At 40.5% G+C, this 72,089-nt stretch overlaps 3 protein-coding genes across 4 annotated transcripts in view; 2 read left to right on the top strand and 1 right to left on the bottom strand.

Annotated features, from left to right (window-relative positions):
• The window catches only part of LOC111874413, a 13,096-nt gene extending 6,574 nt beyond the window's left edge, over positions 1 to 6,522 (top strand). The window contains exon 3 of the mRNA XM_023869907.2: positions 813 to 6,522. Within this exon, the coding sequence (XP_023725675.1) occupies positions 813 to 2,362 (1,550 nt within the window). The 3' untranslated portion in view covers positions 2,363 to 6,522. The remainder of the gene's footprint in view (positions 1 to 812) is intronic.
• Positions 6,523 to 25,102: 18,580 nt separating this feature from the next.
• On the top strand, positions 25,103 to 33,979 carry LOC111874410. Of its 2 annotated transcripts, none has more exons than XM_023869902.2 (3): positions 25,103 to 25,181; positions 28,901 to 29,201; positions 31,624 to 33,979. In XM_023869902.2, the coding sequence occupies exons 1-3, from the start codon at positions 25,158 to 25,160 to the stop codon at positions 33,720 to 33,722; spliced, it is 2,424 nt and encodes an 807-aa protein (XP_023725670.1). In that variant the 5' UTR covers positions 25,103 to 25,157; the 3' UTR covers positions 33,723 to 33,979. The 2 variants fall into 2 exon arrangements, with proteins under 2 accessions (XP_023725670.1, XP_023725671.1); XM_023869903.2 differs by lacking the exon at positions 25,103 to 25,181 and adding an exon at positions 25,281 to 25,357.
• Positions 33,980 to 51,407: 17,428 nt separating this feature from the next.
• On the bottom strand, positions 51,408 to 56,580 carry LOC111874408. The gene is made up of 2 exons (XM_023869900.2): positions 56,408 to 56,580; positions 51,408 to 52,213 (listed from the first exon to the last, which is right to left on the bottom strand). The coding sequence occupies exons 1-2, from the start codon at positions 56,414 to 56,416 to the stop codon at positions 51,617 to 51,619; spliced, it is 606 nt and encodes a 201-aa protein (XP_023725668.1). The 5' UTR covers positions 56,417 to 56,580; the 3' UTR covers positions 51,408 to 51,616.
• Between the last annotated feature and the right edge of the window lie 15,509 nt (positions 56,581 to 72,089).

Genomic DNA, 72,089 nt, shown 5'->3' with positions numbered 1-72,089 from the left:
TATCATATCAGTAAGTTACTTTCTTGGGTTTTGAAAATGTACATTTGTTAAGAGCCTTTATAAACAATTTACGATTCCTTGTAGGTTTACATGTGTGTCACAATGAAGGCTGGTATGTGTAACTCTCTAGACTTGTATTCGCGTTATTAACTACCTTCCTCGATTAAAGATTGAAATTTTGGCACTTTCCTCAGTCTCTCCATTACATTTCTGGACTATGGGACGGACCTTCAGAACAGGCCCCATTCTTTCCAAGCCGGTTTCCATGTATGCCTAAAGATGCTGTATTTAGTATAGAACCCGTGTAAGTACTCAATTACTTGTAAGGGCACGCGGTAGCGTAGTTAGTTGAGGTACTATGCTGCAAGCCGAAAAGTCGAGGGTTCGAGTCTCAATGAGGTTACTGGATTTTTCAACTGACTCAGCCTCTAATATAAATGAATACCAGGAATCTTCTTGGGGGTAATGGGCGGCCGGCGCGTAAGGCTGACAACCTCACCGCCATCTGTGAGCCGAATGTCTAGAAAACGTGGGAACCTCAGCATCTCACAACCCTATGGGTCTCCACGGCCTGTTACAGGGATACCTTAACTTTACTCACCCGACTACTTGTATCTGAATTCAACTTTTTCGTGTTGAAAAGATGACCGGACAGCCAACCTTTACCGATCTTGTCAGATAAATCGGTATTAGGAAGGTGTTTTACGTGAGATAACTCGTACACATCGCCCAAGAAGTCGAGCGAATCCCTTACTCCCCGGATATAAAATATGAAGTAAACAGAACTGAAGCTGTTTCCGATTTTCCTGTAGGGGACGCAGGACAGCACTACCACAGAGCAATCGCCACGCCTGACAACACAGTGAGGGGCCAGTACGGCTACCGCGATCCGAAGACAGGTGGCGACTTACAGACCACGTACACAGCGGGCAAGCGTGGGTTCCGGGTGCGGGGACCTCATATCGCCAGGCGCATGGACCTCTCGCAGACAAAGATTCCGTATAACCCCCCTGTCACCCCGGACTCCCCGCAGTACAATCCTTCTTACAGCACGTACTTCGACCCAAACGAGGACCCCAGCTACAGCTTCAACTTCCAGACTCGAGACTATTCCCGAAGCGAGAGCTCAGACTCCAAGGGTGATGTCAATGGGAGATATACGTTTGTAGACGACGTCGGTGTACGCCATAATGTCGAATACGAGGCAGGGTCTAAGGTCGGGTTTCATGTGAAGACTCCATTTCCTGATTCAACGCCTCTAAGTCCGTCGGTGTTCTTCGCGGGCCCGCCGGCCAATAGAAAGAGCAGTAAACCACTACGGGGTCACACATCCATCCTGAGGGGAAAGGACGGCTCATATCGGTTCACATCAGCTGGACCTGACCAGAGACGAACAGAAGTCAGCGACGCTACTGGCCACGTCAAGGGATCCTACACTTACATTGACGACAAAGGCGTACAACGGACTACTCAGTACATAGCAGGTCCTAACATTGGCTACAAAGTCATCAGCAGCAAGACCGACGAAAGGTACCCTGTGTACCCTTATCCCCCGCCTTACCCATTCATACCCAGTAGCAGCCCTTTCAAAGACGATGACCTTTTTGAGATCAATACAGCAGCAAGTGGGTCTGGCGGTAAACCACAGAGTGGGGCAACAGGCACTGCGGGTTCCGTTGGAAAAGGCGAAAAGGAAAGTCATCCTGATTACAGCGGTGAAGACAGTGGACAGTACGACGGTTCGTCTGAGGGTAGCAAAGGAAGGAAGCCTGGTGGAAGTGACGTTAGTGGGACAGGTGCGGGTCAGACAAATGACCCCTGGCCGGATATATATGAGTATGATCAGAATACTATGGGCCCAACGACGTCAAAGAAACCTGATGACTTTACAGATATTTTTGGACAGCCTCCTGGCACTGGGCTAAATAAACACGAAGATGAAGATGAAGACAATTATGATCATGAAGTCGGGCCCTCGAAAGGAGATGACTCTGGGTCCTTCTTGCAGACACGGCCACCACCATCCAACATCCCTTATGGAAACTGCTGTAAATTCGTCCAAAGTCACGGTGCTGCAAAGTTCAACGTTCAGGGAGAAAGGAGACACAGCAGGCAGCCTGATGGAACCACTTCGATAAAATCTTACAGTCACGTTCGAGATTACTCCTCGCAGGGTCAAGACTCAGATGACTTCGTGGGGTTCCCCCCTGGGTTACCAGTGAGAGGTCACGTGCTGTCGCTCGATCTCAAGCCGTACGGATCCAAGATTCCGTCCCCGGGCGTAGCCATAGAACATTTTGAGGCAAACAAGTCACGAAGGGAAGCTTCCAGCACATCCAAAACAGAGGAACAGTCCACCTAACAGCATGAGAGCATTTGTGTTACAAGCTACGAACAGGCAAGAGATGGTTATGTGCAGTAGCCAGGTGGTACTCTAACTGTTTGTCTTCCATCATCATCATCATCATCATCATCATCATCATATGTCATTCCAGATTTTGAGGGCGGTATATATTTATCATTCGCCATGCGCATGAACTGATGAGCATAGAATATTTAACTAAAAATTGTGCGTTAATGATCGATAGTTCCAAACTGTGAAAGACAGAAGCCTGAATCTCTTAGATGTTCGTTATACGAACAAATATTATTGCATAAAATAAATCCATAATCACTAAGGATTTAGTATATTAGCCCATCCTCCGTTGCAATGAGTTACAAGCCTACAGGACTTGAAAGATACGTGTCTGGAATCACGTATTATACGTAGGCATGTGTGTTAAGGTCATATCAATATGTCAGTCGTATTGCTTAAAGGTGAGTGCATCAATTATGCTATTTTGTGAATGACTGGAAAGGTTTTCAAAATTTAAACCAACGCCCAAGAATAGAACGGAACTGATTTAACTTAAATACCCTTGATGAATAAAATGTGTGTGTGTGTGTGTGTGTGTGTGTGTGCGCGCGCTTAGAGGGCTAGGAAAGCTACTGCTAGCTTCTAAACGCCCAACAGAAAATTCATCCATCATTCCGATGATTTTAAAATTATTGTTATAATGATATAAGTAATATAATTATAATAATATTTTTATAGTCTATTTGTTTACCAGTCTTTAACAAATTAACTCTTATGGGTTTAAAAACGCATGTCTACTCAGACGTTGGTACGTCTGTGAAGTTGGGTCTCTACATCTAAACATCAGTAACACAAGGGAGTGAAAATTAAATAGCTTCGGTGTTCTTAAAGTCCCATGATAGGTCAGTTTACCTCTATGTAGCAAGCCAAGTCATCTCAACTTAGATACATCTAGACACTCTGCGACTGACGACATGAACTATAGTCTGATTGCCCTGCAAATGTATTCACATCAGCTACGGAATGTGAAACCCTGAAAGTATATTACAATGAATAATTGTGAATTCTGATAGCCCGGCAACCATTCTCAGGTGAACTGGTGATCATAATTTCCAAGATCTCATCCACACTTAATATTAGGCGTCTCAAAAATAACTTTCACTTCTAATTGTAGACGTAAATTTTCTTATATCGTGAGGAGATTTGAAAAATGTCTTTATTTAATCATGAATTTTTCAAAATTTCAGTTAAAATAAATGTTCTCTAGTAACTGATCGCTCAGATTCATACTTCTGAAGACGAGATGGAATGTATTATTATTATTATTATTATTATTATTATTATTATTATAGACTAATAAGATTCTGGTTCAGTTGGAATTGAATTAAAATTATACATTATTTGTTATAGCAAGTCACATCCTCTTGAAATGGGAAAAATGTTTTGTCTCTCGGTACCGATAGAGCCGAGGTCTGCCTGTCATTCAACCTGAAACTTACTCACCTAATAATTATATAATCGGTCTATCCATTTAGAATTCATATGACTTTCATTTGCGCCTAAGAGGTCCACAGATATTACAGCGTGTAGAGCCGTTACTACGCAATGACCGCGAGCTAAGCAAATATACCAGAGCTCTTACTGAGTAACGCGCTTCGCGTTTCCGACGGAAAAGATTTTTTATTTATTTATTTTATGATATTTACAATCTACTCAGAACGTACTAATACAGAGTAATAAGCAAATGTTAGGGCGTTGCGTGGCTTGTAGGGAGTACCATCCACTGATGGATTATCCTCCGGTACCTAGAAGAGGTCTTCTGGCCATTGACGTTTGAGTCTTCTGTTCACTAAGGGTTGGGCGGCGAGTTCTTTTGTTAGTTGGTTTTCATGGTCCACAGTGCGGTTTCTGTATTTGTTGGCTTGTTTGTTTATGGCCTCATTTATATAAGAAACTCCAAGATCTCTGTGGAGAGTTTGATTTGATACGAACCATGGAGCGTTAGTTATGTAACGTAGTGTTCTTGACTGGAATGTTTGTAGGATTTTGGTGTTGGATGGCTTACTGCAGCCCCACAGTTCTATACCGTACGTCCATATGGGTGTGAGTATAGAGAAACGATTTGAACGATAATAGATGAACTGTAATTTCTCTCTGTCCGCGCCGAGATATTATGACTGAGACACATTTGGAAGTTAATCAGTTTGAAGGGAGCAGCCATTTATGCAAGACTTGAACATAGAGGCAGAGAAATAGATATGTTGGAGCCGTTACTAGGCAACAACTAGACAATACATTCTAGTGTTTTGTAAAGTGTGGACATTAGCGATGGAGCTACTATAATTAAGTGTTGTCACGAGTTGGGTGTTAAAGTGATCAATAAATCCAACATCCCATCCAAAACCCCGTCGAGCATCACTCATACACGTGACAATATTAAATACAGATTTGTTCCTGTAGCCAGATGAATTGCATTGAAGATACCTGCAGTGTATTAAAGCGGCTGTTACAGGAAACCCCGAAATTGTCAATCATTATTCTACTTTTTCATGCTCACACTATTTAGACGCGGGGAAACTGTTGCAAACGATCCATCGGAATGACTAAAAATACATTTTCCTGGTGTTTAAATGTTGTGACACAGAAAAAAAGTGTTTGTGAAGGGATGAATATTCCACGAATCAACACAGAGGCAAATTTAAAGTTTGTCAACATGTTACAATTAAACGAAGAAGAGTCGCTAAAGTTACGTTATCAATTCAAGCTCTAATCGCTTTCTCTTACAAAGGTTTCCTCACAGAAACATATCTCTAAGACACAGACAAACAAACACTCCTGGAGGCCGTAATTTGGATCTCCGCCTTTAAGAAGGAAACTTTTTTTTTATGCCATAGTTCCTCATGAAAATGGTTATACAATACCTTAAAATTATCCATGGCCATATGCTGTGTACTGTGACGTGATGGAAAATTTTGTCGTCAAAATTCTGAACTAGCAAAGCAGAATTAGTTAAACAAGTTTTCTTATAAATTACCACAGCCTTCTTAATTGATTTAACTGTAAATACTTAGTTTCGCACTCTAGGCTATTAGTAACTCATATTTTGTGGGGTATGTGTACATTTCATTTAAAAGAAATAAGCACTTGAATACTTTACAGTGCATATTGAGATAAGTAAGGTAGCAAAGTCTGAGCGAACCATAGAATGATCTCTCTAAAGCCTCATTAATCTAGTTCTTATTATTGTTTGCAGTTTAGGTCTATAATTCTACGCTAACCTGAGCAACCTGTCTTCAATCGTTGAATCTGCGATTTTGCAAACTATATTACAGACCTTAAGACTTAAGTGCCTCATGTATTTCTGGTTTTCATTATTTGAATAACCTCCATATTTCTGCAGACTGACTTTACATTATCTTACTGCTGTAGTGTGCCATTGCCTAAATTATTTTGCATAGTTCCACATACGTATCTATATATATTCAAGAGCAAGTTATTTCACTTGAAATTATAAATATTTGCCTCTCATTTTCAAGACTTCTCTCGATCTCTGTGTTTGTTATTTAAAATGACTTGCACGATTTATCGGTAGCTTAGGTCCAATATAATAGATTTTAAGCAGCAAATTCCAGCTTCAAATGCTCTCAAGGATATAAAAAAATCATGTCTCTAAGTAGCCGTTAAGTTGAACACGTCTACGTATAAATATTCCCAAATTTGTTTTTAAATTACCATAATCTTTTAAAGTCTGACTTCTTTCATATACATGAACTGATTCAAATTTCCAGACGGTATCAAATCAAAATTATGTCCCTGACAATTTCTTCACAATTATTAATGATTCTTACAATTATTGCACTCCTTATACTTAGTCGTTCCGCGAGACCTCCTTGTGGTTTATGGAGAAAAAACAGACCTCTTGAACTAACAGGTTACTTGCACTTCGTTCTCCGTCCTTCTTCATCAGAACCCTTCTATTATTAAGCGATTTCATTCTTTTGTGTTGACATCAGCAATTCATTCTGAAAGAAAATGGTCAGAACTCGCAAGCTGTTATCAAAGAGTGCTCATGTACACCTCATAAGTTCAATATACATTTTGATTTAAAAAAAATTGAAACGGAAATATATTTTATTTTAAATAAAGTACATGTACGTGATCTGAAATATATTTACTTTGTCAACCTTTGCAAACACGTTTCATGCAAAAGGAAATGCCTCCTTCTTCCAGCGACCTTCAGATCCCGAGATCTTGTTACTACTTTCTCTGGAACTTTGTACGACCTCGACAAAATGATGATCTTGACGAGAATCCGCAAGCGAAAGAGGCATCAAGCGTCGATTCAAGGGGAAAAACAAGTGTTCATGATCATCATCATTATCAAGGTTTCAACATTTCGATTTTTTCACTCCTCAATAAGACAAACTGGTTCCACAAGCTTAACACCCTGCGTCCAATGGATCTTGTGCATCTACCAGTACAGTCCATTGGCTTCTTTTTGGAGGGTTTTTCTTTCGACATGATAAGTACAATTAAGTTTACTATTCTGAATTATATTGAGTAACCCTTTAAATCCCATTGGTTTCTATATGTAACATTTGCTTCAACATACAACTGTACATTCTGCCCATAAAGTGTATTTATGTGTTCCGTATGGTTCTCACAATGAACAGCGACTCTGTCTCTCAACAACATTAACCGGTTTGTCTTTATAAAGGAGATGTAATGTTTCCTGTGAAATACGAACTGGATCTTTATATTTGATGTAGAATTAATTCAGTTATTAAAGTTTAAAGATAATAATTTCGTTAATATCTGGGTAAAGGTGTTCATATCCTCAAAGAAGGTTGCATCCATGCGTCATGTGAGAAATTCCACTCTACACGGTTCAACAGCCCTGAGCGAATGGGAAACGGAAACAGGTTGGACACATGACTGAATCCAGTTTCCGCCATGACACTTATATGAAAAACGCATTGTCATGCTGAAGTATCCAGGGACACTCACTAAACGAACAGTTGTAACCCACAGATATCCCAAGATGGACTATATAACAGCGGTTCCGGTCGCTTGTAACACTCACACAACTTCATATGAGGATCAGCTCACACGAAAATCTCTGATGCCGTGCAGAGTGGCATCTCACAGGGATTAGGGTAAAAGAGACCTTTTACAAACACGCGTCTCGAAGTCCCCCCCCCCCACTGAACGCAATTTATCAACAATTACCACAGACTTGTACGAATGCCGTAACCCTTGTTACCAAACAAGGAAGGATATCGGCGAGGGAAGGGGGTGATGGCATACCCACTTTCGATTAATTGTCTGGCGGTAAGTGGAGCAAGGCATAGGACGAACCGGTGTCATTTCGTCGTTTGGCAGATTTAGCTGCTCTCGCCAATCATTCACGTCCCGGAATGTTTATATGGTTTGTATTCGCCCCTTACCTTACTAACTACGTATATGGAGTCACATGTCATTCTCCTAAGATAGGATTGGATTGTGGGATGAACTGACGGCCACGTATGACCACCATACTCTATGCTTTTCTCACGCAGGTCGTGAGGGAAGGAACTTTGCATTTGTTTTGTTCCCCTGTGAGGGAGTTTTGGGTCCTGAATCCCAGCAAGAAGACCCCTTATAAGGTTTTCGCTGTTTTGTTGTTTTGTTCTTTCCCTCCAAGCAAACGTCGAAATAATATCTTAAGATTAGGCGAAAACCGCTTACTTATACAGTTTTCCAGTTGAACATTCAGCGCTATAATATGAAGTATAGAAAGCATGTTTACATAACCTAGGGGTCAATAATTTCGTGAAAAGCATGAAAACGGCGTTGCATGACAGCGTACGTTAATGTGTATGTCTTTGTGTGTTGAACTACCTGATGAGTTCTCCTGATACTCGATGTACAATCCGTGACATTAGCCATCATTCAGAGGACACGCTGCTGCTTTCGGTTATATAGTTAACTTTAACATCACGGGATAAACGGAAGAAGGAAGGTATTCAAGCATGAAACTAAAAAAAAAAAATAAATTCTGCTGTTTTAGTCCGCAAACGAACTATACCGACCGAGCGACCGCCGCTTGTCGGCGAAGTTAGTACCGATTTTGCGGATAGAGGGTGTCGCGTCAACGACATCTCCAGAATCGACACCCTCCCAAATCATCCGCTACTAGCCCGTATATCACAACTAGCAGACACTAGGATGCATCCCACCAGGATTCACACTGGACAAGAGCCCTTAATTCTCACGTGCTACAAGGAAATTGAACCTCTGCATCACCTTATTTCCCACTCCGATAAACCCCTGATATACAGTTACCCCTACAAGACTTCCTTTCATCAGGCCCGGGTGTCATTTGCCGAGGGCCTAGCTGCCAGCTCATCACCACAAGGGAAGGCCATGATCGACTCGCTGGTTAAGGAACTCGAGGGTTCCAACCGTTGTTTTTTCACAGATGGATCCAAAACGGAAGGTTGCCGTTTTGTATGTTTTGCCTCCATGACTTCTACAAACTCTACGGCGAACCTATATAGAACATCCAAGTACGCCTCAGTCTTCACAGCGGAAGCTATGGCTATTATATCGACGCTAGAAATGATAAAACAGAGTCCCAACACACACTTCAGTCTTTTCTCAGACTCCAAAAGTGTTTTGGAAGCCCTACGCTCTGGCTCCCCACTGAAACAATGTAGTCATCTAATACTTACCATTAAAGAGCAACTCCTCATGCTTGAAGAAAAGGGTAAAATCGTTCACTTCTACTGGATACCTGCCCACATTGGAATCACCCACAACGAACGGGCCGACATGGCGGCAAAAGAGAGTGTTTACAAAGGCATAGACTCCCAACTATTATTACCCTGGACCGACCTTAGAGCCTGTTGGAAACAGAAAATGTTAAAGGATTTTTACGCATGGGGCTACTCATCGGGAGCACACAAAGGAAAATATTACTTCGATAATTACTTCGCTGATGTACCTTACCCCTGGTTCAACAAGATTAAGCTCCACCGGAAGCCCATCGTCACGCTCAACAGACTTCGAGCCGGGCACTACTGCCTGAAAACCCACCTCCATAGACTCAATATTGTTCCCGACGCGATTTGCGACTGCGGAGAAAATATCGAATTTCCCAATCACATCTTATGGCAATGCAAACGATTGATGCGGCACGAGAAGACATGTTCAGGAACCTGACTAAGCGCAATGAATACCCCCCGTACAAGATCGAACCCCTCCTCAGGGACATGGACCCTGGGATTATTGCATCGATTGCTCGCTACCTAACCCGCATCGACATCACCATTTAATGAACATACCTTAGTCCTTGCTACATAAATTAGATACAAACTGTATCTACTCCACCAACAACTGCCTTCACTTAGCCACGTATTTCAGTTTAGACCTACTCATCAGCATGCTATAAACCTGTTTCATATTAAGCCTACTTGTAAACTCAATGTAAATATGCTTTAACTCTGAACCTGTTTGTAAGCATGTTACAAATTCTAACTTGAGCTTGTAATTGGCAGAATGGGCCCTCCAGCCCGACGCCAAATTCTTATATCTCACAATAAAAAAAAATCCCCACGGCCGTTAATTTCGGTTTTCTAGTCTGAAGCCGCTACTTCCTTGAAATAGCTCCTCAGTTATCCTCACGAGGCTGAGTGGACCCCGTTCCAGGCCCACTACTTCTCAGGAAATCTGGTAGCGTCGGGAATGGAAACTGGACCTCTGGATCTGTAGCCAGGAACTGTGACTGCTAGACCACAGAGGCGGCACGAAACTAATACGCAAAGAAAGTGACATAAATCCATGATCACCTTTATTTCTTATAAACGAGGGAATTTCAGCCGATGTTTAACGGCACAGAAGGCCGAACTCAACGGTCATGCCCATACACCTCGAACCGAATTTATATGTTATTTATATATATATATATATATATATATATATATATATATATACGTTACGTTATGCAGAAAAATGTTCCAGAATGTGTAGTCATTAATGGTATCTACAATATGTATTACGTATCGACATTTCATACGATGTGGCGTTTTTGAGGGACTATATAAATTCGATTCGAACTGCATGTAGAACATAGGGGATTTATGCTATAGTACACAAAAACCGAAATAAAAAATTTCCAGAAGTTTGTGTAGTTCAGTAGTACAAGTAGGTTTCACGCAAATTCATCATGTATTTTCGGAGATGAAACACGAAGACAGACATAACTCCAATTATGCTTTTATTTTTTACCGTTTTGAGCAAAGAACGTATAATTATTTATTCCTTTTTACGTTCTGAACAAATGCTAGTTAATACAAGGCCTGTGGAGCCAAGGCCGACCTGAAAGACAGATAGGACTTATGTAGCCGTCAGATCAGATTCCAGAGACTGTGAAATGATGGCTTATTTTGTTCCAACGATCAAGGCGCCTTTATCCTGCTAATGCATTCATTTGCATTTAATTAGCATTAAAGTACTATTACACTCTCTGATATTGCTGTTTATTTATTACAAGCTTCACTTATAGAATTCAGCAATTACTTCAGCGGAATATTGGCATTTCATTTGTGTGATGGCTAACATCAATTGATGAATAGTGTGTATCAAAATCTGTTAAGTAAAAAGTAAAGCTATTCCTGTTAGAGGCCGTGCAGACCTATAGGGCTGTGAGACGTCGAGGCTTCCACATTTTCTAGACAGTCGTCTCACAGATGGCAGTAAAGTTATCAGCCTTACGCGACGGCTGCCCTTTACCCCCGGGAAGATTCCTGGTATTCATTTCTGTTAGGGGTTGAGTTGACCTCAGGGTCATAATGCGGCTGGAAGGATTAGGTAAATTTTAAAAAATCCAAAGACTTCATCGGGAATCGAACCCGCGGCCTTCCGGCTCTGTTAAATATTGATGGAATAGACAGCATAAAATCGCGAACCCTATGAAGAAAAAATAACACTTCAAAAGTAAATAATCAAATTGCGGGAACTAAATTTGAAGAAGCTTATTCACCATAAACTGAGGCGACTCCTCGACACTGTAAGACTCACGTTACGTGAGCCAAAACGAAATCGGCGCCCTTATCAGCCGGTGCACAGAGCGCAAGACATTAGCGTCTACTAAACTGCAGATGCATTGTGCTTGGACTTTTACCCAAAAATAAAGCAAGAGAACAGTGGCAAATATATTTTAAGAAAAATAAATAGGAAACACTGACCACAGTAAAAGAAACCCCACCATTACTTACTATAACCTTCCAGCTTGAGAGTCTGGTTAACCGAAAATCAGCTTAATGCCCTTCTTCCGTGTCTTACTCTCTTTCTTATTAACAAGTGATAAGACAAGGAGTTGAGGTCTGTAAATTGTCCGAAAATCTGAGACCAATAAAATTATTTTGTTCTTCTTTTAAGGCATTGCTTATTTTGCCTTTACTGATTCCATTCTGACAGTTGTTTAATATCGCAATACGAGTATTATTCTGGACAAAGTGACTAAGCTGCAATAAGATGAAACGGCGATTACATCAACTTTGGGTAAAAGGCAAGGGTGAGATGCACGATTGTGCATTTATTGGCATATTTAACGAAGCATTTTCAATAGCATACATAGAGCCAACAGAGCCCTGTTCACTGAAGAGCGGCGATCGGTACTGGAAACAAAGCGTCTTCACCTATTTCAGTGTACGTAGACCTACTTATCTCAGTAACGTTACTCGTTCTTTACTCTGAAATTACAAATTGAAATTTAAGAACAGAGAAGGAAAAGCTAGAGAGGTAGGGACAGTGAGAGAGTTAGTGAGAGTAAGAGAGTTAATGAGTGAGTTAGTGACAGTGAGAGAGTTAGTGGCAGTGAGAGATTTAGTGACAGTGAGAGAGGTAGGGACAGTGAGAAATTTAGTGACAGTGAGAGATTTAGTGACAGTGAGAGAGTTAGTGAGAGTAAGAGAGTTAGTGACAGTGAGAGGTTTAGTCACAGTGAGAGAGGTAGGGACAGTGAGAAATTTAGTGACAGTGAGAGAGTTAGTGAGAGTAAGAGAGTTAGTGACAGTGAGAGGTTTAGTGACAGTGAGAGAGTTAGTGACAGTGAGCGAGGTAGGGACAGTGAGAGAGTTAGTGACAGTGAGAGAGTTAGTGACAGTAAGTGAGTTAGTGACAGTGAGAGAGTTAGTGACAGTGAGAGAGTTAGCAACAGTGAGAGAGTTAGTGACAGTAAGTGAGTTAGTGACAGTGAGAGAGTTAGTGACAGTAAGAGAGTTTAAAAGTGAAAGGAAGAAGAAGGAACGAATTTTGCGAGAAGAGAAATGCAATGCTAGACAATAATGGAGAGCAAGAATGAGAAGTGTGTGTATGTATGTATATATGTACGTACGTATGTATGTATGTATGTATGTATGTATGTATATGTATGTACGTACGAGTATGTATGTATAAGTGCTGGGACAGAATCCGGCCCTCGCACTGTGACCATCAGTGATCTATTGTGCCTTCTCTTGGATTAGCTCTTTATTAATCCTACACCTCAAATGAAATGTAAGGAATTTGTTTATGGGGGCGTCGTAATAGTAACTTGATTCTATTAAGAACTGGCCCAGGTGGCAAACTTAAACTATGGCTCCACAATCACACAGGATATGTGTGTCTGATTCATCTTTTTCTAGGCACCTTTCACAAGTTGGGTTGTCTGTCAATCCCAATTTGAAAAGGTGTTCTTTAGGTGGCAGTGTCCAGAAAGTAGTCCTACCACCCATCTTAATTGGTCTCTGTATGAGAAGCGTAGGAAAATGCGAATATGCCAAAATTGAGTAGGATTCAGGATATTCAACTATGCTCCTCTAACCACATGGGACACAGAGAAGAATAAGGGTGAAAATGAAAAGATGAGCCAGGGAGATCATGGCTAGAGACACCCGCAGTTTTCTTCAATGAACTACCCACGCATATGCCTGGAGAGACCTAGTCAGTAAGAACAAGAGATTATTTACAAAGAACTGCTTATTAATGTGAAATATTTAGGTTACAAATAAATATGATTGTCAATTGGGCGACGCGGTAGCGTACTGATTGACAGGCTATGCTACAAGCCAGAAGGTCGCGGGTTCAAGTCCCGATGAGGTCATTAGCTTTTTTTCAATTGACCTAATACTTCCAGCTGCCCTGGGGTTTACTCAGCCTTTAACAGAAATGAGTACCAGGAATTAATTAAATAATTTTCCTGGGGAGTAAAGCGCGGCCGGCGCTAAGGCTGACAGCCTTACCGCCATCTTTGAGCCGATTGTCTAGATCGTGTGGGACCCTCAACGTCTCACAAACCCTATGGGCCTTCACGGCCTGGTGCAGGGATAGCTTTACTTTTTACTTACTTTATGATTGTCAATTAAAAGGTCGCAGACAAGGATTCAGGTTCTTAGAAGAGAAAATTTGCTTATTCTGTCTAAGCATCGAAAGGCAGGGCGTTTGTATCATAAACGATGAACAAGGAACAGCAACACTACTGTATAGAAAATAGGACGCACATCACATGTAGAATAAAGCAGGAATTGCAAAGTGTTTAATAAAGTACCTCCACCCTCCCCACCCTCCCGCGGTTTGCGTATCAGTCCACTTTTAATAAGCAAAAATAAAACAGAACCAAAGCAAGGTAAACAACGTTCTCAAATTATATTACTGCATTCAGATATTTAAATAAGTAATATCGAGTCGCTATTCAAGGCCCGAAGGAGATATTTTACTCCATTACGGAATGTGATATATATTCATAACGCGAAATATACGATTATTGAGATGCTGCTCTAAATATACGTAACATTGCGTTACTTAGGTAATGATATTGTTCCGTGCATTTTTCTATTCTTTAGGTGGACGTAAAAGGTACACATTTCCGGGAGAGTGCAATCGTTTCCTAGACTTACTATGCTGAGGCGATTAGAATTAAATAACTAGACCTATCACAGTAAGGGCTGAGCGCATTAGGCCTCTCGTAGCAGGAGTATGAATTTCGAAAAAAAAAAAACTCCGTGGCTTTAACAAGCAAGCGAACTATACCGACTGAGCGACCGCCGCTTGTCGGCGAAGACCGCCTCTGTGATCTAATGTTGGAGTTCCTGGCTACAGATCCAGAGGTCCCGGGTTTGATTCCCGGCGCTGCTATATTTTCCGAGAAGTAGTGGGTCTGGAACGGGGACTACTCAGCCTCGTGAGGATAACTGTTGAGCTACTTGAATGGAGAAGTGGCGGTTTCGGTCTTGAAAACCGAAATTAACGGCCGTGGGGATTTGTTGCGCTGACCACGCGACATCCTCTATCTGCTAAAGTTGAATCTCGGAAGCAACTGAATTTTAGGTTTCCCAGTAACTTGTTCTTCCGTTACATGTATCTGCAGTTTTTATAACCTTACACTACATAGGAGCGGGAGTTCAGGAAGACAAAATAGGGTCATGAACCTTCTCACTGCTGTGGGAGTTTCCAATTCTAAAATTCATTGACAGATTTCTGTAATGATCAAGTAGAATATTCGTGTCAATATCTAGGATATTTTAACAGTCTGCGCATTTACAATTGTTATATTGTATGTCAGAACTCGTGCGCCTTCCACTGCTGTCATCGATAAAGAATTTTACACTGTAAGCTCTAGAGGATGAGGTGGGCAGGTCATGTAGCATGAATGGGGAGACGAGGAATGCGTATAGGATATTGGGAGGGAAAGCCGGAAGGAAGAGACGACAGGGACGACCAAGGCATAGGTGGGTGGACAATATTAGAATGGATCTTAGAGAGATAGGATGGGATGGTATGGATTGGATAGATCCGGCCCAGGATAGGGACCAGTGGAGGGCTCTTGTGAACATGGTAATGAACTTTCGGGTTCCATAAAATGCTGGGAAATTCTTGAGTAGCTGCAGAATTAGGGGCTCCTCCAGAAGGGCTCAGCTCCATGAGTAAGTAAGTAAGCCCTGTATCCTGTAGAAAATAAAGTTCTTCGAGAAAAGGGGCTGCGAAGGGCTTTAACATTGTGTTTAAATCCACACTTCATGCCCAGTGGTTTTTATACATTTTGACTCTTGTAGGAATCGAAGGCAGTCCTGAAGTTTATGCACGACGGACAAGTCTAGCAACACTTCCGTGTTTATAACGGAGACTGTGAAGAATTCCTGTGCACACAAAACTCTTCGTAACCACCCTGTAAGAACCTCAGATCGCATATTTTTAGTTTACTTTGCTTACTGTTAAAATAAAAGGAGGCTTGTGAGATCACCGTTCTGTCTGTTTCTCCCCCTCCATGAGTTTTGGATGCCTGAACCAGTCTTTATGGAACTTGGTATATCATGGCACCTGAGCCCCTCTCAAGGGCTGGATGTTCCTATTTAAAAAGGAATATTTTCCGATATTTGTCCTTGCCTTTCTGCTCCTAATTTTCCTATCATGGTCGACCCTGCTCAGATAGCTTTTGTAAGCTGTCACCTATCGCCTTCCAAGGCCGTTCTACCGTGTGCGCTTAGAAGAGAGCACATATGCGTGCTATCTTCCTGCGCTGTGCCAAGGTTGGCCTTCTCCAGTCGTTCCTGATGTGATTTGATAAATAATTTCACATGCCATCTCGTGTAATTTTGAGTTATGAATGCTCCATATGGGTGATAATGGTGTCGCTTCTGTTTTAAAACCTCAAACAGGCATCAGAACTATTAAAAAAAGTAAAGCTATCCTTGTAACAGGCCGTGAAGGTCCATAGGGTTGTCAAACGTTGAGGGTCCCCCATTATCTAGACAATCGGCTCAAAGATGGCCGTAAGGTTGTCACCCTTACGCGCCGGCCGCGCTTTACTCCCCAGGAAAATTATTTAATTCATTCCTGGTACTCATTTCTGTTAGAGGCTGAGTCGACCCCAGGGCCATAGTGCGGCCGTAAGGATTAGGTCAATTGAAAAATCCAATGACCTCATCGAGACTTGAACCCGCGACCTTCCGGCTCGTAGCATAGTGCCTCAACCAACTACGTTACCGCGAGGCATCAGAACTATAAATATAATTATTATGCTTGTTAGCGATCCCGCTAGTAAAATTTATAGATCTGTACTGTAACGTGTTATGAGGTACATTGTGTGCAGGTTATGGTAATGTTGTGTTAATGATCCATTAATTAAGAAGGAGTGACAAACTCTTGACTATTTCAACGCTGTAAGCAGAAAACGCGGTCATGGTAGCCGAGCGGTCTAAAGCTCGCTTGGAAACAGGGATCGTGGGTTCGAATCCCACTCAGGGAATGGATGTTTAGTTTGTGTGTGTGCGTTTTTCTGTGTTTGTATACAGGTAGAGGCCTTGCGACGAGCTGATCACCCGCCCAAGCAGTCCTACAGAATGTGTAAGATCTAGAAAAACCGAAGTGAACGGAGAAGTTCATGGAAGTAGGCCTAGGCCCACTGGGGCTGTAGTGCCAGGGGGAAACAAAGTAAAAAACACAAGTAAATTATACACACAAACACAGCGCCTTCTAAGTGAGACTGTTCTGCATGGCAATTGTGGCAGAACACAGTAAACAACTAGACCTGTACTGGACAAAATTTCACTAATTCTGCATGTACCCCATGCATCAAGGCCTAGCGTGACGGATATAAAGTTCCAGTGAATGTCTTTTTAATGGAGGCTAACTGCCTAGTTGGGCAATTATGAAACTGGTGAATTATTAATGACTTCAAACAATAGCAGTTGTCTTGGGCAATGCCTGCTGCAAGAAGGTTTGTTTAGGAGTGGCGGAATAAGCGTTGAGACGTAAAGCACTACAGGTTCTTTGAAGAGCACTTCTATCTTCACCTCTGGCCACAAAATATAAATTCGAAACTATGTACAGNTCCTCCGAAACGTCGGTTAACACCACATATACACGGTGCCAAATCCCAGAAGACTGCTTTCTTCATAGTCACCGCCGTGAAAGCCTCAAATCTTACATATGTACAGATTGTCATAAAATGTGGTACTGGGGTCTACCTTTAAATTATTATCTTAAAGGTAAAAAAGGTAAAGTTGTCCCTGTGCTTAGCTATTTAAGCACTACACATTGAGGGCATATGGGCAAATGAATGTATAGATCCATATTTTCTTGACCTTGGAACTAGTTGAAGGTGAGTGGTCAGCTTCAAGCCCCTGCCGCTTTGCCTCCCGGGGAAAGAGCTCCCAGTACCAATTAGATTGGATGTTGGGTGGACCCCAGAGCCGGTATGGACGTGGTGGAGAAGAGAAAATTCTTGACTTGGACTCGCACTCCGACCTTTCGGTCGTCCAGCCTGTAAGCAGTTGCTATATCGACTGCGCTATCCCGTCACCCTTAAATATTGTCTAAAGAATTTTATTTTGGCACGTATGAGTCAAACGAAACTTCAATAAATCTGAGCTAAAAATTTACCGACATATCAAAAACATTTAATTATGCACTTGGTCGTCGACTTACGACCGATTTCCGTTCTGACTGACAGGTCATAAGTAAGTCTGGTCGTATGTCGGCCATATATTTATTAACAGTATTTTTTTAATCTTTCTAATCTTTTTATCATCTTTATAATTTATTTTTAAAAACTTTTACATTTTAATCATCTTTTATTTTTCATTTTTTATGGTCGTAAGTCGCATAGGTCGTAAGTCGACGACCAAGTGTATTGTCCACCTGTAGAACTTTCTCCTGTATCGGTCTGAGCTACCGGTTTATTTAACGAACATTTTCAACTGCATTCTGTATCATCTACTGGTAGGAAGATCTGTCAGCCGAAATGACTGTAAAGAATCGTTTAATCTATATTATGATAGCATCCTAGTGCCTTCCTGGAGAAACTGTGGAAAGCGGAAAACGAACGCCTCTGTGGTCTAGTGGTCAGAATTCCTCATTACAGATCCAGAGGTCCAGCGTTCTATTCCCGACGCTGACAGAATTTCTGAGGAGCAGTGGATCTGGAGCGGGGTCCACTAAACCTCATGAGGATACTTGAAGAGCTATTTCAAGGAAATAGCTGCCCCGGTCTAGAAAACCCGAGATTAACGGCCGTGGGGATCCGTTGCGCTGACAATGCAACGCTCTCTATCCGCAGAAGTTGGCACTATCTTCGCCGACAAGCGGCGGTCACTCGGCAGGTATAGTTCGTTTGCGGACTACAGGCCACGGAGTTTGGCCGGCCCCGAATTGACATCTATAACTCCTCAGATAATAAGCATGTAGCATATTAACGACTGAATGACGACCTTCCATATCAGTTCTTGCGGAAGGAGGTTGTTACCACCGCGCCTGCTGCTGCTACAACTATTTTTATCGTCTAATTTACCTGTACTTATTACACCAGCTCAAGTACCATGCGTTTCCACAACAAGGAAATCAGATCTTATTACAGCGGATCATTGTGGACGGGACGCATATAGCGGTAGGCCTTGGTTCTGACCTGTTCCAGACACATCAGTGCAAGTATTTGTATCACCCGCGACACCGCCCTGCGCTAAACACAGACCGCGTCACATCCTGCTCTCCGACTGGAGAATCGTATTGCATAACTACTTGGAGCCAGAACCAGACAAACACAGCGAGCAGGGTCACGCACTTCCATTTAAACATAAGACAATTTGTCTTCAGCTTTACAGCTTAGGCCTTCTGGTGGCCTCCATTTCAGAATTAATTCTGAAACTACTGCCATTATTCCTTGGAACAAGGCCCAGGCTCTTGTCCACACAGAACAACGCCAAACAGAAAATCATGTACACACATGAAGAAAGCAGTCTTCTGGGATTTGGCGCCGTGTATATGTGGTGTTAACCGACGTTTCGGAGGAACGTATCGCCCCCATCTTCAGGGTTGAAGAAAAAGTATAGGTAAATCTGCAAGCGACAACACCGTGAGACACGGTAAAGCGGTCTGCTTTACCGTGTCTCACGGTGTTGTCGCTTGCACATTTACCTATACTTTTTCTTCAACCCTGAAGATGGGGGCGATACGTTCCTCCGAAACGTCGGTTAACACCACATATACACGGCGCCAAATCCCAGAAGACTGCTTTCTTCATAGTCACCGCCGTGAAAGCCTCAAATCTTACATGTACACACATAGCTATACTCCTAGAGGAATTTAAACCGCGACCACATTGTTCGACCGGTCCAAGAACTGCAACTGCCTTGTTGACCTCTGTAAGTTGAACCACACATTAATTTTCCTTGTAGAAAGAACACGTATTAAGTCCATTATGGAAGATCGGCTTTGGAAGACGTGCATTGAGACAGCAGCTTACGGTGGAAACCGAAGACAACAAATTCTTGAAGGGATGACGCCAAGAAGAAGCCGATGCTTTGATTTCGAACATTATCTATAGTAGACAAGGGCAATCATGAAAACTTAGGAATTTCGTCCAAATATTTGAGCATACTAAAAAACTCCGCGGTTTTTAGTCCGCAAGCGAACTATATCAACCGAGCGACCGCCACTTGTCGACCAAGTTAATAACAACTTTAGCTGATAGAGGGTGTCGCGTGGTCAGCACAACGATTCCCCACGGCCGTTAATTTCGGTTTTCTAGACCGGAGCAGCTACTTTTCCATTCAAGTAGCTCTTCAGTTATCCCCACGATGCCGAGTGGACCCCGTTCCAGACCCACTACTTCTCAGAAAATCTGGTAGCGCCGGGAATAGAACCCGGGACCTCTGGATTTGTAGCCAGGAACCCTGACCACTAGACCACAGAGAGAGCCTTAGTCTGTTACCTCCGGAAGTAAATTAATACGGAATAAATTCCTAGTCAATTGTTTTCGATAAATGGCGTTCTAGCAGATTATGTTCCCATTCGCGAATACTATATAACAGAATCAGAGTTATATGTTTATTTCACACTTTATGCTGCAAGGCTTCTGTTACGTTGATTTCCCTGTGTAAGCACCTTACAATTCAACACCTTTTTCTATCGCTCTACGAATTCCGTAAATCCAGACGGATACAAGTCTTCCGATCACAGTGAACGGGAGATCCTAAGACACGAAATATCTTCACCCTCTTAAACACTGAGTTTGTGGATTCGAATCCTACTTGAGGCAAGTCTGTCTGCCTTTATTCTGTGTGTTGTGTTGTCCTCTGTAGGTATCGGACTTGCGACTGGCTGATCTGCCGTCAAAGGAGTCCCATCATCTGCCTATAAGATTCGTAATTTCAAAATCCATTCTGAATGGGAACAGGCCAGAGAAACTAATTCGATAAGATAGAAAAATAAGTCTTCTGAAGCCTCCACAGCTGCAGGGCTTGCTCATTGTTTTTGTACTTCCAGCTACTTACCCACTCCCTTAGCAGAAATTACGTCCATACTGTACAAAGGGTCCATACTGTGCCCCGTAGGTGGTTACCTACACGAGAGAGAGAATAAAATGTGGAGGAAGGGCGCCAGTGACACACACTATATTTTAAAGTAGGGGCGTTAGGCATCTTTCCGGCTTCGAAAGTTCCCAGGCGTTGCCCGCTCATCCTTCTGGTAAAGTTGTATTCGAGGTAGGGTAAAGCTTTGGGAAGTGGCAAAAGTAAATGATATATATATATATATATATATATATACAGTGTCCGTCTTGCAGTGCATCCACTTTTACCTGTCACTCCACAACATGTTTCGGCACCATAGTGCCATCATCAGGTGATCCATTTACACTAATCTATTGCATTGCATGCTATTATGTCAATGTAAAATTATTTAAAAAGTGTTTTAAAATATTCGTCAGTTATAATAACAACATTACAACACCCGCAGCCAAAAAGGGAACACGCATCACGAGACACGATACACACGCCATATAAGAGGAACGACTCCCATAGTGGAGGAACCATGCGCGGGTTTTGAATTGGAACAGTTGAGATGAATATCTTAACAAGATTTTAGTATACAAAAAATTTATTATAACTGGCGAATATTTTAAAATATTTTTTAAATAATTTTACATTGACATAATGGCATGCAGTGCAATAGATTAGTGTAAATGGAGCACCTGATGATGGCACTATGGTGCCGAAACATGTCGTGAAGTGACAGGTAAAAGTGGACAAGACGGACACTGTATGTCATGGACGAAAATCAGTGCAACAGGACGCTAAAATACAACACTAAGGCAAAAGTAAAGGTTAGGATATGGGCTTTGTCACAAGCAAAGGGGGTAAAGCTGAGCAATGGTTTTACTGCGTATCATCCGAATTTATGTCATGAAGGCGGAAGACCACGGTACAACGTTCACTGCCATGAAAACCTAAGACCTAATTTAAGGTATGCTTTAAGCAATTCCCGACTAGTTTTTTCTTTTTTTTTTTCTTCATTGCCACTACAGTCCCAGTGGGCCTAGGCCTACATCCATGAACTTCTCCGTTCACTTCGGTTTTTCTAGATCTTACACATTCGGTAGGACTCCTTGGGCTGGTGATCAGCTCGTCGCAAGGCCTCTACCTGTAGACAAACACAGAAAAACGCACACACACAAACTAAACTTCAATGCCCTGAGTGGGATTCGAACCCATGATCCCGGTTTCCAAGCGAGCGAAGACAGTACATGCCTTAGAGCACTCGGCTACCGTGACAAGACCGACTAGTTTATTCAAGAATTTTTTCCATGATGATGGTCTCGTTACGACAAATGTATGCGTCAGTGACAGCAGCGCGCGATACACCAGGTTTTGCATCGTGAAGAGCGCGAATTCTGACCTTGCGCCAGCCATTCTAACATCCAGGATGAGCCACAGCACTCGATGAACACCAGACTGGAAACTCCCTCAACAAGAAAAACGTCCAGGAGATGGGGGTGGTCATACCGCACATCTGCCTACTCCACTGTCATCTTGAAGAAGAATAAGAAAATAATGTGATGCTAACAATATTTTGGTCACAAAACATCAGGTGCATTCAACATGACGTGCGAGTGTGACTGATATCGACATTTCATTCCAAGCACAACGGTTTAAAAATCAATTCTGATATTTATTCTGCTTCCTCTATATTGTACACACTTGACTGATCATAATCGCATTCCAAGCACGTCCATCTAAAATCCATTCGCACAATCAGCAGACAGCATATCAGCAATTTGACCTTGCGGTGTTATGAGGTTGAAAAATTAAAATTGTCCCTGTATGGCAGCATCATGTCACGAAAGAGTATTGGTGGAATGTACGTGAAGCTCCAGGCATTCAATATGGGGGTTCAGCTTCATACCACTGCCGATTTTGTAACGGCAAGAGATACCAATAGTCTAACATTTAAATGGAGGCTGGTTGAGCTCCTCTGGACGTCGTGGCGAAGAAGAAAATCATCATCATACCCCGGAATTTAACCCCACGCCTTCAACTCGCAGTGTATTAATTTACTGGTTCGGAAAAACAAAAATGGTGAAATGGGAGAACATATATTTCGTATGCGTAAAAGGTAAAAAGGTAAAGCTGCCCCTGTAACAGGCCGTGAAGTCTCATAGGTCTGTGAGACGTCGAAGCTCCCATATTTTCTCTAGACAATCGGCTCACAGATGACGGTGAGGTTGTCAGCCCTAGGCGCCGTCCGCCCTTTTCCCCCCAGGATGATTCCTAATACTCATTTCTGTTAGAGGTTGAGTCGAACTCACGACCATAGTATGGCTGGAAGGATTAGGTTAAGTTGAAAAAATCCACCTCATCGGGACTCGAACCCGCTAACTTCCGGCTTGTAGCATAGTTCGTATGGAGATAATAAATATGAACACATTTATAGTTGGAAACCGTGAAAGGAAATACCACTTGAGAGGCATAATTTTACGTGGGAGCAGATATTAAAATGGAATTTACGTAACTACAATGTGTCAGTGTGGACAGGATTCATTTGGCACAGATAGAGCCGAGTGGAGGATGTTTGGAGAGATCAATAAAATTTCTCGATTCATGTAAGCCGTGTAATTTCACTACGACTCGCTCAGAGACTATCAGCTTTCCAAGGAAGAATCTGCATTTATGTTAGAAAAAAAGTATCTGTAACAGGCCGTGAAGGCCCATAGGATTGTGAGACGTCGAGGCTCCCACATTTTCTCTAGACAATCGGCTCGAAGATGGCGGTAAGGTTGTCAGCCCTACACACCAGTTGCCCTTTACCCTCCTTCCAGGAAGATTCCTGGTACTCATTTCTGTTAGAGGCTGAGTCGACCACAGGGCCATAGTGCGGTTGGAAAGATTAGTTACTTATTTTACACAAACTGAACGTATCTTCAGCTGTGGGCAATTCCATGGGCATCCCTGCCTCATTATAACGGTTCGTGATCCTCAGCGATAAATGATGCTATGGATAATCTATCCGAAATAAAGTTATTGTGACACAGCAAAGGGAAGGGAGAGTAGGAATTACACTTCAGGGCGAAACCGCAGTCAGGGACTGAACTAATGACATTCCGCATGGAGTCACCTGAAACCTTATAGAAGCAGGCAATATAACTATCAGTGCTAATAACGAGATTGCGCCTGCAGATCCGTGATGTACATCCTTGTCAAGAACAAGTGAAATAACAGGCTGACACTACAATTAACAAGAGCACTGCCGTGTACGCCAGTTCGAGTGGATACATTCGAAATTCATTCTTTCGATAAATTTGAGTTGGTTCATCCTGATCCGTCACACTGACGATATTATGAAAGGTTATCAACTCCGTCCAGTGTGACTGATAAAATGTTTTTTTTCTCCTCTTTAATCTTCCATCCTTCACATGTTTCTGTCTGAGAGACCATCTTCGGAAGGATATATCAATACAGGCGGAAACTACAATTACAATATGATTGGTCAATATATATACCTACACACAATATCATTACAATGCCATAAATACAAAATCTGAGCCTTTAACAACTACAGCGATATGCATGAATACATTAAAATATTTATAAATTATTATAATTAGTTTGTTTACGAGGACCGCCTTTGTGGTCTAGTGGTCAGATTTCCTGGCTACAGATCCAGTTCGATTCCCGGCGCTGCCAGATTTTATGAGTAGTAGTGGGTCTGGAACGGGGTCCACTCAGCCTCGTGAGGATAACTGAGGAGCAATTTCAAGGAAATAGCGGCTCCGGTCTAGAAAACCGACATTAACGGCCTTGGGGATTCTTTGCGCTGACCACGTGACACCCTCTATCCGTTAAAGTTGGTGCTACCGTAACTTCGCCGACAAGCGGCGGTCACTCGGTCGGTGTAGTTCGCTTGCGGACTACAGGCCACGGAGTTTTTTATTTTACCCCAGGATATTTTTCCGTAAGGTTGCTGCATAAGGTGTGACGTACCCTGGTTCTTAGAGTAGCCGGACTTAGTAAGCCAGCTAGTAGGGTATTGATTAGCTAGTAAGTTAGTGCCGAAATACACTGGGATGTTTAAAGAACTTTAAATATTTACCGTTGCGCGACGTTCTACATGCTCGGTTTTGAAATGATAGAGAGAAAATATCCTGCCTATAGTTATATTTGTAATTGCAACAAATTTCTGCGATAAAATTAGAAACTCCAGGAAGATTCCCTCTTCTTCCTCGCCTGCAAACGAAGAACCCTAATTCTGCCACACCTTCCTCCGGTCCAGTGGCGTCTTTTACTGTCTCTTTAATAAAATGAAAGATGCGATATGCTAAACATATTCCATCTCTGTCTTCCCCTTCCTTATTCAGTCATATCCCATCACTGTATCTTCAGCGACACAAGGGCATCCTCTGCTATGCTTCACTATATAAAGCAGGGCGTGAAGAGATGACAGCCGAGAGCGCGACTGGCGGCAGGTGAGAGAGACGAGCTGACATCTTCCTTGAGCAGGGATCACCGTCATGGTCGTCTGTGCCGTAACACCCGTGAGTAACAACTGGTCATGGATACTATGATGCAGTTTGAAACGTAAGACCCAAGCAGATTCATCTTAACCTAAATAAAATACAGGGAACTACAACTGGATAGGCCTTCGGTTGGGGGAGAGAATGAAAGCTGGATAGATCGGAAAGCGGCCACTTGGAAGACCGTGAAAATGGTGGTGAGAATAATACGGAAACCTAGTTAATTTCAAAGAATATTTATGTTTACGTCTTTAAAAAATTCCATAACAGCAATACAAAGATAATTTATGTGTTTCGCAACATTATTTCCTCAAGATACATAAATCTATAGATCACTAGAACCTATGTCTAATTAATTAAGCAGCTTTAAATTTCAAATTAGTAAGTGTACTTAGGATTTTTAAATTTGCTTCGGCATTACAGTCCACAGTGACCTGAATTATTTCACGAAAAAAATCTAGGCCCTGAATCGGGCCTTTTTTGTTGTTGTTGTTGTTGTTGTTGTTGTTCTGTATTCCACAGATCAGGCTAAAGTCTGTTCTTACTTCATAATTAATTCTGTTCTTCCATTTAAAGAATATATATATATCACTTCAAATTCCTTGTTCATTACATCATCTATTTTCTGCGTTGGAATAAAAAAAAAAGCGCCGCGTAATTTGCCTTCATAAAACTACTGTTTCATAAAACCAGAGCATNAAGGTTCATTACCGTGTTCACAAGAGCCCTCCACTGGTCCTTATCCTGAGCCAGGTCGATCCAATCCATACCGTCCCATTATATCTCTCTAAGATCCATTTTAATATTGTCCACCTACATTCCAAATACCAAATCTCATATCCATTTTCTTTCGCTTAGGTCGTTTATTCAAGGAATCCGTCCAAGTCCGAGGGTTCTTGTGATATTTCATAACAAGTTTATTTTTTACGGTGAGTTGTTAGTTCCACGCCCAACCACAAACCTGGGGGACCATCCCTTGTCGGTTGTCCGCGATTGTTTATTCAATGTATTTCCAGTTACCCTCCATATCTGGAGGCCGTCTCCTCTATCCGCAACCTGAGGACGTGCCATGCCGCGGTGACAAGGGACCCATATAACATAGGGTTGTACATTAAGTTTGGCGGGGACATATGTTTATACAATCATTAATATTTAAAGCATATGGCCCCCTGATCTGCTCGGAATTAATTTCGAAAAATTAGGCAGAGGCTTCCTTACAAATGTGTTCTGTCCACTGGAAGGCCTTTGCAAGCAGAGAACGCAACGCAGAGGAAGTCGAGATACATGAATACCTCAATTGGGATCTGAAGGTGTGATCGCAATACTGGATCTGTTAAAGATCATACATATACCTGATCAGTTACCAGTAGCTTTTTACAAATAAAAAGTGTTCCTAAACAGATGAGACCTGGTGCAGTAGCCACTGCTTCTTTAAGAACAAGAATTCTTGTCAGAATTTTCTAAAAAGGAAACATACCACGCAAAAGGCTGAAAAGAACTGTACCCAGCTAAGTAAACTTGCTGATGATGAGGCTGTAGGGAGGGTTGGTGTAAAGAAGAAAGACAGCAGGGCTGACTCGTTACTGACTTCTTATTTAGATCATGCACTTCCCCGTCAACCTTATAGAACTTTCGCTCAGTGTGAATGTAAAGATATTTCTTCAAATGTCTGCACACAAAATAGGCTGCTCTAGGTAGGTTCCTGAAGATATTTAATGACGCTCTTTCAACTGCAAAAAGAGAAAGAAGCATAATGAATGGTGAGTGGATAAGAATTTGGAGATTAACAGTCGTGACCTATTTTACGATGGTAACCCAGTACCCTCCAGTAAATCTCAAGAGACTAGACGATAATGGAAATGAGGTTAGAAAGTCGTTTCATCAGACTCATGGAAAGACTCGTGGTGCGCTGACGGTACATAGAGTGTAAGGTAAAGTTGTCCCTGTGCTCAACTAATTAAGCACTACGCCATGAAGGCGTATGGGGGAGTGTATGTATAGATCCGCATTATATTGACCTCGGCACTAGCTGGAGGTGAGTGGTCAGCATCACGCCCCTGCCGCTTTACCCCAGGGGAAAGAGCCGTAGGTGCCCATTGGATATGAGGCTGGCTGTGTCCCAGAGCCGGTCTGGACGATGTGGAGAAGAGAAAATTCTTGACTCTATCGGGACTCGAACTCTGACCCCTCAGTCGTCTAGCCCGTAGCCAGTCGCTATACCGACTACGCTACCCCGGGGTATATAGTGCGTTCGTGAGGGAAATCTAGAAAAAATTCGATTCATTCCTGAACACCGTAAGGTTAGGTTTAAACGATTTAAGTGTGACGACCAAAAAACCTACAGACAGGCTTCGCGAAGATGATACAGGCCTATTGGCGCAGCTTTAGGTTTACATTGCGAAGCATAAGCAGTGTGGCACTCCGGGTTGTAACGCCGTAAGTCATTCCTCACGGTTGAAAATGAAGTAAATTCCTTTCAGTACCACACAGCATTACAATCCTGAGGTTCTTCTAACACCACAAGACGTCACAACCCCTGTACAGTATACTGGCAGTACACTTCTGGGAAACTTCTAAGTTATTTTTCTTCATGGGGTTATAATTTTACAAGGACTACTGAAGACAGAGGCAACATACTCCCCCGAAATGCCCGAAGCTTTCCAACATTACATGGCGTTGCAAGTTCTATGCTGAAGATGGAGCTACTGTATACTTCATAAACGTTAGAAGCAAAAATTATATGGTATAAAAGCCTAAGGGACTAGAACGAAATATCAGTGTCAAAGACTATGACATTCCAGTCAACCAGCATAGCAATAAAACAGTTACCCAGCGACGCTGTTGGAACTATAGAAGTTACTCGGAATAAAAAGGGACGTAAAGATAATAATGAACGTTGATATGGTAACAGTTTTATCGGAGGCAATTGTGGCATACTTTAGCCTATTGCACCAATATTTATCTGCAAACAGAGGAACCAAAAATATCCTGTAAGGATCCGGTTCAGATTAGAACCTGATACTTCTCGAATACAAGTCTGGAGCGTTATCCCTGCAACAACCTGCTCGGTATAAAGGAAGCAACACAAAGACACGGATAGGTTATAGTGTCTGCACTGCAATAGAGCTGTTAAAACAGTGAGTAGCAATAGCTCTAATCCGCAAAATAAAATATTAGTCGTTCACATTAATTACGTTTAAACACAGAAGCAAGGAAATATGAACGAAAGATGAAGGAAGTTTTAAAGGCTTGATGAACATACAAGCAAGCCGCTCACTTAAAAGCGCAGCGATATATTAGGCAGAAAGCTATTAACGGAAACGGGAGTGCAGTAAGTCATACGAAGGTGAGGGAAAGTCGCTAGAAATATTCCTTCACATCCATTCGTTAATTGGGTGCATTTATGTAATTTTATGAAACCGAACTCTGTAGACTTCAGGCTATTAATAACACACTATGAAGATAACAACAAGGGTTATTTCAAGTCTGATGAGGAGTTATTGCGTTCGGCTCTCTTGAAGGGATTTGAGAGAAGGCGGTCGTGGTCTATTTCAATAACTTAATCTGATAACTTCCCGAAAAAACGGAAAAATCATCAGCAGTTCAGAGCAGTCTGTCTCCCTACCGAGAGACGAACAAGGCACAAGGCGAACACAAATCGGAAGCATTACCTTTCGAGCCAACTTTCCCCGAATTGAACATGAAAAGCATACGCAATGTTTGTGTGATGTTCACCCCAGGCTTTGGTCCTGGTTCTGGCCGTGTGCGCGCTGTGTTGGGAGAACCTGCCTGCCATCCCAGCGGGGCGCCGTGCGGAGTACTACTTGCTGCAAGGCGACGGCGCCTACAGGTACGGGTATGACACGGGGGAAGGCCAGAGCGCGGTAGCCAGTGCCGACCAGAGCAACCAGGTGCAGGGCCAGTACTCCTATGTAGACAGCACGGGGAAGAGGGTCAGCCTTGCCTACACAGCCGGGAACTCTGGGTTCTTACCTCAGCTGGAGGGTGGAGCGACAGCTGCCGGTCGAGTGGGGGTATCAGGTAAGTATTTGTCGCTATAATTACCTATTCTACTTTAATTTTTCACAGCTATATTGTGTTATAAGAAGTTTACGTAGTGAATGAAAACAATATACTATCTGAGGTAATCAAGGAGACTATGTTAGGCCACACAATGATTGCGACACAGAATTTCTTATTATATCTTACCGCTGCCATCAGATTATTGTGGGGCCACCCTTGCGACAACTTTATTACTATGAATGCGGGGGTGAGGCATCCACATTTCTTATCCTTATCCCACCGCTGCCACCAAGTTATCGTGGCGCACAACTGCGACACCCAAATTCTTATTACATTCCACCCGGACACCATCAAAATTTAGAATATATCACCGAATTGCCACCAATTAAACATCTGTGGACAGCTTCCACTCCACCCAATGAATTAATTATTACTAATACCCCAAATAACCCAAACAAACACTCAACATGTTAAAACGAAGATAAATGTAATTAAATCAACAATTACATACGTACAGCATATTAACACACACAATCTGTAATTACACACCTTGCAATAACCTCTTAAACCTTACTACCGCTAGTCTACTAAACCTGCAAGGCGTAAACCAAATTTCTGCACTCTGCAGTCAGTAAACCAAAATTATCATGCAATAACAGCGAACTAAATTCACACTCTAACCTTCATTCGCTAACCACAATTTATATCTTAACAATAAACCAAATCTCGTATGCTAACCGCTAATTAGTGGGCCAAATTTCATATATAAACATCAATAATCCATATTTCCGCTCAACTAGTCAAAACTGGTATTTTCAACAAGCTACCAGTGAATCAAATGTTACGTTACTGTTACTGAACCAAATTCTTGCGTCTTACTTATCACTTGATAAATAAAAATTTGTACCTCGTCATAATCTCCCAATAAATAAAAAAAAAATCTTTAACAATTCATGAACCAAAGTTTATATGCTAAATTCTTTTGATCAATTTTATCCTGAAAATCCTTTACCAAACCAAAATCATTGAACCAGAATTATATTCTGACAACCATTAGTGATCCGAAACCAGGCAAGTACTCACGCTTACAAAAGAGGAAGACATCAGACTCCAATGCGTCTCCTTCCTACCACGCGATTGTTCTGAGTGACTCCTAAAATCAGGGTATTCGTGACTTCTCCCGTCCGAGCCCCTCAAAATTCAACATCATAAACATTCCGTGCACTCAAAATCCTAAAATCGGCAGATTCCTCCTGGCCGATATCCTGCCAAGCGAGACTTGCTACTGTGAAGTTCTTCCGATTGCTCAGCAATTTCTGTAAACTGTACGACTGAACCCTGATGGCTAAGGGAGTATGCTACTTCACTCTAGTTTCAGGCTGGCCAAACCTGTGGTTCACCTAACATAATTCGATTTATCAAATTTATAATTAATTTCTAATAAATTAAACATAAGATAAGTCCATTAATAACCTGGGGTACAACCACTATGCAATGTAGCCAACGATAGTTTCTTATTACCCATGTTGCTGCGTTTAGATTTTGGTGTTCTGGATTTCAACAACGTGAAATATGGAAGGTGATTACTAACATTTCGAAGGAATCTGCTGCTCCACTTTCAGGGTTGGCGTGATTCTGAAAAGGGAAGTGGTAGATTCATAGGAGAGGTTACTTATGAGACTAGACGGCTACATCAGTATCTAAGCCTTCACTTCAGTGATATCTTAAGAGTGGGTAGCACCTCCGTTATGTATTACGTTAGCCCTGGAATTAAATCTTGGCCCGCGGTATCACGTCTCTCCAGGCAAATGCCTCTATGGGATCTGAGATTATCCCAAACAGATTCCTTTTGCGTCATTTTTAATTAATTATTCGCTATCATATATGTGATCAGAATTATTAAAACCGTCATTAAATAAACCATAATTATGCAAAAATATAATCAACGTTCAAATATTATGTTTTTGGGCATTATCCATCGTCTTGTCTTTATCTAAAAAACCGTCCTGTTTATTTTTGAAAGCACGACATTTCGGAGACTGGATTCTGTCTCCGAAACGCTGTGTTTTGAAAAATAAGAGGACGGTTTTTAGGTAAAGACAAGACGATGGATAATATAAAAATATAGTATTTGTACTAATGTAAAATCGTCACAAACTTTTAGAGTAATCAACGTTGCTTCAACCGTAGAAGTTATGCTTTTTCGAACGTTATGAGAAGTTCATCTAAATTTGGAAACAAATGTTCATGGCATTAACGAGGAGAGAGAGGGATTTTGTGATAATTGCCCCTGCAAGGATAGCGACAACGTGGTGGCACAGTGAAACCTGGTACTTCTCCAATATAAGGTTATAGCTGTATTGTCTCAACGCGCTGCTTTCTCCTGTGCAATTGCGAAAATGAGTAATGAAACTGACGAACTAACATTTTTCTACTGCAGGTCCAAGGTCCCGGAACAGCCTCGCAAGTTCCCAGAGCGCCTTCGCGAGCGGTGGCTTTGCCGCCGATGGAAGACTGGCTGACGAAAACTACGACGACAATGCAGATGCCTCCTACTCATTTTCCATCGACACTGACAGCTACAAACGTGCTGAGTCCTCCGACGCTAGAGGCAACATCCGCGGTCAGTACTCATACAGCAGCCGGGAAGGTGGGAGCCACGGTGTGAGCTACATCGCAGGAGAGGGCACCGGCTTTGTCGTCACCAGCAGTGACAGTGCTGCAGATATCGGTTCCGTTTCGCACAACGCGTACGTCCCTCCCGCTTCGTCAGCCTATTCTAGAGGGCCAGCAGCTGATACCAGCAGCAAACTAAACAACGACGGGTCCTATTCATTCTCCTTCAGCACAAATGATCAGTCTCGGGAAGAATCAGCCGATTCTCAGAATAACGTGAGAGGCAGCTACTCGTTCAAAGCAAAGGACGACGGACGCATTCGACATGTAGACTATGCAGCCGGTTCTGCCACAGGCTTTGTTGCCACAGGAAGTCATCTTCCAGCTCCTTCAAGAAGTACAGCGTCGTTCCGATATCCATCTCAAGGTCAGTCGAGACCCGCGTCTTTCGGCCAATCAAGTTCTTCGTCTTTTAGCCAGCCAGGACTTTCGTCTTATTCAACAGGGGATGGCATATACTCTGCAGGAGATGGGAAGGTATCCACAACTAAAGACGCCTCTTCAGTGGGATTAACTTCAGGCAAGTCTACATCGTCCGGTTCTTTCTCCCAGACGCCAGTAGGTGAAAGTTCAACGTCAACTGGACTCCAGAAAGATGGTTCTTATTCGTTCTCATATAATGCCGGTGACCACAGCCGCCAAGAGTCGGGCGATGCTCAGAACAATGTCAGAGGATCTTACTCCTTCGTAGCTAAGGATGACGGCCAGGCTAGGCATATAGAATACGAGGCGGGTGCTGCAACTGGTTTCATTGCCAAGGGGAATCATCTGCCTGTGGCTGTATCTCCTTCTGACACTGGAGGTAGTTACTATTCTTTTTCTTCACATCCTTCGGTCAGTTCTTATTCTGCTGGTGTTCATGCTCCAGGTTCATTTGCAGAAGCACGGCACAACATCCAAGATCAAAGACGCCAAGAATCAGGTGACACTAAAAACAATGTAAACGGAATCTTCACCTTTAGATCGAAGGATAATGAACAGACACGCCGTGTGGGCTACGAAGCTGAAGCAGGTACTGGGTTTATTGCTAAAGGGCCACATATTCCAGTAGGTCCATCAGTAACTTCCACAAGCCAGGACGCTACAGGAATAAGATACAGCCATCCATTTGCCTCAAACCCATATGCCGGTTCTAGTAATGTTCAGGCTCAAAAGGCTTCTGGTGGCTCCTACTCTTTCTCATATAATGCCGGGGATCATTCTCGTGCAGAAACATCTGATGACCGGGGCAATGTACGAGGAAGATACTCTTTTATTGCTAAAGACGACGGTAGGACGCGGGAAATAGTTTACGAAGCCGGTGCTGAGAAAGGTTTCATCGCTAAAGGGTCTCACATACCAGTATCAGGCTACGCTAGTACAGTCAGTGGCGCTTCTGATCATCAGTTATCGTCAGCAGTAGGTTCATTTGGATCAACCAGTAGTGCTTTTATTCATCGGGCATCGTCAGCTTCCTATGAAGTTGCCGAAGATGGCTCTCAGAACGATCAGAGCAGTGGAGATGCTTCTTATTCCTACAGCTACCAGACTGATAGCAGTAGTAAAGAGGAGAGCTCAGATGCGCAGGGAAATGTTGTGGGGAGCTTCTCGTTCCTAGGAGGTGATGGTGTTATCAGGAACGTCCATTACACTTCCAGGGGTAATGAAGGTTTCATAGTTTCAGGTGAGAACATTCCCAAAGGTGGGAGTGGTAACGCAGCTGAAACAAGTGCGGCATTCGGTGCATCCAGCGTTCTCTCTGCAGATGCCAGATCCTCACGAACGAGACCGCAAGATGTGGGCCCTGCTACTTTCCATCTTAAAAAATTCTTGCCTCCGGAGAGTCCAAGAAAGTTTGGTTACATCTTCGACACAAAAGTCTGAAGTGACGACTCTACCACTGTGTCCTTACAGCGTTGTGTGTCAGATATTCTGATCTTTCCCATACTTTGTTACAATTTAAAATGAAAGTTCTATTAGCGTCAGTTATGTGATATAGGTTGTCAAATTACTTCATGTAGAGCTGAAATGATCTTATGTATTGAAAGTAAAGTCGTAGGAAATATGATATGGTAACATGAACGAAACATTTAGGGTGAGGGCACACCAAGGAAACTGGCAAATGCAACGCAACCGCAATTTCCGAGAAATGGTACCAGCTTAAGTTGAACACATGTTACTGAATGGAGCAGCGCAAATTGAGGAAACGGCAACTTAGTTTCCTCAATTTGCGCTGCTCCATTCAGTAGCATGTGTTCAACTCAGGCTAGTAACATTTCTCGGAAATTGCGGTTGCGTTGCGATTGCCAGTTTCTTTGGTGTGCTCTCGCCCTTACAGAAGATGTTTAAATTGCTTGTCACAGAAAAGTATCACTTTAAAGGGAGCAAAATGAACTTTTATGGAGTTCATCAGTCAATGGAAATGTCTCTGCCTAATAACACTGTCGTAAAAGTAAACTCAGTTGAAATGCGATGCCCCAACAAACTTAAAAAATATGATTTCTGCAATTAATATGCATTTGTCACCACTCGAATGTTTCATATTTCCAAAAATATTACTAATTAAAAAACATATATTTGAACGTGTTCCTTATATTTCACTACAGCTTTCGAAAGAAACACCGCAAGAGAAATTATGCTAAACAAAATTAATTAATAAAATTACTCTGATTAGAATGCACCAACGAAATGCGATTTATATTTAAAATAATACAGGCTAAAATCAGATTAACAAAGTACGCTGAAAACTTTTAAAATCAAATTTCATTTTCACAAGGAAGGAGGACCGTAGCAGTATGACAGCAGACTTCGTTTCTTAACAATATATAGAAGTCCATGTATTGCATATTTGTACACGAACACCAATATATGATGAATCTCAAATCTCTTGCAACATCAGTAAAAGATATGGCTTACTTTATTCCTAAAAAAATGTGAGAATGGAAAATTATTCATCCTGCAGTTAAAACTTCTGATTACACTGACTGAGAAACAACAATTCACATTGCCTTACTGTTCAATATGGTTCATCTTTAGACCGAAGCACATTACATACAGAGTTTAGAAACATTGACATTAGGAAAGTTGACTTCTTGAGAAAACTGAGATCCTGAAGGGGATGAGTATTTAGACTACAGCCAGCTGGGATGTGACGCTGTGTTACGCGGTAGAAAGGTATCAACCGTAAAGATGGTGGCACCCGATGAATCCAAACGTTGATATCTATCTACCAAACTGCACTGTGTCACTTCCAAAAATACCGTAATCTTAAGATGATATGTCATGACTGCAAGCTTTTTATTCAACAGATGTCTCGTAAACCTAACAAAGTTATAGCTTTGTACAGCTTAATTTCTTTTCAGTTTGAAACAGGATTAACTTATCTGGCCGACAATGCGGAAAACTTCGAATTTTTTACAATCCCATTGCAGGATTATCCTTCTAATGTGGTTATTACAACCGAAATTAAATTTCACTTTAATGTTATAGTGTAAATATTCTTGGAAACAATAATATTTTAACGAATTCCAATTTATTCACTTCCTGATTTCTGATGTACGCCTATGTTTGATTTCGGCTTATTGTTTAAATTTACTTCAATTGGTTTAGTCATTCTTTAAATTGCAGTGTTTCGAAGTTTGTCAATCCAAAAACTGTTGTAGCTTATCCAGCGTTAAACAATTTTTAATACAGTAAGTTTACTGTCTTCATATAATAGCTTACATATATAATTGTGCTGTACGAGTACCACATAGCATATGTATGGTCTAACATAACAAGTTGAAGGAGCTTATTTTCATTACGCAAACTCTCTAAGAACTCTGTTCTCTGTTATACACATTTATTCACTTCTACACAACACAATTCACTAAATGTTACAGTCGACCTAGCTAGTATGAAGGTCTGACTAATTGTATAAAAATATGCAGCGAAAATGATGGATTTTTATTTATCTGTCAGAAAAAAAGACGAAACTGAAATAATAACACATGTTACTAACAATGTTTATGATATACATATATGTAACCTTTGAAACAATGTAATGTATGAAATTGTATAAAAATTAGCATTCTGCATAAGAGTGTAAATAAAAACTGACTATTATGAAATTTGTCTGTGGTCATATACTAAACGTGGGTAGTATGTTATTATTGAAATATTACCATTGTGAAAACGTAAGATCTTGGCTTAATTGCACAGACTCTTACTGTTTCGAATATTGATGGGATGTGTTCCTTATTGTAAAGACAGAAGCATCATTTTTCAATAATTCACTGCTCTATCGGGGTTCATTCCTATACCATCTCGCAGCTTACAATTACACCTCCCAGAAACATAGTTCTATTCTGCTTTGAACCTTGCCTGTGTTTGATAATACCAGAGAAACTCCCTTATCTTCTCTTGGCATTTCAAGCTAATAGTGACATTTAGAAGTTAATGTATGACACGGAAATACACGACAATTTTCTTTCTAAAATTATGCCGGTGCTTTCATATTTGCTTTTAGTCTCAAGGTTGAAACATGCAAGGCACCAGCATACGTGCTGCTTTTGGTTAAGTCCGCCGATAAGCATCAATTATTTGCCAGTATGCATAAAAATAAAGTTGTCCATGTGCTTAGCTAATTAAGCACTACGCCATGAAGTCTTATGGGAGAGTGAATGTATAGATCCTCATTTTCTTGACTTCGACACTAGTTGGATATTAGTGCTCAGCTTCACGCCCTGGCCGCTTTACTCCCCGAGGAAAGAGCCCACGGTACCCATTGGATAGGAGGCTGGGTTGGGGACGTGGAGAAGAGAAAATTCTTGACCGGCTGACCCCTCCTCCGTCCAGCCGGTAGGCAGTCGCTATACCGACTGCGCTATCCCGGCTCCGCCATTATACATACCGGCTGAAAAGAAGGAACTGGAAATACCGTATTTACGCATGTATAGACCGCTCATTTTTTGCCAAAAATTCAAGAGGAAAACTGGGGTGCGGCTTATATTCGAAATATTCGAAATCACACTTCATTTAAAAAGAATTATATTCATAATTAGTAATACAGGGTGTTCTACTCCTGAAATAATATTCCAAGAAAATTATTTTTTCTATAATTTCTGTCTGAAAATTGTGCTGCGGCCTATACACGCACGCGGCCTATACATGCGTGAATACGGTATATGTATTTTCACTTCCTATTTCGGTTTATATATATATATATATAACAAACAAAATTCGATATAGCAGCTAGCTACGGCCTGGACGACCGAGGGGTCGGAATTCGATTCCTTGTATGGGTAATATTGTTCTCATCTCCGCGCCGTCCAGACCGACTCTTGGGCCCAGAGAGTTTCCTAGGACGTGAAGCTGACTACTCAACTCCAGCTATTGCCGAGGTCCAGAATATGTGGATCTACACATCCACTCCCATACGCCTTCATGGCATAGTGCTTAATTAGTTAAGCAGAGCGATTACTTCACTTTTATGAAATAAAATTACCGGAAGAAATGTGTTTTTGGGTAGCTAACGACAAGCAAGTCGTACAGTTCATCTGATATCCGATATTACGTAACAGTAAAATGGGGTAATGCACATATATAGGAGCACGGTTTCCATGTTAAGCATAGGGATGACTTTACCGTTTTCTCTCACACTGAATTTGGATACACAAAATAACGCTACTGACAATGTTTCATACGGTAGGAGAGGTTCGAAATTCCAGTCCATAGCCACACGACGCACAGCTTTGCTTCACGGTGGCTGTTCAGAGAGTATCAGCCGCATCAGCTGTTCTGTCCGCTACGCCACGAGTCGTATCCTGCGCAGTGCAATATCACGCATGTAGTAGGACCGGCCGGATGATTTGTGGGAGTCCTTTAAGGGGCCCATACACGTATGAGTCTGGTTCGCGAGTCCGACTCGGCTCGGGTTCCAATGACCCAAACTCCTTCGTGTGTGGGTCGCAAAGTTGGGAGTCAGCTCATGCGTTTGTGTTGAAATTAATCCGAGCCCGGCTCCCGAGTCAAGTTCGCCGAGCCGGACTTGTACGTGTAAGTTCCCCTTTAGACAACCTCGCTGTGTGACATACGATATCAAAAGTAAGAAACCGGGCAGAGAAGAAAATAATTGTAGTATCGTTCTATTAAGTAAAAAAGTAAAGCTATCCCTGTACCAGACCGTTAAGGCCTATAGGGTTGTGAGACGTTGAGGGTCAATTGACAATTGGCTCAAAGATGGCGGTAAGGTTGTCAGCCTTACGCGCCGACCGCGCTTTACTCCCCAGGAGAATTATTTAATTAATTCCTGGTATTCCTTTCTGTTAGAGGCTGAGTGAACCCCAGGGCCATAGTGCGGCTGGAAGGGTTAGGTCAATTTAAAAAAAAATCCAATGACCTCATCGGGACTTGAAGTGCGACCTTCCGGCTTGTAGCATAACCCCTCAACCAACTACGTTACCGCGTACTCTTTCCGTACCACATATGCTAAACTAACAAAACTTAGGAAAGATTTATATTTCTTTTCGTGGGCATGATGACTTATGTTCAATCTCAATTACATGGTTCCATCGGGGTCCTTTACATAATCAAAAGCTGCAGAAGAAAATAGAAAAAAAGAAGACAAAACAATGAACGCTGGTGCACTCACCCACTGCGCCGAGAGCGTTCCTCGGAGGTTGCTGCGGTCTCCGTCAAATGCCACACAATCTTCTCACACGTAGCTCACAGCACAGCAGTCGCACAATTCACTATCTGATTCACAATATCTTGTTTATTTTATAGTTTTAACCAACTTTAATGGAAGTCTCAAAATTGTTTTACTCTTTTAGCATTACTTGACAGCAGAACTACATACACATACATAAAAACCGTATCACCGAGATCCATTCAGAATCCCCTTGCCAGTGACATAAGTTAGCACGAGACGTATTTTCACAGTATTTTCAGTTAATATGACAACACGTTCTGTTTATTATTTTACAGACGAAAATATTTCTTTGAACTTATCCACAGTCTGAAATTTGCAGAGTGTAACGCTATGTAACATGCGAAAGCACAATAGATCATTGAAGGTCGCAGTGCGGGGGCCGGTTTTTATGGCCCATAGGTTATATACATGTAACGTGCACAATTGAATTGTAAATGCTTATATGCAAAGTCCCAGTGGAGGTAAAATGGGGCAAGATTGGAAACGGTGTTAAATTTTGGTTTGGCTACTTCATTTTTTTCCTTGGCACTACAGCCCCAGTGGGCCTAGGCCTACCTCCATGAACTTCTCCGTTCACTTCGGTTTTTCCAGATCTTACACATTCGGTAGGACTCCTTGGGCGAGTGATCAGCTCGTCGCAAGGCCTCTACCTGTAGACAAACACAGAAAAACGCACACAAACATCCATGCCCTCAGTAGGATTCGAACCCACGATCCCGGTTTCCAAGCGAGCGAAGACAGTGCATGCCTTAGACCACTCGGCTACCGTGACCGGCTGGCTACTTCATACATCTGTCAGATATGATGCCCATAGGAAATCCGAGGCTCTTTGTTTAAAGAAGTATGGATCATGGGCCAGGTCACAAATGAAATAAGATATGAAGCAATGGCATTTATATTCGTGTGGGAATACAATTTTCAGAGCAATAAATCCGGTAAATTGCCTAATCTAAATAGATTAACGATTCAAATCAATTTTGCTGAATTTGACAAAGTTCTGAAAAAAAAAAGTCAAAACTTTTCCACCATTTGAAATAAACAGATGCAGAACAGATATACGTGCTTTAATAATATACAATAGCATTGTTGTTTCTTCTAATCGTACATTGCATTGTTAATTAATAATGTCATCAAAACCTAACTATCACAATATTTCAGCACGTGTTTCAACATAATATTAACATCAGAAATTCTAGTGTATTAAATAACAGACTATTGAACAAACATTCTCTCTGATAAGGCATATTCGAAGGGAGGTTATAATATTGATAACACCAAACACCGAGTAATTTAAATTCTTCACCACCCATAACTCCATTTTAATATCATCCTTCTCTCTTCATCTCGGCATTCCAATAAATTTACTCGTAAACCTCCGTACCTATTTCTCCCTTCTTCTATCCCTTATAACTGATCAGTAAATACTAATTTACGTCCTTCAACTATCCTACCAGCATATGAACAAGAGTCTAATTCACGGTGTTTCGTGTGGTACTCTGAATTCTCTCTGAAGTCCGAACATTTATCTGCAAATATTTGTAACATGTGAAGACAAAATTTGTTTCGAAGAAACCGTAAACGAACGTCACTAAATGATTGTCCTAGCAAAATTACATTCTGTCACTTGCATGGTAAATTTTCTGGGGATCCAAGGGCAGCTTGAAAGTTTCAAAACCTTTACCATTGCACCCTTTTTTCCCTTATCAAATCCAGCGCCAAACCTATACTGGACATACCAAAATCTCTCACATGTTATCAGTAATTTAAATTGTAAGTACTCCCGTTGTTTTATTTTAATTTACAAAATGCACAGGTTCATCATGTTGCACATAAAATATTAGCTCAAGATCTAAAGCACAATATACAGTTCTCATTAATTTAAATGATGTAATCCAGAGACACATTGCTTGTAATCAACCACCCTTCACAATCATCAGATAACACCGGATAGCACTGATCGGCACTGATGTCTCCCGTGTCTCCTTTACACCAACAAAACGAAGCGTCTCAGAGGGATGTATACAATTTCAACTACTCCTATTAAAGAAAAAAGAAGATCGCTCTCACCGCCATCTATGTCTGCCTTCCCAAAATAAAGAGCTTAAGTGTAACAGTTCAATATTTACGAGTTTGAATAGAGCTACTACAGCATAAACTTGAACAGAAGGCAGTATTACATGTAACATAAATAACTCAACTACTGGTTTGTCTTTATTTAATTCGATGGGGCAAATTTTGGTTTGGGGAGCGAAGAGTTGTTCATACAGACAATAAAAAAAAATCCCGCATTTCATGGGGTTCATAGGTTTATTACCGTGTTCAGAAACGATTGTCCCATGCCTAAGCTTACTAATACTAATTTGAATCTTATTTTTTCATATATGTCTAAGGTCTTACAAGAGGTCAGACTTTCTGGCCAAAAGTTTGTATGAACTTCTCATCTCTCGCAACGCTCGCAACCATGCTGAATGGCCGATCAATCTTATCATTATCGATTTTCTAGTTCCTAATAGAATTGGTGAAAAGGAAGAATTATGAAGCTCCTTATTATTTGCAGGTTTTAAAATTTATGTTTCTTGTGCAAAGACCTCACTGTTCATGCGACTCGCACGAAAAATCACCGTGTATAGGATTCGTTCTAGAATTCAGCGCGAAAATATAGGCGCAATCAAGTAAGCGCTACAGTTTCAAAGGTAAAGAAGTCGGGTGAACATATAAGGAGTGGAACTTCCAGCATGAGTTGAAGCTGAGGGCATGCTGCCGCACAAACTTCTGCATCTGCAACTGAAACTAACGCAAGAGAACAGATGTGCATAATATAGGCCAAAAGCAAAATCTGTGTTTTAGGTACCTGCTATAAAGAGGCCACGTGGTAGCGTTGCTAGTCGCGACCGTTGCGACACTATTCTGCAAGCAGGAATTAATGTTATGCCAATTCAACACTGAAGATGATTCCATTCACCCAACTAGGTTGGGATGAATCAGGTGTTGTGGTGGTCTGCTTGATGAAGGACTCTTTTCTCATTCAGGTCTTACTTATAGTAAGAACAGTTATTGTTATATGAATATGTACCTCAAGGGCCTTACCAAGCCACTCTGAATAATAGCTACAAAATACACATTCTACAGAGCAAGCTGCGGTTTGATATAAAATATTTTCACCTGGTCCACCTCATTCATCCTGCAGATAAATGGAACATATTGCATTAATATGCATTTTTTTGAAAGGATAGTTTGAATAAGACATAAATGTGTACATCATTTCTGTCTGACATAAATGTCATTTAAAAAACTGGAGACAAATTAAGTTTCTGAACAAGGTCTCTGTTTTATTTGCAGCTTTGCCTCCAAGTCTTTGAATAAATACATATTTCATTAAGAAAGCTGTTATTGCTTTAGCAAGCTATGCATGAGGTGCATAATATAAACTTGCAATATTCAGTACTTCCCATTAATTAATTAATTCATTCATTCATTGTATATTCCATAAATCCATATACATAGATATAGAACCAGTCACATAATTAATATAGTACAATACAAATATAAATATATATGTACAGTTTATAATCATTAAAATAGATTAAAAAAAATGTGTTAAATTTATATCAAAAAAACAGTCTTACATCACTATACATAAAATTATGCAATATTAAAACTGTTTATGCTATTATCCTTATTTCTAGGCAAATTTGTTACTAAAGAATTCATCACCTGTATAAAAAGAAACATGTGTTAAATTTACAGTCTTACATCACTATACATAAAATTATGCAATATAAAATTGTTTATGTTATTATCCTTATTGTGTAACACAAGAATAATTTATGATTTTATGCAGTATATTTCTAGTGTGATTAGCTTTACAAGAGTAGATTTATATATGGAATGCAAACAGAAATGAAATTTTCTCTTACATTTAAATACCATAAGTTCAGCTGCAAGATTTTGCAAACTTTATAGTAATGCCAGATAATAATTGCTGGTAGAAGTTACATTGTACATATTGCTTCCCAGTCTCCTACTAGATGATATGACTTACATAATTTCTCTCAACATAACACCAAAATGTAGTCCTAATACAAAACAATTTTACTATTTAGCAAGCAGCTGTGTTTCATATTATCACAATCAAACCACAACATCCCATACTGAACAATACAAGATACAAAACTACAGAAACTCTTTTAAACAAATATTTTTTTTCACAAAAATGATGAGAGCTGACAACAGAGAGACTGCTATTGGTAGAATTGTCATTACTGCACCTGTAACTAGCATGTATGCAATCATAATGTCACCTAGCACCATTACAGTTTCATTGTATAGAGAAATGTATTAACTTAATTACTGTTAGGGTATTAAACCAAGGAGGACGAGACTGGCAAAACTTGTAGCATGTATGGAGGCAATGATAAATGCCTCTAAGTCATCATGATCATCATCTTCATGGATTAGACCATACATGGTCTGTTCTGTCCCCTTAAAGAGTATGCTGCTCTCTCAGTTTTAACTGTGGTCATCCTATTTTTTATTTTCTTTATGGATTGTATATCAAAATTTTCTTTGGAATCCATCTGTCTTTCAATTGTTGCATGTGATATTTCCATTGTGATCTGGATTTTATAATTTTAGTTACAGTTTATAGATGTTCAGCCCTTCCCTAATTTTAGAATTTCTTATTTAGTCCTTCCTTTCATAGCCTGCTAAACTCCTCAAGAATTTAATTTCTGCAGTTTCATTTTTTGCTTTGATTTTTTTTTTGTTATTGTCCACATTCTGGATTCATATGTAAGTGTAGGTACTGTCATAGCTTTAGAAAACTTTATCTGTATATTTTTCCTTGCCTTTTAAATCAATTTTCTTCTTATTTCAGTGTATATTTGAATAAGCCTATTCACTTAACTTTTTCATATGTATGCAGATGTACACAGTGTTAACAAAGACACAAACACTGTCTTCATAAACCAACTGCTATCCTCTCGTGCTTTCAGAAAAGCGCACTCAAAAGTCTTATGAATGAAAAGGCACGATTTAAAATAGCACTGAAAGGATACTTAAATACACACTCATTCTACTCTGTTGCTGAATGCCTATTGTCCAGAAAATAACTTATGTATCTTTAAATAGCCTTGTGTGTAGTCACTGTGTATTCTTTGTTTCTCTTGTGTGGGAACTCACTGGGACTGTACATATGTTTTGTATTAGATGACATATTCCACACCCTAGAGTCAATTTGACTGACATTAGATCCATGGAATGCAATACAATGCAATGTTATGTTATGTTTTAAAACTCTGTTGTTTGGTACTGTAATTGTGTACCCTACAAGTCTTATGTGGAAAACTTAAGGGACGGGGCTACTTGGAAAACCAAGAGATAGGTGGGAAGAAAATGATAACTAAAATGGTGATTGGATATTGTATGTAACAGCTGTAGACTTATATGCTTTACATGTTTTGATAAGATATTACAACATGGATTTCATTGCTGGACCACTGTCCCAGTAGAACAGCCATGTTCATATGACTCATCCACACAATATCAGTAAATGGCAGGTAGAATATTACCAGAATGACTCAAAATATGCTTTGGCTGTGAGTTTATATGCATTCTAAAAGTGCTTTCTGATGGTCCCTAATTAAGCAAAAGTGCACAGTGCATACTGCATTATATTAAGCAGTATAGATGTTTTCTGTTAGAAAATTAAACAATAGTAACCTGGAAGGATTAAAAGAGCCAGACTGGAGTTAGAATAAAGTTGTCAGGTCTTCACCAATTATCTCAATCTTACAACTAGAATCCTTTTTTCTCATCAGTGAAAGCAGCAGCACCCACAGAGCACTGGAAGAAGACTAACTATGAAGTAATCAGCTGTTATGTGTTCTTTGAACAAAGTATGAAAGTTATCACAAAAAATGGAATCCATATTTGTATATTTGTCTGTCTGACTGTATGATTAATCTCTGAAACTGCTGAACAGAGTTCAATTCAATTTACAATGGGGGATCTTGACCAGCGAGAATTAAATTTTAATTTCTATTGGTGCAATATGAAACCTACTTTATATGAATCACATACTGAACATCATCAATTTTCTGAAAAATTGCTCATCACTTCTCATGTAATATTAAATACAGACAAATAAAAATATCTTCTCCTATGGAAGTGACATGAAAAATATGATAAACACAACTGGAAAATCCAAATATTAATAAAACAATGTATAGAATATGTTAGGACTTCAGTTGCAACATCAAGTGGATGCTGAATTACATATATCAGAACATTTATAGACTGTTCATTTAGTTTGTATACTATAATACAATCATTCTGATTCGCCATTGCTTGTTATTTTTTCAGCCTTGAAACACAATCCTCTAATATATGCTCCTCTATCCTGCGATAATGTCCATTTGTTATATTCCAAAGCACTGATACCTTCCTCAGACTACTAATGCCATATAATCTTCTGCATAAGTTCTGAAAATAACCTTGAAGGCACCAGCCTTCAAACATCTTCTGTTATTGTAACAAATAACATTAATTGCTCAGTTCAAAAAGCTTCTATTTCTGTAATTGCAGTATGAAAATACACGTACAAGACATATAAAGCACACAAAATATGCAGTACTCAAATGAATGGTCCTACTTACTTGAATTTGTGTAAACATGTTGCCATGTGTTCAGTAAAGTGAAATCTATTGGGACTTACAAGGCAAAGGGACAGTTGGCAGGTACAGCTTCAATGCATTAATTAAATGAATGACACTAGTAGACAAATATGATTCTAAAATACACATGTTATAATTTTCAGGGCAATTTCTTTTGATATTGTCTATTTTATATGTTTAATATTTAATAATAATGTTTTGAGATGTATTGTCAGTTGGTAGGATCCCGAATTGTTGAACTACAAACTTATAAAAAACATTATGCTTTCTTATACATAACTTTGTAGCCTATCTTCACACATGCGCTCTATAACACAGTCACAATTGTGGACAGGTTCACTGGAATTTGACTGGATGACAATCTCAGATCAGGCAATTTTGCTTGAATATGGCAGAAAAAACAGGAGTTCACCTGGTTCCATTCCTGTAACACTGTGAAGTGTCAAATGATAAGTAAATATATATCTTGCCAGTGGTGCTACTCTGTCCATTACCGTCTGTGAGGACAGGATGCATGGAAGTGTCTCAAATAAGGAACACCAATTTTGTATCATCCTCATTTAGAACAGAGCAAACAGACAATCAATGAGTGAATTTTACATTTTCACTCTTGTTCCAGTATAAATCTTATATGAGATCATTATTTAATGAACTGTGTCATGAAGAATTTGTATGTATATTTTATGATTCTAATTTAATGTATATCACACTACACCGTTTTGCAGTGGAAATCTGTGGAATGATTCCAATGACAAGAATTATTAGTTTTGAAACAAATACACTGGATATTATATTAGCAAGTATCAGTTTGACTCGCTGTATATTCTACGCTGATATCAACAATGCATCCCTGGAGCAGACTCAATAAGAATATTATTGAGCTTTCCAGATATTTGTCTACTCTGTGAATAGGTGACAAACGCTACATGGTGATCATCATTTTTTACCTGCAAAGATTAGTGTACGTAGTGTGATGCATTTCCAGTTTATAATTATTTCCTACAACATTTCAACTTATTGCATCCTGATTCTATCAGACTGCTTAATTTAAAGTGGTCACATGGAACCTTATAAAGGTCCCATAACTGTTTATACCACAATGATGTCAGATGAAATGCAGATGAAATTAAATATAATGACCATATCACACAACCAAATGCAGCAACATTCTTAATATAGTTGACTAACTAACTGACTTCATGGAGCTGAGTCATTGAGAAGCTGCTAGTTGTGCAGCTACTCAAGAACTTCTCAAAATTTTATGGAACCTGAAGGTTCACTACCATGTTCACAAGAGCCACTGGTCCGTATTCTGAGCCCGATCAATCCAATTTATATCATCCCATCATATCTCTCCAAGATCCATTTTAATATTATTCACCCACCTATGTCTTCGTATTCTTAGTGGTCTCTTTCCTCCTGACTTTCCCACCAATATTCTATATGCATTCCTCTTTTCTTACATTTGTGCTGCATACCCTGCCCATTCCATCCTCCTAGACTTGAACGTTCTAATTATACCTGCTGAAGAGTGAAAGTTATGAAGCCCCTTAATATGCATTTTTCTCCAGCCTCATGTCACTTCATCTCTCTTTGGTCCAAATATATTCCTCAGTAACTTGTTCTCAGACTCCTTCAGTCTATATTCATCCCTTAATGTCATAGACCAAGTTTCAGACCCATACAGGACCACATGCAAAATTATAGTTTTTATATTCTAAGTTTTGTGTTTTTAGGCAGCAGATGAGAAGACAAAAGGTTCTTGACTGAATGGTAGCAAACATTACCCGAATTCAGAACAAGTCTCTTAATTTCCTCCTGAATCAAGTTTTGATTTGTTACTGTCCTTCCCAGATATCTGAACTGTGCCACATTTTCAAAACATCTATTAACTATATTTATGTCATGATTTTGCACTGCGGTAGCGTGGTTGGTTGAGGCACTATGCTACAAAGCCAGAAGGTCATGGGTTCAAGTCCCGATGAGGACATTGGATTTCTTTCAATTGACCCAATCCTTCCAGCAGCAGTATGGTCCTGTGGTCGACTCGGCCTCTAACAGAAATGAGTACCAAGAATATTCTTGGGAGTAAAGGGCAGCCGGCAGGTAAGGCTGACAGTCTTACCACTATCTATGAGCCAATTGTCAAGAAAATGTGGGAACCTCAATATCTCACAACCCTATGAGCCTACACAGCCTGTTACAGGGATACCTTTACTTACTTTTACTTTTTACACTGCATTCTGGTGACAAAGACAGCAACATATACTTAGTTTTATTTCTGTTTACTTCTAGACCAACCTCCTTACTAGTGTCACTTAAAGTTTCTGTGTTTTTCTTTATGATATCTATGTTATCTTCCAGTAGATCCACATTGTCAGCAGCTGATGCGTCCCATTTCATTTTAGTCCCGCATAGTTTTCCTGGACATTCCTAAAGTCATATTCTGAAGCAAAGTTGAAAAGTAGTGGGGATAAAGCATCTCCTTGTTTTAGACCATTTTTGGATTGGAAAATTATCAGACTAATGCTTACCTATACAGGCTTTACCATACATTTTGTTTAAACACATTTTAATCAGCCTAACTAGCTTCATGGTTACCCCAGATTTTATGAAAATATTTTAAAATGCTTCCTTCATAATTGAATTACAGGCTTTCTTGAAGCCTATGAATGGCTGATGTACTGTCTCAGTATACTCCCATTTTTCTCCAGAATCTGATGAATGCGAAAAATCATACATACATACGTTATATTCCGTAGATCCAAAGTAAGTCAGAATGACTGCAGGATGTGTGGAACAAGTCATACAAATACAAAAGCCATAAATACATACATCTGAGACACAAAAAAAATACACATATATAAGTCAATACTGTCAACTTATGCTATGAACATAACCTTTTAAAAGGACAAGTCGTTTTTAGACAGTAGGAATTCATCAACAGGGTAGAGTGAGTGTGTATCTGAGCATCGTTTCAGTGCTAATTTAAATTGTGCCTTTTCATTCATTAGACTTTTGAGACTAGATGGTAGAGTGTTGAAAATTTTAATGCCGGAATAATATGTGCTTTTCTGAAAACATGTCAGGTTAGCAACCAGTCTATGGAGATGGTGCTTGTTTCTCATGTTAACACTGTGTACATCCAAATTGGTCTGAAAACGTTCTTAGTTGTTTATAATGAAGCTTAATAATGAAAATATATATTCACATGGAAGACGTAAGATCTGTAATCTCTTAAATAGCTCTCTACAAAAATTTTGAGGTTTTACCCCCACCATGATTTTAACAATTTTCTTTCGTAATGTAAATACTTTTTGCTGTCAGATGGGTTACCCCAAAATATCATTCCATATTTCATTATAGAGTGAAAGTAAGCAAAATAAACTGATTTCAGTGTATCAATGTTGCTGACATGTAACAAAATTTTTACTGCATAACATGCCCCACTTAACTTCGGAACCAACTGGTTGATATGGTATTTCCAGTTTAAGTGGTTATCAAATTGTAAGCCAAGGAATTTTGTGTGTACTGACTCTTCTATTTCGTATTTATTGTTATATCCAATGCTTAATGGATATTGAGGTGTATTATTTGTTATAAAATTTATTATATTTGTTTTATCTAGATTCATGGCCAGTTTGTTAGCAGCAAACCATTTACACATGTGAGAGAGAACACTGTTCAATGACATACAGAAATCATCTAAATTCTTACTAGAAATTATTACACTAGTGTCACCAGCAAATATTATGGGCATTGATCAGGTATTTATTGTTGGGGAAGGACATTTATATAGATTATAAAAAGCAAAGGTCCTAAAATTGATCCAAGAATTAATTAAATAATTCTCCTGGAGAGTAAAGCGCGGCCGGAACGTAAGGCTGACAACCTTACCGCCATCTTTGAGCCGATTGTCTAGATAATGTGGGATCCTCAACGTCTCACAACCCTGTGGGCCTGCACGCCCTGGTACAGGGATAGCTTTACTTTTTACTTTACTTTTATAAGAACAGATGGTATCTGTTCAGTCTGATGTAATTTTCCTGACTCGTGTTTTATTATATTTCAGGTTGTTTTTATCTTATTATCTGATTTTGCTATAAACTGCCTTTTAGCCTCTTTTACTACTCTGCTTAAAAATTTTGCAATACTTATAATACTTCCTGTAATATATATATATATATATATATATATATATATGCTGCTTTTATGTTTGCAAGATATTTTAATTCCTTCTGTAATCCAGCCATTTTTTATTCTCCCTACACTTTTATTTTGAACTGGAAAACTAGCTTCAAAGATACTTAGAAAGATCTGTAGAAAAGAATTAAACTTATAGTTTGTATCCTTATTTTCAAAAACAGGTTTCCATGTTTCATTCTCTAATAGACGTTGAAAGTGAGCAATGGTTTCATTATTTATTCTGATCAGTAGTTGATCTGTTATGTCAAAACCCACACTGATGGTCCTCAATAATTTTATCTATATATGGACTTACCCTTGAGAGAAGGATATTGGGTAAAATTTTGTATGAAGTTGATAGGAGTGATATTCCACGTTAATAACTACAGTCAGTTTTATCGCCCTTCTTGTGAACTGGTACAATAATAGACTCCTTCCACTGATCTGGCGATTCTTCCTTATTCCAAATAGAATTAATAAGTTTATGGAGCATTCTTAATACAGCTAGGTAAGACTTTTTCAGAATTTAAATATCTGGGAACAACATTAACATGTAGAACTGAGGATTGTGAGAGTGGTCTATGATCTTCCTATGGATGCTAATCTATTAGCTTTACAAACCTTAAACATTAAATGACAGATACAATGCAGCCACTGTGAATTTTGCCTATCCTAATGCTCACCATTATAAACGACAGAACCCACAGTCTCCGGTCCTATGTGTTATCAGGCAACTTCATCTGTATTGTCAAGGTAAAGTACATATAGAACTTTACTCAATGTCTTTATCAAGCCATGCTATTCAATGATTTCAGGAATACTGAAATCTCCTAAAAATATAAAGTTATCCTTGTACATTGTGTATGGTGAATAGAGTAGTAGCTCCTCACATTCTTAAACTCAGCACTGGAGGTGAGATTTTTGCCACAGCAAGAGCCCCAGTATACACTGGATGACAAGTCTGTTAGGCCCCAGAGCTACTGGGGTTGTGATAGCACAGGGGTGATATTTTCAAATTTATTTTCGTCCATAACTGAAGCGAATACAGTTGGACATGTCAAGAAATAATAATGAATACATCATATTTCAAGGTCACATAAAATTTGCACCAATATCCCTGCTACAGCTGATCATCCAGCTTATAGACAGTCACTCTATTGACTGAAATATCCAGTCTCCACTGTGAAATCTCCTTCATCCCATTAAGTGAAAACGCTCAATCTCCAGTTTCATATTCAGTTGTCTGTTTATGCAGACTCCAAAACCACCCTTCACAATGTACAATACATAACTGATTCTGATAGCTACATTACCTCATCTCTTCCTCACTCCCTTCATTCCATATAGCAGATTTCCTCTTAACAACAGAAGTCTAGCCAGATGTCATGAGACAGTGGTGAGCACTCCTGTGTCATGTTTTGGAGGATTTGACTCCTGTCCTTGGGGGCTGAGTTTATTTACTAAATCTTCTATGGTTTTTCTTAGTACCATCAGTCAGCTGCTGGGATAGTATGTTAGAAATAGGCACAATTTACGATTGTACAATGACTCAGCATAGCCATACTGGTCCAAATTCCCTTCATGTATATTGTGCCAGAATACTTGCTAGCTCACTAATATTTCATGCAAGTGGAACTTTAAACAGGTGTGGAACACAGGAACTGGAGTAAAGGATGCGAGATTTGAAGATAGAAACACTGCAAGAAAATTGGTGATATTGGAGATACAATGATAAGCACATGTGTTACGGGTGAACAAAAAATGGGATTACTTTAATTTAATAAAAAAATAATATATGGAATACACAAGTGTTCAGGAGATCAATAATAAAGTGGAGAGGCTAAGTGAGAGAGTGAATTCAGGATAGGGCAGGCAAATGGTGAACACAACCACAAGTTAATTTCTCAGAGATGGATACATGCAAACGGAGGAGACTTTGGAAAGATCAGTGGATGATGATGAGATGGTGGTGATGTTGATGATGATGATGAAGGGTGCAAATAAATATAAAAACTGAAGTTGACGGCAGAGCACTTATTATATCATTTTTATATATTTTTTTGCTACAAAATATGACAAATCACATGCATTCACCATTCAAGTAATGTCATTCACATTATCATGGCCTGGGTCATCAATATCATGCCAATATATGAATATAGGATTATAGGAGAAAGAAAGAAAATGGTGCAGAATAGGTACACAATGGGATGCCATAAAGATTACTTTCAGAACATCTTTTCTGGCTTAATGTAGGGATAGGCATAAATGTTAGATCCATATGTGATGGGTACAGCAGTGTCATGGGAATAAGCGACAGCAGGCGAAACATAGGCAGGAGAAGGCTGAATGTAGCCGACATTCCTAACTGGTGAAGTAGTAAGAAGAGTAGCTGCAGGGTGGACAAAGCTCTTAAGCGGACCAACATATGCTGATGGTGCATAGCTTTTCAGCTCAATGTTCTTGAGTGGCTCAGCTGACACATATGTGGCAGCAGGAAGAACAGTTGATTTCAGCTGGATGGGCGATACAGGAACTACATGCTTGTATTCTTCAAATGGAGCCACTGGAACAACATGTTTGTACTCAGTGGATTTCAGCTCCACAGGCGCCATGTATGCAGTGGCAGGGACGACTTGTTTAACTTTGTCGCCTCTAAATTCATAGGGGTACAGGGATGGAACGCCACCAACAGCGTAACCCTGGTTCTGATGTATGCTGTAGGAGAAGCTATCACCAACCCGGTCAGACTTCACCACGGAGGATTCCACTGGGAGCACGGCAGCAGCACTTGCTGCCGCAACAAGGCTCAGAATGGTAGCAACCTGTAATAGTGCACCAGTTGTTTAGTAATCATATAACTTACTATTCCATGCCACAAGGTTCAGGACTGATTCAGAAACTGACTCTGGATACAGAGTCTTTTTGAGAAGTCAGAAACCGTTCATTTAACCAAAAAGTCCCCCAATTTTTTGGAAACCAAAGGCTCATTGCTATATGAAGACATCGGTGCAAAGGCATTGTACATATGTTTTCATAAACGATTGACCTTGACTATGTTACCATGGAAAGGGAATCGATTTTTGCTCGGTAGACCATGGCTGTTTGCTGAAAATCGAGTAATAATTATACCCGACTGACCGGAAAATGCAGATTCGACAAAGTCGACATTTTTACTTTGGGCCCTTATTGCGGGTTGTATTTAGAGAGATGTTCCCAGCAAGTTACCGGAATCTAACCACAATCGTTGCAGCCATTTTAGGAGAAAGTCGCCATTTTGTATGTTGGGGCAGATCTGAAGTCCCCTGGTTCTGAAGATGGAATGTTACATTCAACAGGCACCGACCTACAATGGATAAATTCTCAAGTATCGAACCGTTCGGATGCAAGTGAGAAGCTCACACGATCCCAGTGTTCGAGAGGGCGAAGACGGTTCATGCCTTAGACCGTGGGGCGACTGTGATCGCGTTTGGGAGAATATCGCTGCTCATGCTGAGAGGGTAAAAAGCTAAAGTTATCCCTGAGCTTAATTAATTAAGCACTACACCATGAAGAAGCATGGGGGTGGAGGTATACCTCCACAATTTTTTACGTCGGTATTAGATGGAGGTGAGTGGTCAGCTTCACTTCCGGGCCGCTTTACCCCCACAGAAAAGCCCCCCCCCCCCAGAGCCGATATGGACACTATGCAGAAAGGAAGAAATCTCTTGTCCTTCTCGGGAATTGAACTCCAGTTCCTCAGCCATCACGTAGCCCGTCACTAATACTGACTGAGCTACCACGGCAGTACATTGGGAGCAGGCTTACATATATTTTAAATTTTTTTCTTTGCGATTTTAAATACAGCAGTAACATTTGCGTGTATTCATTGCACAAGCCTATACAAACATTTTGCTGCAAAATTCACCCATAAAAGTTGTACCTCTGCTTAACTATTTAAGCACTACGCCATGAAGGCGTGTGGGGAAGTGGATGCATAAATCCATATTTTCTTGACCTCGGTACTAGCTGCAGTTGAGTGGTCAACTTCAGGCCCCGACCGCTTTACCCCCGGGGAAAGAGCCCCCGGTACCCATTGGACAGGAGGTTGGGTGGACCTCAGAGCTGGTCTGGACGACGTGAAGAAGCGAAAATTCTTGACCATACCGGAACTTGAACTCCGACCCCTCAGCCGTCCAGCCCGTAGCTAGTCGCTATACCGACTGAGCTATCCCGGCTCCTTCCAAACTCACCTATACTACAAATAAAAAATGCGTAGTCATAACGCGTTGTACCTTGTACGTCGTTAAATAGGCCATACACATCTCAAAATGTTTCAAACAAATTTTGGTGTTAGAGATGTATATGCTACAAGTTATGCTTCAGAATCTGTGTACGATGAGCCGTTTTTGTAAAATATGTCTGAAATTGATACGAGCTTATGATTTTAGTTGCAACAGGAAGATCCAAAATTACATTCCCTAGACAAATGTTTAGTCCGCACGTCCATTACGTTTCATCAGATCCCTTTGTATATTTCGGTTGAGGAAATATGACGTCTCGTTACTTTACGCATCGTGTGCAAAACTGCTCAAATTTGTAACTGCTCGTACAAGTGAAAGCCTTTATTACGATAAGAAATGCAAGGGCACTTCTTCCGAAATATCAATTTATAGAAATAATACTGTATTCTCCTTACGTTTATTATCTGTAAGAACTAATTTTGATGTGAAAATTACGAACTTCTGGGTTGTGATGCCGAGCAGTTTCGTAGATAGCAACAATGTTTTGAAGCAACTTTTGTCTCCAACTTTAGGAGTTAGATTATGGTACGATTTTGAAAATAATTCTCGTACATTTACTACAAACTAAGCGTAAAAAATTATTACAAAATTCACCGTATACAGTGTCTTTTGCTTTACATGGGAGACATCTCAAAACAGTAACTGCAAAAGAACTACAATTTTATTAGTTAAAACGGCAACTGTTGGAAAATTATAATAAGGGGAATTTGATTTGAATCTTTGCGTCAATACTGAAGTAGAGAAGCATAAATCTAACTGTTACATTTGTGTGCAATGTAGTATGCCATGCCTTTTTTACATTTATGAAGTTTAGGCGCATTTACACTATTTGCCGGAAATGCGATGACGCGGTCTGTGTAGTGACTGGCTAAGGGCTGGACGGCCGAGGGTTCGGAGTTCGAGTTCCTGTAGGCGCAAAATTTTCTATTCTCCACGTCGTCCAGACCGATTCTCGGGCCCAGTCAGCCTCCTATCCAATGGGCACCGGGGTCTCTTTTCTCGGGGACAAAGCGGCCTGGGAGCGAAGCTGGCCACTCGCCTCCAAATGGTGACTAAATAATAAAATATGTGGATCTACACATCCACTCACCCATACGCACATATTGTATAGTGCTTACTTAGTTAAACACAGGGACAATTTTATCTGTACTTAGGCCGCGCCTTAGCTCAAGCGGTTAATCGCTGGCATCCCACTGCGGCGGCCCGGGTTCGAACCCGGGTCTGGTCAAATGGGATTTGTGGTGGACAAAGTGGCGCTGTGGCAGGTTTTCTCCGAGTACTTCGGTTTTCCTTGCCAATCTTCATTCCACCAAATTATCCATCATCATAATCACCCGGGGCAGGCTACAATAGGCCAATCAGTGGCCGCCGTGCCGAGTGGACCCAGTTGGACTCCGCCCCTCACTAAGCAAATAAAAAAAAAAAACTATCTTTACCTGACAGTGTTTACCAGCAGAAACCCACTACCGGAGTTAAAATATTTTTTTTTTTAATATTTCCCCAACAGGTTAGAAGGCTTAAAATGTCAGGTTAAACTTGCTTACTCCAATTTAATTGATTTTTAGTCCCATAATAGTCGCAAAACGTTGGGATGCAGATACACTTTAATTTTAACAACATTATAAAATTTTCTTGCGCTAAATCAAGGCGAAATAAATGCGAAAACTTCCCCGTTATCGGTTGAAGAAGCTCTTAGGTACAGTACACATTTCAAGTAATAATAATAATAATTCTTAGTACTCAATGGCCGCACCATGGCTCAAGCGGTTAGTCGCTGGCTTCCCACCGCGGCGGCCCGGGTTCGATCCCGGGTCTGGTACTTCGGTTTCCCATACCAATCTTCATTCCATCAGTTGGTCCACAATCACCCTCACCTATCATCTGGGGCTGGTACAACAGACCAGAAGTGGCCGCAGTACAAGAGACTTAGTCCCACCCCACTAGCAATAAAAAAAAATTAGTACTCCGTGAATATTGCGGTGTATTGGCTATCACTTGTGGTTTTCATGCAGGAGATCCTGAATCGGTTTGGATTCCGGCTCAATCCGAAAACAGTCTGTTCTGATTGCGGATTTTGAATGGCCCGTACTGGAAACTGCTGGGATTTGGGATATTTGAGGTTCACACGGCTATGAAAATACATATTGTGGTATTCTCTGTTAGGAGACCGCATGGCCTAGCAGGTGGATACCAACGCTTCGGAGGAGCCAATGACTCCATCTTCGGGGAGAGAAACAAGAGAAATCTCTGGGATCCGTATAACTTATTAAACTGTAATGTAAATGATAAAGTCATTCCTGTGCTTAACTAATTAAGCATTACACCATGAAGGCGTATGGGGGAGTGGATGCATGGGTCCACATTTTCTTGACCTCGGTACTAGTCGGAGGTGAGTGGTTAGCTTCACGCACACCTGCAGTTTTACCCCCGGGAAAAGAGCCCCCGGTACCCATTGGATAGGAAGCTGGGTGGGCCCCAGAGCCGGACTGGACTACATGGAGAAAATTCTTAAACTCTACCGGGACTCGAACTCCGACTCGTCGGTCGTCCAGGCAGTAGCCAGTCGCTATCCTGGCTCCTATGAAACTGAAAGCCTCATTAAATAAAGTAAACAAACTGAATAGGTTTTAGAGAAATGACTGTGGTCCACGTGACGCTGTATTTGATTTGGCTGCGATAAATAAGGTAAACACAGAGAATCCTTGGTGGCGAAAAAAAAACAGGTCGCTAACTTACCACCTTCATGACGAATATAGGTGCGGACTGACGAAGCCGTAAGAGTTGGTGTGCACAGAAGAAGTTCTAATGTTGCTGTACGAAGAGTACGAGGGAATTCTTCAGCTTTTATACTTTTCCAAAGAATATTCTCATGATAATACCACTCCCTCTCCTGAAGCCCTCCTTGTAAAAACAACAGACACCACCTTACTTTTAACATGAGAGCCACGCCTGCCTTTACCGACCCTTGACTAGGTTACCAGAACAAATATGGCAGAACATTTTTCTGCTAGTTCGAAGGTAGACAATAATTTAAACGTTTAATGGTAAGGACATCTAAGTTTGGAACGGTTAGCGGCAGAGGGGAGGGAAGCTTGACGGTCCCATATATTGTCTATCTTCAGATTGAAGGTCATGGTAGTTGTCGCGTTCTTCTTCGCGTAATGCTGTTTCTAAGGTGGACTCCTTAGCAACAACGACCGCCGAGAGAGACAGAATACGGTACCGGTTTCTAAATAAAAAACTGTAAATTTGAAGACAATGTTTATCTCTTGGTACCGTCGCTGTGACTGTTGGACATGACATAAACGTCGTGCCCGTTTCGAGAGTGGTATTCAGTGAGAATTTCCAATCGGAACGAACGAGTAATGACTATCCCATAATTTCCTTTTCACTATTAAATTTTATCCGATATCTTTTATACGTAACCAGATATTTCGCTCTGTCTGTATGCAATAGTGGATATGTACTTCGTACTGGAACTGTTCTACAAAAGATTGAAAGTACTGGCTTTCATATGTGAAACGCAGCGTCTCCTGTTTATATATATTTCAAAGACCGATATTTCTTGCCAGAAACTTATAAAAGTACTTCCTGCGCGGCTGAGTGCCGAAGTTATTTTTTTTAAACATTGTTATAAATTCAAGGTTAATTAATTCTTTGTAGAGAACTGAAGTTTACGACGAAATTATGAAAAGAGCAAATTTTATGCATACTTCTTACTATTTGACTAAAATAATTCTCATTAATGCTATTACTGTTATTATTTTCATTATTATTACGTTTGCTTTCTGAAGCAGTAAAGAACAGGGGAGACAACACAGATATTTTTTTTTCAATTTTTGTATTTGTGTAGATTGGATACTGGAGTTTTAATTATCCTTCACTCAGCCTCATAGCCAATGATTACCGTAGGCGATTTCCCCAGGGGCAAAGCGGCCGAGGCGTGAAGCTAACCACACCCCCATCTCATGCCGAGGTCAAGAATGATGGAGCTACACCTCCACTGCCCCATAAGACTTCACGTCAAACTCCGTGGTTTTAGTCCGCAAGCGAACTATACCGACCGAGTGACCGCCGCTTGTCGGCCAAGTTAGTGCCAACTTTAGCGGATAGAGGGTGTCGTGTGGTCAGCGCAACAAATCCCCACGTTCTTTAATTTCGGTTTTCTAGACCGGAGCCGCTATTTCCTTGAAATAGCTTCTCAATTATCCCCACGAGGCTGAGTGGACCCCGTTCCAGACCCACTACAGACTTCATGGCATAGTGCTTAATTAATTAAGCACAGGGACAACTTTCCTTTCTTTTATCTTCTATTACTGTAAATCGTGGTTACGTATTTCGAAGGGAAATTGCAAGTGAAGAACTTCTTCTGGGATATAACACCTTGTAGTCCTTTGAGAGTTTCCAACGTTTCAAAGGAACATTTCGCCTCCGTCGTCAGGGTCGAAGAATAAACAAAGCAAGAAATTTTGTGAAATCAGGTGGTAAGTAGAGCATCTGTTTCTTGCCTGGCTTATTCTTCGACCCTGAAGACGGAGGCGACATGTTCCTTTGAAACGTTGTTGACTCTAAACGGATTACAAGGTGTTATATCCCAGAAGATATGATTCTTCTTAATCACCACTGTGAGGCCCTCAAAACCTACGAAATTACTAATGTTTGTAGAACAGAAAGGAACTTAAATATATTTAGAAGGAAAACAATTCAATTTGAGACCTAACTGGCATTGAAAGATTCAAGTTCTAAATTTTTTCCTGCAGCCCGTAGGGGCAAGACATTTGCGGAGAGGCTCACTTATCTAGAATTAGTTGTTTTTAAGTCAAACAATAAACAAATTATGCCAATCTCCTGTAACCTACCAACTCCATGGAGCTGAGCCCTTCTTGAAAAGCCGCCAGTTGCTCAGCTACTTAAAAATTTCCCAACATTTTATGGAACCAGAAGATTCATTATTGCGTTCACAAGAACCTTACACCGATCTCCCTCCTGAGGCAGATCAATCCAGTCCACACTACCTCACTCTCTCTCTCTGAGATCCATTTCAATGCCATTCTCCCATTTATGCCTATGTCTTCTTAGTGGTCTCTATCCTTCGGGCTTTCCCGCGAAAATCCTGTGTGCATTTCTTCTCTCCTCATGTGCGCTACATGCCCTACCAATCTCATGTTTCTTGATTTGATTATTCTAATTATACTTGGCGAAGAGTACAATTTATGGAGTTCTTCATTATGCAGTTCCTTCCAACCTCCTGTCACTGCATCACTCTTCAGTCCTCATAACCCTGTTCTCAAACACCCTCAGTTTGTGGTCCCCCCTTAATGCTAGAGACAAAGTTTCTTACCCACGCACTACCATGGGAAAAATTATATTTTTCCCGGCCTTTTAAAACGTAAGGTTAATCAGAACATTTAGAAACTGAAATCACCGAAATACATCCAAATTTACTGACGTCAGAGGAACAAATTTACTACCTTTAAATTGTATTAAAACATTAATCATGAAAAGAAACAGAGCTACATCTGACTGCGCACAATGAAAATAGGCTAATTTCTGTTTATTTCTCTAATACGAACTCGAAATCAAATCATACAAAAATTCACACCCCTTACAACGATCATCATGACAGTACCTACTCCTAAAATATTATTATAATGATTAAATCAAGAAAAGTGAGGGAAGAGATTTGTTGCAAGCACAGAGAAATAAGAAATTCGTACATTTTCATCGGTAAACGAGAAGGAAAGAGATCATTTGGGTGACCTAGTGTGGAATGTAGTGTACTATTAAAATCGACTTTCAGATAAATAGACTGTGTAAAAGCAGATCGGATTCAGCTGACTCAGGCTAGAATCTAGTGGTTTGGTCTTGAGAAAACAGTGACGAAATTTCGGATTCCATAAAAGGAGAGAATTTCTGATAATGTGTCGCCTTTTCGACTAGTACCTAACCTAACCTAATTTTTCACCCAACGAATTATTTATTCGTATAAAAAAATTGAGATGTCGCACAGATCTGACTGCTCATAGTAAGAATATAAATTTTCTAGAAATGGCAGTCCTGGATTTTGGCGCGACTGCAAGTTATGTATCAAGTACAAAATGAATGCCTATTGGAGGTTGAGTCTGTCTATGAGCATGTTTTATACCCGAAACTATCGTACACTACCAATTTCGCTGAGACTTTTTGTTGTAGGTTCTACATTAAACGTTGCTTGACGAATTTATGTAATATGCAGTTGCATGCGTGAAATACAGATTCTACTTTACGGGAAGATGAAATTGGATTATTTTCCTTTAAAAGCGCTCAAATTATTCGACTTTTTTTTTCAAACAGTGTACAATTCGATCCTGGTCTAGAAAACCGAGATTATCGGCAATGGGGATCCGCTGCGCTGACCACGCGACACCCTCTGCCCGCTAAAGTTGGCACTAACTTCGCCGACAAGCGGCGGTCGCTCGGTCGGCATTGTTCGCTTGCTGACTAAAACCACGAAGTTTTTTTGTGTGTACAATGTGATCACATTTATCTGTACGATAAAATGAGAGAAATCACGTATAAAATATAAATAATTCTTGATTTAAGAAATAATACATATTCTTTAACAAAATCAATCGAGAATTAAAGGCTCAAATTCCAGGCAACGGAGATTCCATAAAAATTTGAAGAAATTTTGTTCAAAAACAAATAAATCCGAAATAAAATGCCGCAATGGAAATATAAAGAGGCAACAACTTCAAATCATTGATGCATTACTTAACCTTGAGACGCCTCCATGTATAATACTCGAGCAATTAAACGAGAGAGATCACGTGATCGCACCACAATCCCCCTGCCTCTCTCACTTCGCTTCTCTCTATCGCCATCCCACTTTACTTCTATCACGGATAATCTCTGCCTAAATTTGTGACATAATACAATGCTGGCACTTGGAGGTGGTGGTCCGGTGATTTGACACGGTGGTGGCCACAGCAGACATCCTACCATCACTGCAGCACCTCACACGCGAAAGGAACGGAGGCTCTTACTTCTTTCCAGAACTTCACTTTTTATATCCCCTTATCAGTAATAACGTGGCAAAAGTGCAAATCTTATAAAGCTACACTAGCGCCACTTAATTTAGGATCCTGAAATGGGGCTGCAAGTGGCAGCGCAGTCTAAGGCAGGAACTGTCTTCGCCCTCTCGAACATCGGGGTTGTGGGTTCGAATCCCACGCGAGACACGTATGTTTGTGTGCGTTTATTCTGTTTGTGTCGTTCTGTAAGCAGGTATCGGCCTTGCGACGGGCTGATCCACCGTCCAAGGAGTCCGATGGACTGTGTGAAGGGCTATGAAACTGAAAAGTTGCCTGGACCCAACAAAGGGCTATAGAGCCGCTAATAGGTGAATGAATGACTAAATCAATCAACCAATCAACGAAGGATTTATGTCAAATGATCTTAGAAAAATATGTAACTGAATTAATTCCGCAAAGTATAAAATAGCAACATGTCGATCGTGCGAAAATTTTCGTTCACTTTTATTTTAGTGACGATAGCTAACAAAGTACTGGAACTAGATATGTAAAATTTGGTATTGAGTTAGATACCAACATATTAGGCACAAAATTCACTTCGTAAGTCAACAATTACAAATATGGCGACTGTGCGAATTTTTGAGTTTATATCCGAAAAGTTTAAGTTTACGTAAGTGCTTCACAAAAATAAAGAACAATAACAACAATAGGCCTATATGTAGTGTTCGAAATTTATAAAAAAAAAAGCTGATCTTATAAGTCTTGCTCAGTTCGCCTTGTTTGTTTATTCACTGATTTCGTCTGTAAAAAAAAAAAAACACAGTAGAAAAGGTCAATCGCGAGATTTGAACCCCATATATCAAGTATGTCGGCTCACGTTACCATCACACCGAACGATAACAATACTTCAATACAATTAGCTATAACGAAATGTACGTTACATGCAGTTGGTACCAACTGGAACACACTGACTGCAAACGTGACAAACCACCGCATACTGAAACTACCCACTCATTTCCAACACCAGTATGTAATTAAGATGTTCATTTCCTTTCTTTCTTTAATTTTTATATCCTTCTTACTTTCTACCATTCTTTTCTCTGTACTTTGTTTTCTTTTTACTTCTTTCATCCCTGCCCCTCCGAATGTAAGCCCTCCAGTCTCCAGGCGTATGGGGAAGTGGATGTACAGATCCATATTTTCTTGTCCTTGGCACTAACTAGAAGTGAGTGGTCAGCTTCACGTCCCGGCCGCTTTACCCCCAGGTATTTTTTTAATGCTAGTGGGTTGGGACTAAGTCCCTTGTACTGCGGCCACTTCTGGTCTATTGTACCAGCCACAGATGATAGGTGAGGGTGATTGTGGAGCAATTGGTGGAATGAAAATTGGCAGGAGAAACCGAAGCACTCGGAGGAAACCTACCGCAGCGCCGCTTTGTCCACCACATATCCCACTTGACCAGACACGGGATCGAACCGGGGCCGCCGCGGTGGGAAGCCAGCGACTAAGCGCTTCAGCTATGGCGCGGCCTACTACCATGGAAAGAGCCCCTGATACCCATTTGATGAGAGGTTGAATGGACCCCAGAGCCGGTCTCTATGACGTGGAGAAAAAATTATTGACCCTATCGGGACTCGAATTCCGACCCGTCGGTCGTCCAGTCCGTAGCCAGTCGCTATATTGACTGCGCTATCCTCGTCTGCCAGTCCATGCGAACATTCGTCTGTCCTTCACTACCTTCTTAGCGTCTTTGTGTGGTTGTTTAATTGTGTCTGCCTGTGTTTGAGGCCTTAGAATTTTCCGTTAGTTAATCATCTGAAGGAACTGGAACGAAATAAGAAACATCTAAACCAAGTGATTCTGTTCGGGCAACTTGTCCATACCCTTCCATCCAGAAGGGCTGTGTGCTTTCGCAATAAATGTAATCAAAGAAGTAATTTTGAAAGATTCGTTCCAAAATAGCCTGTTGCTGAGCTCTAAAAAGAAAGAAAGAGCACGTATATTTTGGCTGTCGGGTATCCAGAATTTCCATTTTTGGCGCAACTTGAAACTTTCATCACGCCGCGTTTAGCTTGGCCACTTTTGGCAGGAAGAGAACTAAAATTGTAGCATAAGGGCACAAAGGTACCAAAATTATAAGAGAGCTGAACTAGGAACTTTATATAAAATTCCAGTGAATCTGGAAAAGAGTCTGACTGCATTTAGTGTGAGAGGCTCTATCTGTTAATATCCACGTAAGAGTTAAGTGGTCCGACTTTTTTTAATATTAAAAGTATGGCAGTCTACACAACAATATTCTGTATTTAAAACAAAGTAGACACTATCGTATCAACATTTGTCTTTATTGAGAAATGTTGCTACGATAGTGTCTACTTTGTTTTGTATACAGAATATTGTTGTGTAGACTGGATACTATCGTATACATTTTATGTAGCTTGTTTATGACACGCAACAGGATTATTAATATTTATGCGTTTATATTTTTTATATGTCTATAATCTTTGCTTTACAATATGGACATTTTGATATTTTTTTTTATTTTACCTAATGAGGAATCGGGACAGCACATTCGGTATAAAGATTAGCTATGGACTGAACGACCGGGGGGTCGGAATTCGAGTCCCGGTAGGGTAAAGAATTTTCTCTTCTCCACGTCGTCCAGACCGACTCTGGTGTCCACTTAACTTCCTATTCAATGGGTACCGGTGGATCTTTCGCCCGGGGTAAAGCGGCTGGGGCGTGAAGCTGACCACTCACCTCCAGGTAGTGCCGAGGTCAAGAAAACGTGGATATATACATCCACTCCCCTCTACGCCTTCATGGCGTAGTGGTCAATTAGTTAAGCACAGGGACAACTTTATATTTTTAGCTGTATTCCACCTGATGACCGTTTTCACTGTCGAAATACTTAGCATGAGATTAGGGATAGAAACCAAGAACGGTTCTTAATACAAGTTTATGTGACGGTTAATCTCAGACCTTGGATCCGTAACTTTAACCTAATCAAGGTCAAATACGTGCCCTGTTCCGAACAGTTCCACAAGGCTTTTCGTTTTTCTGAAGACAAGTGAAGCAGCAGCCACGTGCGGTGGACGAAATGAACAAGAGAACCTGACGCGCCGGACTCAGGCGGCAACCCCTTCTACACTAGTGAGAAGCGTGTTGAGTGTGAGATCTGAGCAGTCGAAAGGCGAAATCCAGACCTTCAGACAAGGTCGGCCGATAAGTAACGGTGATCACATAGCTTGGTGGCTGAGCTGGCACTATCGTAGTCTTGTGGTAAACAAAAAGTTTCGGGTAGAAGCACGGCGTTATACTCCGCCGCTCTGGGAACTTCGAACCCTACAGGAGAAATACAGATTAGTTCCCTTTTGCAGAATATTGCCCATTGAAGGCTTTCTTGGATAATAAAAATTTATAGCCCATCGATAATACTCAGATTATCTCATGCGGTAGCGTACTATTCCCTTGCCTAGATGGTCATAAGATCGAATGCTAACAGAAAATGATTCCTATCGCTTGTAATTGTAAGCACATTCAGTGGCTCTTCCAGCACATTCAGGGCCCAGACCTCTTCTTCAGTTTCGTAATTATTTTTCACAGGTGGTAGGACTCCTTGGACGAGTGATCAGCCCGACGCAAGGCCGCTACCTACACACAGGACAATAAAAACATAGAATAAATGCATACACACACCAAACGTCCATGCCTTAAGTGGGATTCGTACCCACAATCCCAGCGTCCAAAGGAGCGAAGACAGTTCATGCCTTAGACAGCGTGGTTACTGTGACCGGCTATTCTGAACACATAACATTTTATTATTGCTATTATTGTTGGGAATAACTTATTATTGAAATACAGAATTTGTTTGCATTAAATCTTTCGGTCTAACTATTTCCATGCAGCAGAGACCTCTTCGAGACACCAAGAATATGCCCAGCTACTCAAAAATTTTTCAAAATTTTGTAGAACCCGAAGATTTATTGCCTGCTCAAAGGAGCTCGCTACTGGACATATCCGTCAGCCGGTATAGTGACTGGATAATGGCTGAACGGCCGAGGGGTCGAATTTCGAGCCCCGATGGGGGTCAAGATTCTTTCATCTCCAAGTCGTCCACACAGGTTTTGGGGCCAACCCAGTCTCCTATCCATAGGATTTAGGGGGTTCTTTCCGCGAGGGTAATGAGGCTAAAGCGTGGAGTTAACCACTCACCTCCAGCTAGTGCCGAGATCAAGAGTACGTGGATCTATATATCCGCTCCTCCATCATTCTTCGTGGCGTAGTGCTCGATTAGTTCAGCATAGGGGAACATTGACTTCACATTTTTACATACTGGTCCTATTCTGGGTCAAATGACCACAGTCCACAACCTCCATTTTCACGTCTTTAAGATCCATTAATATTATTCCTTGTATGCCAAGGTCTAAAAAGCGGTCTCGCCCCTTCTACTCTTCCAGCCAGAACGCTGCAAGAATTATCTTATCTCAACTGCGTTGTACAATATTCAGTTGTATGATCATTAGGGACAGGATATGCCCTAATAATCCCTTAAATATGTATGCATTTATGCATGAAAACTTCCGAAATATGCAGTAGAATATGCACATAAAAATTTATACCAAATATTAAAAATGATTTTACATTTTTTAAGAACAACAAATCAATATTTAAGTTCATTTTATGTAATCACTGAATGATTCGCTTGCAATAAAAAGCTATACTTAAATACAAATCATGCAACAAAGTCAATATATTTCATTACAATTTAAAAAAACCGATGGCACTCACATTTAGCTCTCCGAACTTTCAACTTCTCTTGTGTTGCAGTTCACAAATACTAAATGTTTTAGGTTTTCCATAGTTAGTCGCCTCCTATTGTCTCGTAAGATGTCCTTATAGCGGGAAAAACTTCTTTCCACCTCAAAGGAACTTAGGGGCGCATGTACAAAAGCCGCTATTTGCTCCACTGTTAGTGATTTTTTACTTGGCAGTTCAGTACGTTTACCGGCTAAAATTTCTTCAATTTCACAAATTTGTTCATATCTTGAATTTTTTTTAAGAATGCTGTGTACTTTTTCCTTTACTACTTCACCAAATCTTCCAGGAACCGAATTCAATTTGGAAACAGTGGTTTTGAACACACTTAACGACTGATACAAAGTAGTATCGCTATTGCTTGCCTCCAGTGAGAAAATGGCGGATGGAAGATGAGAGAAGTGAGCAGATATATAGGAGAGATTAGTTTCTAGTTCTGCGCTTTTTAGTACATCTTGGGCAATTTGAATTGATGCTGCACTTTTGGGATCAAATGTATTCACGACATTCCGGTTCCTAAATGTTCGGTATAATAACTCGCTGCACACAGCCACGTGCCCCAGCGCGTTAAAATTGGTTCTGGCGGAAGTGGAGCGCTCGGTGCTACTGTTTTAAAGGCTTCTTTTCTGTATGGCGCTTTAAGAAATACCTTCGTCACAGAAGACACCAACTTGTCAATAAGCGGAAAATTTGCACGAATTGTTTCTGCAACACGGTGCAACCCATGGACAAGGCAAGTCAAATGTGTCATATTTGGAAATATAACATTAAGAGCAGTACCGGCTTTCATCATATAACTTGCGGCATCAGTCAAAAAGAGCAATACCCTCTTATACTGAAAGCCATTCGGCGATAGTAAATTCATGGAATTGAAAAAATTTGGAAACTGCGGAGCTATTTGTGGTTTCAAATTGCTCTACCGCAAGAAGATATGGGGTAGATTGTTCATTCTTATTAAGGGATCCAACTATACAATTTGCAATAAACCGTCCCTCACAATCTTGTGTTTCATCGATTGATAGCCACACAAAATTATCTTGAATCTTATCTCCAATGCTTTGAATTGTAAGATCGTAACACTGTTTCACGTAATTTTTGGGCACAGTAGAGATATCCGGCACTTTGACTGTGTATACTTCTCTATGAAGTTTCTCAGAGTGGGATTGGTTAGTTTCCACAGCGGAAGATCTGCCGCTAAAAAGGCTTCGCATAAATCAAAGGAAAACTGTGAAAAACTATTATTAGAAAATTCACTAGGCAATTTTTAAACAGGAGCACATTTCGTGGATTTAATTTTAATATTCTCTTTGTGTATACACGTATTAGTGTTCAAATGCTGAAGCACTTGAAAGTGTTTTTCACAACCAACTGTTTTCTCACACGCTCGGCAATAAAGAATTCGTTATCCGTACTTAACATCTCTCCTTCGAACTCCCGCTGATACAGCTTTAATTTAGTTTTCGGACTTACTTTCACTTGCGGCATGACTACAGAAAGCTAAACAAACTTAACTACAGACCAGTCACCACTAATGTGAATGGCCCCCAGCTTCAAATGAAGAAGCGTAACGAACCTCATGGAGACTTCGGAAATAAATAAGTGAAGTCCCTTGTCGGTTGAATAGTATTACGTTGATAGCGGCTGCATGTGAACGCTTCCGACTAATCCCTTCGCGGCCACTTTGATGGCACGCGGATGAGGCAACTTACGAGTAGAGGGATCGGGGAAGTCCCGTCCTGGGCATTGCATCAGAATCATGAATCATGATGCAATGTGNAAGCCGAAGTGAGCCGATGTTAGCCGAGTCCTAGCATCCTGGTCGCTAGGCAACGCGAGTCAACAGCGATGACGTCACCAAGTGAACTGCGTTTTGCTAGGCAGCACGGGTAAACTGGATTGCGAGAGACGACGGTGGTAACAGCGGTTACTACCGCTAACGTTACTAGCAACACAGCGCCAGGCAACAAGGGTGCCTATTACGTGGCCGTTTTCCGTATTGTCCGATCGAGGCTACATGAGGAGCAGCGAAGGCTATTCACAGTTAGTCCTGGAGCTATCTCCGAGTCAGTCCTCGAGCTACCTCCGAGTTAGTTCCGAGTTAGCCAGCAACCAGTCAGTTGTATTCTGGCATTTGGAGTGTACTAATTGTGATACTGCAGATAGCAGTAATCGTAAATCTGTAATTTTGGGTGATTGTAAGTGCGAATGTGAAATAAAATTCGCTATATAAAATACGGCGCGAAGTTATTTGTCGCGATATACGCCCAATACGCGACAATATATCCAAACGAGCATACTTTCTGGTTGCAAGAAAGAAATATGCATTTGCATTAAAATCCGGTCCCTAATGATCATTGCAAACGATGAACTGAGAAAGAACAGTAAGAAGGTGGTCGTAACCTGTTTTCGTGTAGAATTAGTATCCCGGCATATCCTTAGTTGAAAAACAAGGCAAGTTTGAATGAGCTCTGGTGGCCTCCGGGGCTGTCTATTCGAGATATATATTTTCTTAATATATATCTCAATCGAGATATTTCACGTGTTAGTGACTAGACAGAGAGATTTGACGAATAATTAGATTTATTGAACAGTTATAACTTAAAACTACAAATAGCTATAAATTCTTCAATAATTTACACTCTAAGATAATTACAACTACATCATGCATAAGCTCTTATGTTTGTTCACTATTCGTTGCTACGAAGCGGCTTCTAACAATGTAACTCAACATTTCGATTCATATCTCCAAAGTCAACAGGAGAGATGGTGTCTCGGTAGATACTCGAACCACTATATCAGCCTGGTAGGTGATCAGCATCACGAACTGGACAGAATCTACTAACATAGTTCAGAAAATCTCGTCCTACACAATGATCCCACGAAGCTACTGGATGTAAAATCCGTGTCCTAAGTCAATATTTTTTTAATATTTATAACTGTATTTAACCCCTTGAAGCATGGCATTCAGCTAAATATGTTGATTTTTAAAAATTAATTTCTTACCGCACAGAAAATACACTGGGTTACCATTGCAAATACCTGTAGGTTAATGCTGCTTGGGGAATTAATAACCATTCTTTTTGATGATTTTATGAAATATATAATACAATTTATAGGCAGACTGTAGAGTTCTGGCTGTTGAAGAAGTTGGTGCTAACAAGACAACCGAAATAATCAAATAAATTTGTGGCATCGGATGTCTGTAAAGCCTTGGACGTTTGTTATTTTCCTCCAATGATCTTAGCTCATTGTACACACTAAATCTTTATCAGGGGCGTATACTTTGAATGTGGAGGGGGAATTTACTGTAGAGCAAGATCAAGATTGAGGTTGAACAAATCGAATCGGAACGTGGAGGCTGACATGCTCCATTGTAATCGGTCTCAAGCACAAGGCTGACCGGCGAGACGGACATAGACCTCGCCTTCATTGTCACCACCAGGTGTTTCTCAACAGACTATACTCTGATAGACTTGAAAGAATTCTGACGATGGTGTATACTGTACTTCTTTTGGCTTATTTTGGACTTCATCCATCGTCTGTTATGTAAAAGACAAAAGACCACAACGTTTCGGAGACTGGATCTGTCTCCGTCTTCATGTGGGAAGGGAAGGATGAACCTACTCAGTTGAGCCCGTTAGAAAGAGCTAGTCTCAATCACTGGACCCATTGATGGACTGGACCAGACAATGGATGAAGTCCAAAACAAGCAAAAAAGAAGTATAGACTATATTCTGTTAGACAAAAAATTAAATAGTTCCAGCTAGAAAATTAAAGTTGTGATGTTTTAGGTTCTTATACATCGTCTAGTGTACGAAGATTACTATCTTCTGGGATAGTACGCCGTGTAGCCTGGTAGAAGTAGACTGATGTTTAGGAGGAAAATGTTACTACCTTCTTCAGCGTAGATTAATATCTTCTGCGCTGAAAAAGGAGGCAGTAGGTTTCTCCGAAACGTGAATCCAGTTTCGATGGGTGACACAATTGCTTAGAGGACACTGTCACCTAGGGTGACCAACTCTCCCGTATTTCCCGGGATCTCCCGTATTAGAGCTAATGTTTTTTTGGATCCTCCCGGCTCCCGTATTGAACTTCTATTTCTCCCGTATATTTCATTAACAATCAAGATCGCAAAATTTAAATTATATATTATTCCCGCCAAATACATTCCGATATAAAATGTCATTATTATCGACAGTTTAGACCTAGAGGTACTCATTGATAAATATCGAAAAATTACCTATAAGAATCGATAGAAAGTTTAGCATATACTAATCGATAGCGGAATATCCGTTTCCGGATTGTAATATATTCTGTTCTTGCTTCTTGCCGTGTTCATCCTCGTGCTTTTAAATAATTACCAAATTGAATCCATTTTCATAATGAGTAGTGACAGTGAAAGTGAAAGCAACAATGCAAAAACTCCATCTAAGAAGAAAACTAAATACTTGTGTGTTTACTTGAGAAAATGGGAAGAACAATATTTGTGGTTAAAGTCCGTGCCCTCCAACATTTACAGAGCTTATTGTATACTCTGTAAACGTGAGTTCAGCATCGCTCACGGGGGTAATACGACTGCAGACAACATTCTTGCACAGAAGGGCATAAACGAAAGGAAAGGGGCGTGAAGACCTTTTCAAATTTACACCTCTTTTTCGGGAACAGCAGCAAAGACTTCAAAAACGTTGCAGGTGAGCTAGCATTGGTTTTCCATACTGTAAAACACAACGTCGGCTACAGAAGTATGGATTGCGCAAATAAGTTATCGAAGGATATTTTCCATGACTCTAACTTGGCTAAGAAGATGTCCTGTGGCCGAACAAAGGCAGAGGCTATTGTGAAAAATGTTCTAGCGTCAAGAAGTGTGCAAGACTTCATCGATGTATTGAAGGATCCAGCAATATCAAGAAACTTTTTCTCTATTGCAACTGATGCCTCCAACCACAAAAAACAGAAAGATATTCCCGCTGGTTGTGAGGTATTTTGACCCTCTTAGTGATGTTAAAAATAGGCTCCTGGACTTCATTGAACAAGCTGATGAAACAGCTAATGCTACCCATAATTTGATCAAGTCTTCACTTGATACACACAAGTTAGATATAAAAAATCTAACTTCATATTGTGCAGATAATGCAAATGTGAATTATGGGAAGCATAATTCTGTGTTCAAACTACTACAAGAAGATAACAAAAATGTGCTTAAAGCAAACTGCTCAAATCATATATTGCATAATGCCACAAAACACGCATCTCATGGATTAGATGTGGATATTGAAATGATCATCTTAAAAATATATAGACACTTTTCGGTACCAGCAAAAAGAAGAGAAGAGTTGAAGTAATTCTTTGATCTTGTTGATGCCGAGTGGTTGGAGATTGTTTGTCATGTGCCCACTCATTGGCTTTCCCTAACATAAGCTGTGGACAGATTAATACAAAACTGGTTACCTATTAAGAGTTATTTCAAAAGTGTTAATGACTGTCCAAAAATATTAAAAAAAAACATTTCAGTGATAATGATCCAGAAAAGGGGTGTGTTATTGAGCATATCTTATTTTTTTTTTCCAACATTGGTGCTGTACTTGTTCAATCTGCCAAAATTCTTGAAACTGCTAATCTTAGCATCATGGAATGCTACAGTGTAACGCAATGTATAGGCAATAAAATTAAGCAGAGGATAGGGGACAGGTTTTGTAGTACTACCAAGGAAAAAATTTTAAACTGTTTGAATCCACCCCTGCAGAAATGTGCTAGAGATGATTTTGTTAATTTCTACTGTTGCTTGCACAAGTACATTTCTAAGAATTTTGAGTTATCAAATGCAAATCCTGTCCATTGTCTTTTGCCATTAAATTTAAACACTGAACTTTCTTTCAGACATTTTCAAACCATTGTAAAAGAATTTAATCTTGATTTTGTAAATGAGGACAGCCTGTATGAAGAGTTTTATAGCGCAAAAAGTGTTCTGAATGTGGTAAAAACAGGACGTATAGAACAAAGTTGGGTCAATATTTTCAGTGATTTAAGAAACAAACAAATTGATGTGCCAAACCTTATTAAGATCTTAGGCTTTGTTTTAAGAATCCCAGGCTCAAATGCCCATACAGAAAGAATTTTTTGAACTGATGAGCAATAAATGGACTGATCAGAGAAATCAAAGCAGCTTAAAACTAATTAAGTCAGAGCTAACGGTAGTAATTAATTATGACTATAGTTGTAAAGAGTTTTTTAAATTTGCACAAGAAGATAGAAAAATGCTTCGTTCTGCAGCATCAGTGGACAAATACATATAGGTTAGGACTAAGAAACATGCAAATTTGTAAAATTTATTCTATATTGTGACCTGTATATTATATACAATGTAAATTAATTGTTTCGTTTAATATTATCCATTCCATGAACGTTTGATGGACTGACGCCGCGAAGCTAAAAATGCGCAAAATTTGTCGTGACTAAATCTCCCTTAAATTCATAACCGAAAGTTGGTCACCCTACTGTCACCTGAAAGGACACCTCAAATTGGGACTGACAAACAGTCTCATATGCGAAAGGTGTCCAGAAAAATGTATCAGTCTCACACATCCTACTGA

The sequence above is a fragment of the Cryptotermes secundus genome, unplaced genomic scaffold (assembly GCF_002891405.2).
Source record: "Cryptotermes secundus unplaced genomic scaffold, Csec_1.0 scaffold251, whole genome shotgun sequence".
NCBI lineage: Eukaryota > Metazoa > Arthropoda > Insecta > Blattodea > Kalotermitidae > Cryptotermes > Cryptotermes secundus.
Note: the sequence above shows the minus strand (reverse complement) of the source record. Positions and strands in the feature narration are given on the sequence as shown.

Excerpts from the sequence above, each read along its gene's own strand:
- LOC111874410 (XM_023869902.2), top strand. The coding sequence starts at position 25,158 with ATGGTCGTCTGTGCCGTAACACCC. Across the intron at positions 25,182-28,900 it reads TCGTCTGTGCCGTAACACCC|GCTTTGGTCCTGGTTCTGGC; the intron begins GTGAGTAACAAC and ends TGTTCACCCCAG. Across the intron at positions 29,202-31,623 it reads CGGTCGAGTGGGGGTATCAG|GTCCAAGGTCCCGGAACAGC; the intron begins GTAAGTATTTGT and ends TTTCTACTGCAG.